Here is a 72089-nt window from a genome sequence, read left to right as displayed (position 1 = left end):
TTAAGAGAACCAACTTCGAACAATTCAATGGTCGATTCAAACAATCAACAAGGGGTACTGTGAACACAAATGAACGCCGCTTATGTACATACACATTGGTATTATCAACAGGTTGTTCCTAATGTTTCTATTTTAGGGAGGTCAAAAAGAGATCCCATTAGTGGCCTACTGATTTTGCTCGATTCCTTTTGTTTTTTTACACGATTTTTCGCTATCTGCAAAGACTAAACAGAGTATTGCGACTCTGTGCTTGTTTGTAAATAGAGAATGAACCAAAGAGAACAATCAATCAAATGGAGAGAGAAGCAGGCACGACGGATTACAACGGGGGCAAAGGCCTGCGTTAACTACCCTTCACTATCTGCAAAGAGAGAGTACTCCTAATAGAAATGAGGGGTGGGGGCAGCATTCAAAGCAGATCAGTGTGCATAAACACGAAAATGTTTTTACTTACCACGTACTTGACATTCGACAGCTTATGATATTTGCTATAAAAAAACCATTGAAATTCACTGAAAAAACCATAGGTTATAGACCATATATAGTTAGGAATTAGCATTTACAAAACCTTGAAAATTCACTGAAAAAACCATAGGTTATAGACCATATATAGTTAGGAATTAGCATTTAAAAAACCTTATTTTACTCACACAAAACCATTGAAATTCCATATATAGTTAGTTGCACTAACTATATATCGCGCACCCGCAATCCACTGCTGATGATGTCACATATTACATCATTCATGACATGGTCAGTGACATCACTGATGACATCACTGATGACATCTCAAATGACATCACTGATGACATCCCTGATGATATCATTCATGTGACAATACAATGCATCTCCTCACATTTTAATATAACCTCTGTTTCACCCAGTGTTAAATACAGAGTATAATTTTTGAAACCATTGACACACCAATACTAGTTACTACATACGCACTCACTGATTCCTACGTCTACACACACATTCACTCATTCACCCATACAATCATTCATACATACAATCACTCATCTTTACAACACTATCATATGCACTCATACACCTATACAGACACTCACACTCTGCCACTCATCCATGGAGTTACTCACACACCTAGTCAGTCCTGTAAAGAATCAATCACACTTCCATTTTCTTGTCTATACAGTTAAACATAGAGCACCTTACATTTTCAAACATATACTAACACATACTTACTTTCTTATACAATCATTGATACAAGTACACATTGATCTGCAGAGAGTCACACACCTCCCAGCCAGCCACACACACACTCAGTCTCCCATACAAATACTTGGACAATCAATCAATAACCCATATAGTTAATCATATAGCTACTGATCAACACATGCAGCAGTTTACAGAACAACAGACATAATGATGCACAAATTAAGACAGTTTAGTCACTAACCCATGCACTCAGTGAGACACATTTAATCACTCACTCATACATTCAGTCATGCACCTACTAAATCCTTCGTCCAGACACTTATACATCTACTCATTCTTCAATATGTAAAACATATTTAAACTTTACAGAAACACACAGTCACTGGATGATGTCATCAGTGATGTCATCAGTGATGTCATTTGAGATGTCATCAGTGATGTCATCAGTGATGTCACTGACCATGTCATGAATGATGTAATATGTGACATTATCAGCAGTGGATTGCGGGTGCGCGATATATAGTTAGTGCAACTAACTATATATGGAATTTCAATGGTTTTGTGTGAGTAAAATAAGGTTTTTTAAATGCTAATTCCTAACTATATATGGTCTATAACCTATGGTTTTTTCAGTGAATATATATATATATATATATATATACTTAGAGCAGAAGAATATCCTCGCCCTGCCTTGAGTTAGTGTTACTTTAACCACATCCGCCCCAGCAAGTATGATCAAGTATTGGTGTAAATTCACTTTAGTCACACCTCAATATAAAGCACACAGCCCGGGGGAAGAGGCTTAGTGTTTGATGAATAGTTGGGAAGGGGTATTTGAGGGAAACTTTTGACAAAGACAAACACAACACATGGACAACATACAATCTTGGCAGACGGCCATCCTAAATCTGTTAAGGGAGAAAAAGGAAATATATGCATGATGATGACTTGATGGTTAATCATAATTAGTACTAGACTAGTAGTACAGGGCAGCAGTACATTATTGATTATTATTATTATGCAGTTGCCTTGCCTGTCTGCCCTCAGAGAGACCCATATTACATACGTTTTATATTCTGTTATACTGGGCTTCCTTTTAAAGCTAGCTAAGAACATTTAAAAATAGCTGTAGGGGTCAAATTAAGCAAAAAGCAAACAGAGTGAACAACAACACACAGTTGTAATGATAGAAGAGAAAAAATGAATCAAATGAATTAAAAAATGATGACTGATACTAAATTACTATGTGTTATAAAGAAGGGTCTTGAAGCAGAAGAAGGTAAGAGCAGACTTTATTCTGTCACCCACTCTCCAGAACTGCCTGAGAGATGCCAATATTCTAAGGCAAGCTCTGGCGGAACATACTAACATGGAAGGGTAAAAAGGGAGGGAAAGGAACGTACCAATTGAATATGTAAGCAAAAAGGAAGAATACAACACATCTCCCTTCCCCAACGAATGTAAGGAAAACAGATGATGTCAGAGGAGGGTCGTCGTGGAACCAGCATACAACCTGGAAAAGCCTGAAAAACAGTCATAGAGAAACAAGAAACGGGAACAAATAGGGGCATCCACCACTGGCAAGGACAGTGACGGCATGAACAACAACAAGAATAAACAGGGTAGAGAAGGTTCATAGGTCACAAAAGTACATTTCCATATCAATTAGCTCCTAAACAGGTTGACCTGAAAATACGCTAGAAAGCATATTACCAATTTCTGAGACTAGGTACAATATCACCTCCGGATGCTTTGACATGCTCGCCTTTACATTCCTCAGCATTACAAACACACCCAACAATGTCTGGTTAAAGCACGTGCAAGATCTAATTACTACTACTCAGACAAACTTGATCTACATTATTTGGATCAAGCACTATTCCTAGCTCTTTTAAATGGTGCCAGCCTAATAGATTTGACCCATCTTTTACAATGTAAACCAACCCACTGGTGGACCTTCCTCTGAATTCTATTCCCATCTCTACCATGCCCATGAGGTGTATGAGTTCCCCAGCATAACTAGTAGGAGATGCATCAGGTTCTAACACATTACGACTTGAAATACTAAAGGGATCATCCATCTCATGTTGATTAATCATCGTAAATGGAGAACAGGAATCTGCGTAAACAACCAAAGGTTTTTTGTTCAAGAAAATGGTACATTCAGGATACAAATGTTGCAAAATATCACCCTTTGACGTCTTCACATCCACATTTTTCACATGAAAAACGTACAGAGGAGAGTGTTCCTCTTCGTTGCCAACTAGTTTTACCTGGTTATTCTTCCCCTCTCTGCACACTCTTGCAAAGTGCCCCTTCCTGTTACATTTCATACATGTTGCATTGGGGGCAGTGCAAAGAACATTGTTCGCAAGGTGGTTACTGCTGCCACACCTAAAACATTTTACCCCTTCAGTTACACTCATAGGTTTTTCTGTCTTAACTTCTCTTGCCTTGACTTTAAAAATCTCACTGTCATTGTTGTCATCCTGGTACCCTTTGGCATTAACTACACTACAGACCGGTTCTTTGGGTGGGTTCATTTCTAAAATGCACTTAGCAGTGTGTTCAATAGATTGTGCCATACTAATGGCTTTCTTCAAGGATGGGTTTTTAGATAGGAGCTTCTCTCTAATGCGAGGATTGTGGGTACACCTTACTTACTGATCCCTGATAAGGGAATCGTTCAGTTCCCCAAACTCACATAATTGAGTTAGACCTCTGAAAGCCACGATGTAATTGCTAACCGACTCTTGTTTTCCCTGCACTCGAGTAAAGAACTTGTGCCTTCCTAAGACAACGTTTACTTTGTCACCAAAGTGAATTTCCAACTTCAAAAGAGTGATTTTGAAAACATCCAAATCAACCTCATCATCTTCTAGCTCGGGATCAGGTAGGGTATTGTATATTGTCCTACCTTGAACACCAAGGTTGTGCAACAGGACATGTTGTTTACGAACAGCAGAACATTTTTCCCCCCCAATGGCAATAAGGTAGGAATCGAACAGATTAATCCAATCCTTCCAATGGATTTCAGGATGCCCAATCTCATTTAAAAAGGATGGTGGTTGACTCATGGACAAAGCAGCCATGGAGGAGGGGAAGGGGAAGGGTTCCCTAAAGGCTGAGGACGAACGAAGGGGTACAATGTAAGTGCTCACAACCAAGTTTACTCAGAGGTACGTGGCACACAAAGGCTAACAGTCCTACCAATGTCTAAGATAATATACAGCTAAAAGGGCAGATAGAAAATATGTATACTTTGCTAAGGAAGGGCTGCACTAAAGATCCTGTCCAAAAGGATGATGACTATAAGGAACCTTGAAAATTGGCAATTAAAAAAAACTACCTGAAAACTGAGAGGCTAAATATGTGCATTAACAACCCCAATAGATTCTAATACATTTACAACCCTAAAAACATGCAGTAAGACTTAGTTTGTAAAGCAGAACTCAGTAAGCACAATACATACATACTCTTACAATGGATGCAGAAAAACTATGCATGTAATGGAACTAGTAATCACAAATAACCTCAGAAACCCCAAACTTAAATGCAGAAGTTCCACTTAAGGAATTGTGAATGAAAGAAGGTACAATAAACCTTGCTTCTGAATTAACCAGAAAATACGCCAGAGCAATACTATGAAGAAGGTGTGCGTGTCACCGTGTAGAGGTGCAGACACCGTGCATGAGTGAGGAGGGAATTTAGGGGAGATAACAGTTGTACAGAATAACGCTCTTGGGGAAATGTACCAGGAAGGTGCAGTACTCTTCTATGTGTCCTGATAGTGGCTGTGAAACAGTGGGTGAGACTGTGGAACTTGGTAAGTACCGGGTGTGAAGTAAAAATCTTGCCTGGAGGTATGAAGGCTTCACCGGATGTCTTGGTTGAAGAAACTGTCACCTGAAAGAGATGATCGTGGTATGGCAGAACTGAAAACAGGGAGAAGGAAAACCGGAAGATAGGACCGGTTCTACAGCAGCTGGTGCGCCGGGAAACTGACGAGGAGCTCTCTGAGGGGAATTGGCGAGGGGCGCTCTGAATGACTGGAACTCCGGAAGACTGAGAAGCTGTGCCCTGTGAGGAACTGACGAGTGGCGCACAGAGGCAAAATGTGTCTAACGTTGTCCATCTGGCCACTCTGAGAGGAGACTGACGAACATAGGTCTGAAATAGGACGAGGGGATCAGAACGTCAGAAGGAACAGTAGGCAAAATCGATGGCCATAGAGAAGCAGTAGGCTTTCAGCACTAGGAAGACAGAAGGCTTATGAAGCGTTGCGGAACAATCAGACACTTATCACCTCAAGGAACGAAGCGAAGCACACCTCAGGAACCAGGCGCAGATCAGAAAGGACGTGAAGCACTGCTGGCACTGTTGCGGACACACACAGCATTACAACCAATTACCTCACCTGGAACGGAGCGATGACGAACTTAGCTGGATTACTCCACTGAACTCCATGAAGGGATGTATGTCGTTACAACGCATACTTTTACAACGCATGCCTTTACGACGCAAGTTTTACAATGCAAGTCGTTACAATGACTTGCGTTGGGGGCGCTGGATAGTGAATAGTTTAATTTACTATTCCAACTCCAGTCCCCGTGGATAGTAGGGAAGGTGTTGGATAGTAAATTAAAACTATTCCCTATCCTAGAGCGCCCCCCAGCGCAAGTCGTTGTAAAAGTTGCGTTGTAATGGTTGCCTCGTAAAGGTACTTCGTTGTAAAAGTTGCGTTGTAAACGCTGTTCCCCCCATGAAGCAGTGATGGTCATATACACCGCTGGGCACTGTAGGCAAAACAGGGACCAGTACTAAGGTCCCTCCGCAGTGGCAATTTTACTAGCACCACAGGATCTTGCTAGAGTCAACTCTCAACGGACCACCGCTGATTAGACGAAGATGACTCTTCCAGTGTGGCAAAACCATGAACCCACAACTGTACTCACACTTTCCTGGACTCCTGGGCAGCTGAGGTGGGGACACAGTGTTTTCCACGATCTTCGCCTCTGCAGCATAACCGCACAAACATCAACACAGTACCGGGCACCAAGGACTTTGCAACCGTCACCTCAACAACATCAGGGGAAAATCTTCTCCTCCGAAGTACATAAATTCACCCTCAAACCGAAGCAAATGGGGAGAGTACTGAAAGGGGAGGTAACAGCAGGCCCCCTATGCCGGTTTCGTCGCCGGTGATATAAAGAAGGGTCTTGAAGCTGAAGAAGGTAAGAGCAGACTTTATTCTGTCACCCACTCTCCAGAACTGCCTGAGAGATGCCAACATTCTAAGGCAAGCTCTGGCGGAACATACCAACATGAATGGGTAAAAAGGGGGGGAAAGGAATGTACCAATTGAATATGTAAGCAAAAAGGAAGAATACAACACTATGGGCCAGATGTAGGTAGGGTTTTACCGGTCGGTAACGGCCGAATTCGGCCGTTACCGACCGGTAAAAGGAATTTGAGATGTAGGGGGCAGAATCGGTAAATTTACCGTTCTGTAAATTTACCGATCTGTAATTTTACAGAATCTGTAAATATACCGGTCGGTAAATTTACAGAACGGTATATTTACAGATTCTGTAAAATCGATATGTAGGTGGGACTCTGATGAGTCCCACAAGGCCTAAGAAATCGGTATTTTACCATCAAATTCAATTTGATGGTGAAATACCGATTCAGGTGAGCATGCAAATGTGTGCATGCACACCTGTGCCATATGACAGGCAGACCTGCCCTTAGGGCAGGTATGCCTGCCATATGGCCCCCGAACCTTTTTTGGGGGTGCTAGAGGGTGTCAAAGTGACACCCCCTGCACCCTTGCCAAAAATCTGTATTTACCGATCGGTAAATACCGACCTGTAATGCCCCATTCATTCCTATGGGCTTCAAAGCCCATAGGAATGAATGGAGCATTACCAGTCGGTATTTACCGAATCGGTAAATACCGACTTTTAAAGTATCGGTAAATCCACATCTGGATTTACCTACATCTCGGTACATCTATTTTACCGACTCTTAAATACCGAATCGGTAAAATTCGGTATTTAAGGGTCGGTAAAATAGATTTACCTACATCTGGCCCTATGTTATTGTCAAACTGGGGAGTTGCATCTCGGCTTTTCTCTTGATCCTTCCTTTCATGGACGCGCCTTCTGTCAATCTTGGGTGCCACTGCCTTCCTGGCGGATGCGGATGGTGAAGTAAATGTGAGTTGTTTTCCCAGTATAGCACAGGGTAAAGTAGCATACTAACTACCAAAATACAAAACAGAGATGCCTAAGTCCACTAGGTGTGTTGCTGTACTAATCGCTAAGGACCAACAAAGACAATACAAATAGATAGTGAGTTACATCTGGCTGAGAAATTCCCATCAGCCCACCCATATGGCGGAATCTCATCATATGGGAATTGTTAAACAATCCAAAGGACCGCCCAAACCAGCAGTTGATAGTGCGGATATGGATGTTAAGAGAAAACTCTAGCCAGAGTTACTCAAAAAGGATGGTGCTAATGAGGTGCAGTGCTAAAGTGAAAGTGGTGTTTAAAATTGGCTACTTGGACAAAAATGTATTTTATTCGGAATCATCCAGGTGTCAAAATTTAAAAACACGCCAGGTAGTCTGAATCTATAGCTACACCATGGCGCTGTGCAGGATGGTCGACATGTTTCAGCCTCAATGGAAATACTGTCTGGCTTTCTTCAGGACCTTAGTGATCTTAAGCTACTGCAACAATCTAAGAGAGTGATGATTGTGTGTGAGAAAAACATATAGGTGATTAATAATAAATCTTATAATACTTATATCGACCAGGAACTTGGAGCCCCAATGAACTCTGGAAGAAGAAGATTGTCTTTTCCCAGCTTTCTGTGGGAGACACCTCACCTCACCCGGCAACCGCTCGGGAATGTGAGGCCCCGCTCTGTCCGTCGGTACCTCTCTCTGGCATCCGAGAGGAAGTGGACCTACACAGACTGAAACATACTATTCAGTTCAAAACTAATGCTTTTAACCCCCAAGCTCGAAGAATCTGTCCTGAAGAAGGTGCTTTATAAGAAAAAAAGCCGAAACTCCGCGTCAAAATTTTTCTGATTCTTGTGTTATGTATTATACTTTGCATTTTTAAACTGTGTATTGTATTGAATTGATAAATGTTTTTAAAGTATTTTTTAATCAAACTGAATGTGATATTAATAAAAATTGTATACATGTTCTACAAAAACTAATAGAGAACAGCCTCATTAATTTGCCTCTGTGTTAGAATTGTGTTATAACTACAAAGTAATCTGTGGGACCTATTACATTGTTGTGTCAGAATCTTTTACCTCTCGCCTTCGTCCGTCTTGTAGTAGTCATAGACAAGACCATTCGTGTCTCCATGTTAGATTTATTACCAAAATCTACAGAGTAGACCCCTAGCATAGCTTTGGGTCCCTTAGAGTGGGACATCCCATGATTTCTTATCCCCCCTGGTCCCAGACAAACCCAGAGAGGGGTCCTGCTTATTCTTTTAGTACATTTAACAGACACCACAGAAACAGTTATTTTATGCACCCATGAGTAGCTCTGGGCCTACTGGCTGAAAGGCCTATAGTATTGGCAGACTGCTGGGCTAGTTAACTAAATAAATATTACAAATTAATTAATGTCAAAAGTTGGAGAAAATGCAGTGAATTTTGCAACAGGTTTCCTTTATAAAGGATGGAAAATTAATTACAAAGAAACAACTAGACTCCTACTGAGCTACAGACCACCCACCACAATACATTTTAAAAAATCGATGAAAAGTACTAACAAAATGTAGGTGCAATAACCCAATTAAACAAACAACACCAATTTTCCAACTTACTTGTGAAATCTTAGATTCAACAGTCCTCAAATCCAATGATATGTGATGCAGCAGCCACAAACAGTGATCCTTCCAGCTCCTAATCCAAATGAAAAGTGAACAGGAGATGGAAAAAAGCATTGGAGGAGCCAGCTGGACAGGAACAGGAAGTTGGAGAATCTTGGACACTTCCTTCCTCTTAAACAAAAAGTAAAAAAAGAAAAAGGACTCCTTGCACAAAAAAGTACACCCAAATGTCAATATGAGTTTTTTTTTTATCCAAATCATCGTTTTGGGAGGGTTTTGATGCTGCTCTAGAGAGATTCTTCTCCAGATTGCAAATTCTGTATGTTCAGGATCACGATCTTCGCAAAACGTCCGCCGGAAGTCTGATGGCACGCTGGAATGACGTGTTTCGCGATCGCACTCTCGCAGGAATGTGCGGCCAGCTACGAATTCTCGTAGCGCTCGTGAACAGATAGGAAATCTCATCAGCGATCACAAGCATCCAGGTAAGTCGCTTCCATGTGCATGAAAATACATTTTGAGATCGCAAACACAAAAAACCTCAGCTCTGCTGGGGAGCGCAGAGTATTCGGTAACTCTGTGTTCTCTGCGGAACGCGGAATTGCCAAAAATCCACAAACTCCGCAAGTGGAGCGGATTTTACACACAGGGTTACTTCAAAGCTGCACTCTCCTTGCTTTTGTCTTAGTACAGTGTCATGCACATGTGGTGGGCCGGAGCTGGTGGCTGGGTTATCTGCTGGGTTATCTGCAGTTAACTTCACCCATTTCCTTTGTTTTAACACCTGCAGGTTTGAAAATGAATGTTTTGTGTCTGCTGTGATATTAACAGATAGCTGGATTCTATTTTGATCCTTTGCTAGGGGTTGTGCTTGTGCTAGAGCGATTTAGTTAGAAGAAGTGTTGTTTAGACTTAGCAGGATCTGAGGATTCTCTTGGAGTTGAGTAGAGCCCACTTTTCTTATGGGATTGATGAGATCTTCTGCATTTGTTGTTGTTTTTTCCAAAGCTCCCTTTAGGGCATTGTTAGGTTCACCACCTTCCTGACCATTTTTCTGACCCGCAAGAGTGGGCTTTTCTACTGTTTGGATAGTTGAACTATGTTGGGCTGCATCTGCTTCTCCCAGTTTCTGGCAAAACAGGAGAAAGACTCCAGCCAAGCTGGCTGCTGATTTTTTATACTGACCCTTCCTCTTCAGTTGATGCCTTTGTTTGGTGTTCTGGGGTTGGGCACACTCATTCACAGCCCCTGTTTGAAGGGGGTAGAGTGGTTACCATGTGTGCCGCTGTTATCTTTGTTTTTAAGAGTTGTGTTCTCGGCTTCTGCTTCAGCGTTGATTATCCTCGTATTCAGCTCTCTATTTCCATTTGCTAGAGCCTCCTCCTTAATGAGTACAGCCTCTTTTGTTAGATAGTTGAGTAGGGTAGACAGCATTGAAGGGAGGGACGACAGCCTCTCCACTAGGGGGCCAAATCTGCACATAAGTTTTGCCTGTGTTTGGGCTCGAATTATTAGGGAGTTATGGTTCCCCAGATTCTTGTCAATCCCAATGACATACAAGGCCAGGGTGTTAAGAAGATCCAGCTGCAAATCCATCTTGTTGGACTGGTATTTAAAGCGTGTCGACTGTCTGTTACATGGTGCTTAACGGGGAGTCCCACATATTTGTGCATCCTGACGTAACGTGTGCGTGTTTAACTTTCCAGTGAGCCCTACTATATGAATCCTCTATCTCCATCGAGCATCCTTTTTCTCGCCGAAGGCTCAATGGGGTGAGCACATGGTTGGCATCCGCAGTGTAGGAAGCTACAAACTCGGCCCCTTCTTGTGAGTCTAGATATGAACATTTCCCCTGGTTGTCTTTATCTTTGCTCATTTGATTTTCCTACAGTGGTTTCAGTGATTCTGCCCACCTGTGTGTGTTGTTGTGCCCTTGGTCCAGAATGTCTGTCTGCATTTTAGATGAAGTCTGAAAGATTTGAGGTATGTGGTTGAGCACTGAGTTGGTAATGCAGGTCTTCTCCCCTCATGAGAGCGATGCGTGTTGTCAGGTCCCAGACCTCTTGGTGCCAATGGGTAGATAAGAATGTTTTCCAGTTCCAGAGCTGCACAGAGTTCTAGGTTGTGTGGGCTAGGCTCTGGTTGGAGATACCCACTGCCCTGAAGTAGTTTTTGTTCTTGGTTGCTTTCCAGGGGCGAACGTGGTTGCTGCTCACTGTTTCTCCTCGATCAGGAATGTGAAGCATTAGTTGCAAACCTTGGTGAGGCGGTCGATGTGCCAAACGGAATTCTATTTTTTTCATAACCTTCTTTTATCCCACTGTTTGCAGAGTGCCAGCCGACCTCTTTGAGGTGTGCTTCCATTGCCTGCATTGGCTCCTTGAGTAATGTTTTTTTAGACTGGGTAGGCTGAGTAGATAAAGGCGTGGGATTAATGGGGTCCTGAACCTCACATGTTCTACTGGTTGAGGAGAAAATAGTGGCGCCTGGATCTTTAAGAAAGAAAAATTTGGAATAGATTTTTAGGTTGTGAGAGATGTGCAACAGGGCTCTTAGCTAGGGACATTTCGCCACCAGACTCCACGTGAGCAGAGCCCTGTTCTGATTGTTTGCTAGTAGACTGGTAGATTCTCCTCCTTTGAGTTTTGTCTGGTTGGTTGTGCTTTCCTCTTAAGGTGCTTAGCCGCCCTTAGGGTTTTGAGTGGTTGTACGCTAGTTTTTTCCAATCTAATGTTGTTTTCAAGTTTGCGGCTTAGTGGATCCGGTATGGCCGATTAAACCAGCTCCGAGCCTTCCCTATCGACTGCTGCATCGTTTGTGGTAATATAGGGTAGTATGTTTAGTAGCTCTGTTATTATTCCTGTGTTCCTGCTGGTCCCTCACTGTTTGTTATTTTATCTCCGCTGACCTCTGACTTCTCTCTTCCCCCTTACTTGACATACTTTACTGACATGAAGTGATATGTGTGCATCGACGCACATATCCATCATTAAATCCGAGGAACTATAAAGGGTGCTATCAGTTGACGTTAGTTGCACCATATATATTGATTATAATCGGATTAAGAATTCAAGATGTTTTCTAAATGATTCGCTTCTTCTTTTGCCTCTTATATATATAATTTACCATGATATGTGTATTTTTGTATATATTTTGTTTTTATACTGTGATTTTATGCATTTTTAATATGTTATGTAATAATTGTATGATCCATTTGTAATAGATTTAATGTCAGTTGGTTTTTGTTACATTCAAATGTATTCTTTCTTCTATGTACGGTTTGGGGGTATTCTGATCTCTGACACTAGAATGAATGAAGGGTGTTTGTATCAGTACTCAATAACTAAAAGAACCTTTATACATCCCAAGGGGCCTTTTCTTTTGTTGATCATATGAAGTGAGTGTTACCATCGTGAAATATCCAAAGGTAACCTGTTTTCAGGTTATGCTAATATTGGTACAACATTACAGTATATGTTGAGAGACCTTAATTCATATTTTACTTATTGAGAATGATACGTATGCAGATTTTAGGGCCTAGTGAACACAAAGTACAGAGGTATTGTTGGCATATATCCTTTTTGGTAACACCAGTTTAATATTCTGTACAATAAAAGCCAACCATTCTGAGGTGTGAATCAGTTCCTGAAGATACATATTAATGTATAAGAGAAAACATCATACATGATATAGGAGCTAATGTGGGGAATGACATAGCTGTGACCAAGAACCTTCTGAAAATGTCGCTCACATGCATGTGCCTATGCTAATGTAGAACCAAAGTTTGAGAGACTTGAAGCTGGTGAAGTCAGAAAACTTGGTAACTGTTCTGGGGTCAAAATTCATATTCTGTTCTGTTTACAGAGATCCAATAAAACTATTGTATGTGTCATTTAAGCATCATCCGTGGCAGGCAAAGGAGAAGTTGCCAAAGTAGGTGGAGAAGCATCTGGCCATAATGGTTTGGGTTCTGACACCATGGAATACAGTGGCCCACAGCGTGAGTGCAATGGAGGTCACCATTCATGCAACAGCTTCATCTGAGGCCTCCTTCAGAGAACACTGTGTATTGATGGCAGACCCTACTGCTCCAGTTCCATCTGCATCCTTGCCTGCCACCCAGAATACCATCTCCACCCTCCCTCATGCTCCCCCTCAGTTGACCTACTCATGCACGCTAAAAGACTTGGAATCTCATTTGCTTAAGGCACATCACCCCCTGCATCTGTCCCAAGGCTGCGTTGAGTGAGGAGTTTATTTACCTCCTCTGTAATATCTATGCAGGACAGCCTGCACTCAGAAGGCCATCCAGGGACATCACAGCCAAATGGAACAAATAGCCTAACTGGAAGGCATTCACAGTGCTATGTGAGGCCTAAAGAAGTCTTATCATGATCTAGCCTCCCCACTGACTGTAGCCTCCCAACTATCTCAATCTTGTGGCCCACCTCCAACCCCGTTCAAATCCAAAGTCCCTGTTCACAGACCTGTCCCAAGCGCACTCATGCCTTTGCAGGCACCTACTCAGATGGAAAAAAGCAGCACACACAAACAACACAAAAAGAAAATGAGGCATGCATCCAAACACACAGACACCACCCCAACCCCTAGCACAAACCACAGACACTACCCTTACTGCCACAGATACATTCACCACCCCAGCACACTGAAATACCAATCCAAAAGTTCTTTATTTCGGCCATTGAGACCATAAAAGATGCAATAAAAAAACATTTAAAATCACAAGTTAACATACAATATAAAAACAATGCAAGCAAGCAGAGACTACTTGATTCAATATATGTAAGGTACCATTCACTGCATTTCATTTCATGGTTGTGGATTACCCTTTCAGTATTTGTTTCCTTTTCAACCACATAGCCATTAAATACTTGGATAGTGCAAAAACAATATAATGCAGGATACTTGTCTTTAAAATACTACTATATGCAGGGCAAAAAAACAGCACATGTAGTTTGTCCTCCCCATTCTTGGTGCACCCAGGACAGGTTTTATCGTCCGATGTAGACCATTTACTTGTGAAATCTTTGAGGGGCAGTGTACCAAACCTCCATTGGATAAAAAGTTTCCTTGCAGTAGTGGGAAGAATCATGTCCATAAATTCTTCAAACTTGAAAGAACTTTTGGTAACCAGAAATTGTTCAGTGCGGGTGCCAATATTCGTGGCGCACAGGAGCATAGTTAGACTTTTATCCTTATAGATCTTATTGAGCATTTTGCGGGACACCCCAAGACAGCCTTTTTCGGGATCATTCCACAGATCAGTCAGGCCTAATCGGAAAAATTCTCGTTTTACATAGGCCAGCCATGGGATTCTGTCGGAAGAATTATAGCTCAGGACGTGCCTCAGATCTTGCCTGTAGTAGGACATTTCGGTATTGGACCATAGCCTGTTCCAGAACCTCAATGGCTTTAGGGCTAGCTCGTCCCCTATTGAAGGGAGCCCCAAATCTAATCTCAGTGGTAAAAGAGGCGTGCCTTGTGGTAGAGACAGCAACCGTCTAAGGAAGTTGGTCTCCACCTTGACAAGTTCTGTCCCCACGTTATGACCCCACAGTTCACCACCATATGATGAGGCTGCTCTGGCTTGAATTTTGTACATCTCCAGGGCTGGACTAACTGGCTTGTAGGTTGAAGAATTCGAAACCTTCAAAATGGCCCCCACCATTTGCGACAACTTTAGGCGAGATCTTGCTATCTGTGGACCCCAAGATAAGTTTTCATGTAAAGTTACCCCCAAGTAATGGAATGTTCTAACCCTTTCCAGCCTGTCAGATCCCAAGGTTGGATTTGGCCTAGTTGTTGCCGAGGGATTGAATACCATGAACTTGTTTTTTTCCGCGTTAATCTCAAGGCCATGAGCCCTGCAGAAGTCCCCAAACCCATCCAGTATCCGTTGGATCCCCATCGGGGATTTGGAGAGCAGGAGGGTATCATCGGCAAACATAATTGCTGGAACCCTCCTGCCTGCCAACCTAGGGGCGTCGTTGTTGATGACATTGTCAAGGTGTGATATTACGCCGTTGACGTAGAGGCAGAACAGAGTCGATGCTAAGACACAACCCTGTCTTACCCCTCTGCCACCTGGAAACCTAGACGACAGTGCCCCATCCCTCCCACACCTAACCTGGGCAAAATTTCCATTATGGAGCCTGATTATTACTTGTAGAATCTGTGGGGGAACACCTAACTCCCTGAGAACCACCCATAGTTTCTCACGTGGTACCAGGTCGAATGCGGACCTCAGGTCCACAAACACCATGTACAGACTTCCCCCCTCAGTCCCTACCGTTTTCCAGAAAAGGAGGACGAGGCGAAAAATCTGATCCACGGTGGATGTGTTCTTCCTGAAGCCCGCCCGGAGAGGACTAAGGATCGCATTGTCCTCCATCCAATCCAGGAGCTGGTCCAGCACAAGACGGGCAAAGAGTTTTTGGGGTACATCTATAAGGCTGATCGGCCTGTAATTGGCTGGGAGCAGAGGAGAGCCCTTTTTAAAAATCGGTACTATCTCTGCGCCCAGCCAAGTACAGTGGATCTCCATTCCTCTCAAAACTGAGTTGAAAATAACAAGCAAGTAGGGACCCCAGATCTCTGGTTGATGTCTGAATAAATCTCCAGGGAGTTCATCAAGACCTGGAGCCTTCCCCCGTCCCAGTCTCCCTATTGCATTTAATACCTCACCCAAAGTAAACTCTAGTTTCTCATTAGGCTCACAGGGGGTGTCAGAAACTACCTCTATAGGGATTGTAGAACTCTGTTGATACAGTTTACTAAAATGGGATTCCCATACCAAAGCAGCAATATTTGGCTCTACTGCAGGTTTCGGTTACTCTGAACCTGTTTGGACTAGTGACCAAAACTTTCTTGAGTCCTTGGTTTCCAATGCCATTGTTAGGGTATGCCATCTATCCCAATCCCATTCAGACTTTGCATGGGCGATGGCTTCCCTATATCTTCGTCTCAGCTCATGTACTTTACTTTTATCCGTGCCAGACTTGACCATAGAGATTAGCTCAGTCTTGATCTTTTTGCACATGGAATTATACCAAGCTGAGGTTGGTGTCCTCTTCTTCCTTCTCGTGGTCACAGGGTAGAAGACCTCTCCTAGCCTGTCAACTAGGTCTGCATGGATTTGCCCTAATTTCTTATGGAAATCGGTAGCTTTGGGTTTATTAATCAGGTCATCCATTTCAAGTAATTTTGGGAACACCAGTTCATACATTTTCGTGATGCACTCTGTGGAGTTAACTAGTTTCCCCCATCTTACCTTACGTCTCTTGTTGGATAATACTAGGGTACCTACATCTTGTTCTGCATCATTTGGTGGTGTGGTTTCTTTAGGCCCTGGGTGAACTATATCCAAGCAGAGAGCATTATGGTCGCTATCTGCTCTCGCCGTCACCCTAAAGTCCAAGACCTTAGACCACATACTGGTGTCTACAAAAATATACTCTAGGCGTGATTCGTGGTCCTTCCTATTGAAAGTGCACACTGAGGGACTGTCAGATGGAGTGCGCCCATTAGGAGCCCTCAGGGCATAATTCAAAGTAAGTGACATAATCTGCAGCGCCAGGGGAGACCATGATTTCAGGCTGGGCGATTGACAGGGGGGAATCCCCCAGTAATCGTCCTCAGCCATTAGGGCACCCTCCTTTAATCCATGTAATGGTTCAAAATGGCAGTTGAGGTCCCCTCCCATCAGAATCTTACAGTCGGCGGGTAGTAGTCCCAGGAATATAGATAGTTCGTCTAGAGTGGGTGATTCCATGGACACACTCACTGGACGAGAATAAACATTAACAATCGCCAGGTTGTAAGCATGCGGCCATTTAAGGAGAACGCATTGTACGTCTTCCGAGTGTGTAGGTATAATTTCCGCTATACAACCCAAGTGGGTAGCCACCCAGATTGCGGGTCCGCCAGAAGGCCTCCCTTTGCCACCCCACCTGGCAGGGACATAAAAAGTTGCATAACCCACCCTGGGGTAGACTTCCCTAGCCCAAGTCTCCTGAAAGAGACAGATGTCATTGCTATCTACTAGGGAGCCCCAGTCGCTGCAATCTATTTTGTTAGCGATACCTGCAAGGTTCCATGAGAGAACCTTCATCCTTTTTGGGCCTAGGTTGGATACTCTTCCCAGCACACTCTCGCCATCTAATTTTAGGTTGGTGACTATAACCCCATCCAGGGGTGCCTGCCCTTCCAGAACCCCCGAATCTATTGCATCTTGGGATACTGTATTCACAGGAAAGATTTTCATTGCATGGTGACCAGCTGATATGGTGGGAATTTGTGTGGGGGATTCTGAAATACTACTGGCGCTTGGCCGATCGGGAGATAGGAGGACAGGGCCAAAATTACCAACCTCGGAGATACCTGCCCTTGTCCCCAGCTGAGCTCTGTGGGGGACCACCCCTTCACTACCCCCAGTGCATTCTGCCCGTGGAAGTCAGTCAACCTGATCAAGGCAGCTATACCTATTCACATGAGCATAGTTGCTCTGTGTTATTGTATCATGACGTAGGGGCCTATACCTTGTACCATCGATGGCAAATCCCACCTTAGTCCAACCATCATTCACCCCGAGTGCAAATTATTATTTCTTGGATAGGAAAAGGACAGTGGTACCAGTTGGATAGATGTGTTTCCCGCACTCCCCAGCCAATTACAAATGTGAGTGACAATCTGGGAATCCCTAAAGTTTACCAAAATGCAATCCCCCCCTATTTTCTTTACGGTGTGTCCTACCCAAGGAACCCGCCTGACCATCAATATTTCCCCTCTCATGTTTGTTGGCAGGGGCCTATGAATATTCAGCCAACTAATGACTTTGTTTCTTAGGGAATCAAAGGATTCTGATGCAGAGTTGGAAATCTCAGGGACCCCGGTCAAAATGACAGAGTAGGCTGCCGCCTCTGGGGGCAGATTAACTATATTTGGCCAGTTTAGGCTATCAACAATCCGATGGGAACGATCAACCATCCTAGTGGGCGTCTTTTCTTGCCTCGTTGTGGTCGTTGGAATAGGCAACTTTGACTTTCGCACTAAAGGCACGGGATGAAGTTGCCTTGGAAGAGGTAATGGGTTAGGTTTAGGTATGGTGGCTATGGGTACACTCACAGTGGAGGAGGGATTGGTCTTCCTTGAGATTAGGATGCTAGAGACACTAAGGGAAGAGGGAGTCCCGTACTCATCCTAGTTTCACCTTGAGTGCCGGTCCAGGTTCTTAGCTGATCCTCCATACCCCCGGTCACTTTTTCGATTGCTTGTAGTCTGATGTCGATACAGTCAAGCCTGGCCAACAGGGGATCTAGGAGTTTTTTCAGAACGTTGGTAATGAGATGAATGGACTGATCCCTACCACCACAAGACCCCTCGCCAAAAATAAACGGGCCAGACTGCAATGGCATCTGCGTATGTGCAGAGTGCATTGGGCTCGCCGTTACGTTAACAGTCGTGGTGGAGGAAGTTTCCATCACGTCAGGTATATTGACAGTGATGTTGGGGGCGTGATCCAATTTGGCCCTTTTTGCACCCTTTGACTGTCTAGCTCTTTTTCTTTTTGGGACAGCACCTTCCCGAAGACCCCGTGAGTGTGTTGAATTAGAGTCATTCCCATCGTCCAAAGTCAAAACTGGGGGAGACGTTGGAGAAGAAATCACCTCCGGATGGTATGAAGGGAGTCTCGGTGTGAGTTTGAGGGGGTCCTCAGCTGTTGTAAAACTGCAATACACTGCATCTACAACAACAGACAAAGACATCACCACAGCACAACCACATACACTGCACATACCACCACAGACACATCCACCACCACCATCACACCTACATATACTGCAGCCACCACCACAGCCACATTCACCATGATCACACTCAGCACCTCCACAGCACACGCACCCAAAAAACAGAATCGTGCACACTAACCCATACAACACACACCAACAAAGCAAAACACCCCAAACGTTCACGACATGCACCAGACCCAAAGACACCTGCACCCTCCACAGACACAAGCATTGCAGGCATTTCCACTCCCTCTACCTCCTAACCCAAACTCCCCCCATAACATCCAACCCATTTTCCTTGTGAAAGTCTTCTGTTTGTCCTTTCCATTCCACCCCCACAGCTACCCCTCCTAAACCCACACCTACCGCCTTCGTTCTCCAAACAATCCCTTCCACATCCCAAATCACCCCTCAAAAGATTGTACCCTTTCCTATGACCCCCAAGGTGCTCCTAAAAAGGGGAAAGGCCCCCATCCCAAGAGCAAAACTACCCATGCCAAACCCTTTATCCCAAACCCAAGACCACCCCTCTAAAAGTAGCCCCCCTCTCAAACCCAAGGACAAACCCAAACCAAACAATCCAATCCAAGTAACATGTTTGAGGTGCCTGCTCTGCCAACTGGAGGCCCCTTCCCAGGGTGGTTCCCCTGGCAGTACAGTTGGAGGCAAGTTGAGGCACACCTGTGCACAGCACACCATTTGGACAGGCATTTGCATTGTTACAAACTGTTTGAGAGACTTATCTCATAGTGATTAAATCACTATTTCCTGTTCTTCCTGTTTTTACTGGCATTATTTTGCCTTTGTAAATGTTAGATTCCTAGCAATGTTTCAGGGTAAATTGTTTAGTACCTATTTTTCTTTAGCATGATAGCATGAACTACTACATACTTTTTAATTGCCTACTTTGTAAAATGCATACACTGGTTCACATGGTATGTGATCGTGATTTGAATTAGGAGCACCCATTCAACATAGTAGTGGATACCTGCACCTACAAATAAGTGTTGAGACATAATAAAACGACATTTCACTACAGGTGTGTTAGTTTCCTAATTACTGATACATATTCCATATTTGCATTTCACCTTGTAAAATGATGTGCAAAATGAAATTGTATACAATACAGGACTTGCACTAGACAAGGGGGAATGTTACATGGATGAATATGTAGAGTGCTTCAGATTTGGAACTGCCATTGATTTTCCAGGTAATCCACGAGGTGAGGGTTACAGTTTGTCTAGTACAATTCTTACATGAGCTTACAGAGAGAATATACCAATGATGTGTGATGGATGTGTTTTTATGTGACAACTGCATCACTTTATTTCCACACAGCTGTATGGTGAGTTTCTGATTTGATATCCTTTTTTGTGTAAGTGTCCTTTTTGTAAGGCAGCGGCCACCTGATTTATGAGCACAATGTGGTTATAGTGGTGTGTTCCTTTAAATTTCCTTTACATTTCTTCAACGTTAACATTATAGACATATGTATTGCACATTGCTATGCTATAGCTTGTGTGAGTAATTTCATAATGCATGATTCCTGAGCATATGTGAACTGCTATGTAAAAACAAGCAACAGGTAAAGGTTACCTTCGGTTCCGGCAATGACGGTGTTGATTTGCATCATGATCAACGAGCAGCAGCCGAAGCAGGACATTTAAAAAGTGGGAAGATGCGTAAAGGTGAGTTTTTGCTTCATATGTGTTCCATATGCGTTCCATTCTGCCAACTCAGGTGTGGAGGCTTCCCTGCCACAGTTGCGTCAGTGGGAAGGCACATGGCGATTGGCACGGCGGAGAAACATTCAGTTCTCCTCCCCACCAGCTGCTTTTGCATATCCCACGTGAATGTGGCAGTGATTACCTACATCTGAATAGGGCGGGCGGACCACAAAGTTGGTGGGCAGTAAGACCACTGATAAAGCGACAGCGGGACCAATTTCACCAACATCTAAATATGGCCCTCAAACTCCGGTTTACTCCCCCAGCAGTATTTCAACTGTGGATACACCATGACTGTGGCATTTGAAATATTTAAGAACCTGTTAGCATAATTACTAAATCAATATCCGTCCACATAGTTTGAGTTGAGATGAGTATCTGCATCCTTCAAGCAATTACAGGATTGTTGATCAGCAAGTAATTTATTTATGGTATCTTTATTCTAGTCACGAGAAGCTGGCAATAAGATGGCATACAGGCTGAGACGAAAGGGGTGTATCATTATCACTGTCTCTGAGTGTCCCAGAATCTGGTAGCCATCTCCTCCCTCTACATATAATCTTGCAACACGGTTGCTTTGCTATAGACAATCTACAGGTAGAGCTGTGTAACTCATATTTGTTCCCTAATTTAATTGTAGATGATCTGTGTCCTTCAATTTCTGGAAAACACTTGCCATGCACCATGTGAATTATAAATGCCACCATAGTCAGATAATTTTCAAATGTTATTATTGTTCACACTAAGTAAGCATTAGTCCAATAATTAGGGTGTATTTCTCCATTCTACTCTACAATTGGCCAGTCTATTCTGCCAGTTGAGATTCCTATCTTGACTTAAATTGTTTTCAATCTACAGTTTTGCTAATTTTTAATCAATTGATCTGCAATGAACTTTGCAACTTCCCACAGTTTTAATTCAGAATTTGGTAGGTTTCTGATGCTTTCAGCATTTTCTACGAGAGGGTCAAAATGGTGGGGTGGATGGTATTAGAACATAATTCATTCTCAGTCTACAGCTACCAATATGTACATATAGTGCTTGTTAGACCTGACATCATTGGCATGAGTCTCTCCTCCATTTTTTTTCTGTTTGCCTCCGCTGTTTACGATGTTTTTGCTGGTATAATGCTTTGGGCACTGTGCCATTGCTGATCAGTGCCACAGTGCAAGTGCTCCCTGTGTGAAATTGCTGTATTGATTGGATTCCATGTTTGGCTTATTTGGTTTACTGTCAGTCCCTAGTAGAGTGCACCAGGAGTGCCAGGGCTTGTAAATACAAATTCTGCTAGTGGGCCTGCAGCACGTGTTGTGCCACCCACAGAAGCGGCCTAGTAAAAGTATGTCTACAGGTCTGCCATTGCTAGACCTACGTGCAGTCTGGTACTGTCACCCAGGCTGCGCAAGTACACCTACTTGCCAGTCCCTAAACCTTCCCTTAACTTCATGTTAGTCACCCCTATGGTAGGCCCAAGGGCAGGGTGCATTGTAAGCATAAGGTAGGACAAGCCTGACAAGGTTGGCATGTCCTAATAGTGAATTACAGCCATATTAGTTTTTCACTATTGTAAGGTTACCTGCTTTCCCTCAGTTAGAATGGGCTGCCAGGATTATTAATGCTATAATCCTAGCGGGCTCGGGGAGCATGGTGCAATGTCGAGTTTGGTATCCCTGAACTCAGGGTTTAATAACGCACCCGTTTGGGTGGATGGTTTTTGGACTCTGTGTTTGAAAATAGCACTTTTAGAAAGTAGCTATTTTCTTGTCTAACTGTCTACCGGTCTCTGCTGGTTCTGGTGTGCGTGTGACAGGAGCTGGGTGGCTCCAGAGGTCTGAATGAGTCAGTGTGGGGTGAGTGGGGCATTTGCATTGAGAGTTGGGGAAGAGTAGCTCCTGATAGCCTGCCCTGCCTGATACAATGCTGGCTCCGCCCCCCTGCCAGGCGACTGATGACTCTGAGACTGCCAGGGACTTTCCTGGCCCCACCTCCTACCGGGCGACTGATGGCCCTGCCCCTGCCAGTGACAATGCTGGCTCCGCTCCTGCTGGGCGGCTGAAGACTCTGCCCTGCACAGTGAATAGGCCAGGTGCCTAGGCCTGGCAACACCCACAACAAACCCAAGATGGGGGGAAATTCCCCTGCAGGGACAAAGGGATCAAAGCCTAAAAGGGGTATAGGAGAAGGACCCCTGAACCAAGAACTTAGATCACTTCTAACAAGGAAACATGAACCAAGGACAAGAAGCCTGCTGATCCAAGGACTGCCTACCCCTTCTGCCAGAGTGCTGTTTGTTGGGGGAATCCTGCAGTTGCTTCTTTATTTTTGCCAAGGAACCAGGAGAGAGGAACTGAGTGTGTACTCTCAAACTTGCTAAAGAAAATCTCCAAGGGTTGGAAGAGACCAGCCTCCTGTTGAAGTCACAGGGCCAAAGGACTTCATTTATTTGCTGAAAGTGCTTGTTGCTGGAACCTGAAAATCCAGCACCTCTGAAGAATCCAGCAATCTCGACGCCGACGGACGCCGCCGAATCCAGCTCGACATCGTGAGTAACGGCTCCAGTGTCCCGCACCTTCGACGCCGGCCGCCGGGCCCGATCGAGGCCAGTAGCGACGCCAGTGAGTAGCGAGTTCGGCTCCAGCTCCAAGTGACCCTGTGTCGACGCCGCCGCTGATCGCATCGACCTCGAGCCCTCTCGACGCCGTGAGCGCTGCTCACTCTTGCAACATCGACATCGAAGATGCCGTATCCTGCTTCACCTCGTGAGCGCTGCTCCTGCCTGACTTCGGTCGACGCCGCTGCAGATCGCCCGACTCCGAGGGCCGATCGACGCCGAAGACGCGACGCCGGACATCTCGACGCCGCTGATCATCGAGTGCTTCACTTTTCCAAGGTACTGTGTTGTGGGGGTCTGTACGACTCCGGGCTCGACATAGCGCTCCTCGCGGTCGACGCTGAACCTTTGGATTAACTTTGCCTCGACGTCGTGTGACTCCTGTGTGGGTTACATTGTTGCCAAGAACTGTGTTTTAAAGAAGAAGAGTTGCTTTTGTTACTAAAGACTTTGTGCTAAGAAGAAACCGTGCTTGAACTATTATTTTTCCTTCCAAGAGTATTTATTAAGATTGTGGTATATTTTTGTCGTTATTTGGTCCTGTGCTAAGCCTTATATAAACATCCTTATTTTTATAATACTACTGTGTCGTGTCCATTTGTAGTGTATTCACTTTATTACTGTATGTGGTCATAAATGCTTAACGCACTGCCTCTGAGATAAGCCTGTCTGCTTTGCCAAGCTACCAAGGGGGTGAGCAGGGGTTATCTAAGTGTGTGATCCCCTTGCCCTGACTAGAAAAGGTGTGTCCCTATTTGTCAGAAGTGTATACCTCTGCCAACTAGAGACATCCGCTTCTAACATTGGCGGGTCAGCGGTGAGGATTTGAACTTTGCATTTATGACCCATTTGCAGTGATTAGTGTGCGCTACATAGTGAAAGCAGACCATAGCGCAGCCACAATCTGTTTTTGGTAGGATTCTATTTTTGTTCTCCAATTTCCTGAAGCTTGATTTTTGAAGCTGCCAGTTTTTACCATGATTGATGCCGGAGTCACTACCCCTGTTGTTGTGGAGGAGTTTGATAGGAGTAAGATAAAGGATTACAAGTTACAGGATCTGAAATCCTTTTGCAAGCAATTTAAAGTTCCTACCACAGGCTGCAAAAACAAACCAGAATATCTCAAAGCATTGCAGGCCTGATTAGAGGCCAGACATTCCTCTGATCCGGTGGCGGTACCGCCAGGGGAAGGGGAGGAGGAAGTGCCAGTGAATGGGCCCACATCCCCTCCCGGCAGCAGTGTTTCCTCCAAGGGTCTTTCTCCTGAAGAAAGAGAAGAAAGGGCGAAGGAGCGAGCATACAACATGGAAATGGCAAAACTTAAGATAGATGGGCAGTTGGAGATAGAGAATGCAAGAGGCAGGAGAGAAGCTGATATGGAGATCAAAAGATTGGAGTTTGAAAGAGAAAAGTTAGCTTTTGAGCGTGAGAAAATGGTGAGGGACATGGAGCTCAAAGCTAAGAATTTAGAATTGAATCCCTCTGGTGGCAGCATACCATCTGTGCCTGCAGAAAGTAGGTTTTATTTTCCTAAAGATGTGATCAAAGATTTTCAGAAGAATGAGGATATTGGTCAATGGTTTAAAGCATATGAGTTAGCATTGTTGGCCCACCGGGTCCCTGAGAAGGATTGGGGAGCGGGGTTGTGGGGTCGCTTTGTGAATGAGGGAAGAGATACCCTGTTAGACATGCCTGTTGAGGATAGGATGTCTTATGCTCATATGAAAGATGCTTTAATGTTGAGGTATGGCCTAACCCCAGAAAAGTACAGACAAGCCTTTAGAGAATGTAAGAAATTGCCTGGTACTACGTGGGTTGAATATGTGTCATTTTTTTGCAGAGCCATGGATGGTTGGGTAAAGGGCAGCAAAGTGGAAAGTTATGATGCTCTTTATGATTTGTTTGCTTGGGAGCACTTGTCTAATAACTGTTTTCCAGAGCTGCGCCAGCACCTTATTGATAGCAAGATATCTAACCCTAGAAAACTTGCTGAGGAGGCGGACCGCTGGGTCAGTACCAGGGTCCACAAGGGTCCAGTGGGAGACTCAGCCAAAGGTGGGCAGGGTCCCCAGCAGAAGAGTGGGGGGGACAAGGGTAAACAGAGGGAAATCCAGAAAGGGCCCCAAAGTAATCCCCAAGGGAAGGATTCCCAGCCTCCCCCTGTGAAGAAATCAGAGGCCCCGACCGGTAAACCTGGTCATAGGGGCCCAATGACCTGCTTCGCTTGTAAACAGGTGGGACACAGTTTTTATGATCCCCAGTGTCCCTTGAAGAACTCTAGTGCACCACCCCGTGCACCCCCCCGTCAGTTGGCGAGTGTAGCCCTGGGAGGGGAGGAGATGGTTGCCCATGGTGGGGAGGGTCCCGCAGAGATGTCCCTGGTCTCTTTAGGAGACATGGAAATGGTCCCTCCACCCCCTCTGCCTAGTAACACTAAGAAATATAGGCAGTGGGTGACCATTAATGGCCATAGAGTGGAAGCTCTCTGAGACACAGGAGCAAGTGTGACCGCTGTCAAGTGGCACTTGGTGTCCAGAGAGCAGGTTGTTCCCCACGCATTCTACCCTGTGATAGCTGCTGACAACTCCCAGAGAGAGTGTGAGGTAGCTCAGGTTTCCTTTGAATGGGGGGGAGTTTCAGGTACTCTTCAGGTTGCTGTAAGGCCCGCCATGCCTGTTGATTGTCTCCTGGGCAATGATTTGGAAGACTCCCCTTGGGCTAAGGTGGAGAGGGAGACACATTTGAAAATGTTGGGTGTGCCAGAGTGGGTGTGTGCAACCACTCGATCCATGACAGCAAGTAAGGGTGTTGTTGATGGGGTTCTGGAGCCTGAAAGTATGGCCCAGGACCCAGCTGTGAAGAGAAGAGGCAGGGGGCGCGGGAAACCGTCCCCCGTAGTTCCCGTGGTCCAGGAGGAGGCAGACCTCGAGGGGAATGCCCTGGAACCCACAGGTGAACAAGTTGCTGAACTGGGAGACCTGCCCGAGCTGACCCACTGGCAGCAGGATGGTGGTCCCTCCAGGGAAGAATTTTGTGCAGAACAGAAAGTGTGCCCTTCTCTTGTGGGTATGAGGCAGCAGGCCTCAGCCCAGACAACAGGTGATCAGTCAGGGTCACATTTGGTCTACTGGGAGAACGATCTCCTGTATAGCGAGCCTAAGGCTGCTGAGCCTGGGTCAGCCCATGTGCTGGTGGTACCCCAGCGCTTCAGAGCCTTCCTACTGGGTTTGGCTCATGACGTTCCTTTAGCTGGACATCTGGGGCAGGACAAGACCTATGACAGGCTTGTCACCCATTTTTATTGGCCTCAGATGAGAAGGGATACCGATATCCATTGCAAGACCTGTCAAACTTGCCAGGCAAGTGGGAAAAGCGGGCGGAAGCAGAAGGCTCCCCTCCAACCTTTTCCCGTGGTCAGTACCCCCTTTGACCGGGTAGGGATTGACATTGTTGGGCCCCTGGACCGCAAGACAGCCATGGGCAACAGGTTCATCCTGGTATTGGTGGACCATGCCACACAGTACCCGGAAGCCATCCCTCTCAGAACAGTGATGGCCCCCGTGGTGGGATGGGCACTGATAGGTGTTTTCTCCCGCATGGGGTTCCCCAGAGAGGTGGTGTCAGACCGGGGCACCAACTTCATTTCCAACTATATGAAGTCTCTGTGGAAGGAGTGTGGGGTAACCTACAAGTTCACCACTCCTTATTACCCTCAAGGTAATGGGTTGGTTGAGAGATTCAACCGTACCCTTAAAGGCATGATTATGGGTCTTGAAGAACCAATGAGGCGTAAATGGGACGTCCTCTTGCCATGCCTGCTGTTTGCTTACCGTGAGGTGCCACAGAAGTCTCTAGGGTTCAGCCCCTTCGAGCTTTTGTATGGACACCCGGTAAGAGGACCTTTGAGTCTGGTCAAAGAAGGCTGGGAGCAATCTCCCAGGAAACCTCCCCAGGATGTATACAGTTACATGCTGGCCTTTAGGAACCAGACTAGGCGCTTCAGAGATCTTGCTCAGGCAAATCTGGAGGCCAGCCAGGAGGAGATGAAGCGGTGGTACGACCAGAAGGCCACTCTGGTAGAGCTTCAGCCTGGACAGAAAGTTTGGGTCATGTCCCCTGTGGAACCTTGTGCGCTCAAGGACAGGTGGACTGGACCGTTTGAGGTTGTGGAGAAAAAGAGCGATGTCACCTACATGGTGGACTTGAAGTCTCCCAGGAACCCCTTGCGTGTCCTGCATGTCAACCGTTTGAAGCCCCACTTAGAAAGGTCCAAAGTGGGCATGCTCCTAGCTACAGATGCTGGAATGGAGGAGGAGAGTGAGCCTCTTCCTGACCTCCTGTATGCAAAAGAGCAAGATGGGTCAGTGGATGGTGTTGTCCTCTCTGACACACTGACCCCTGAACAGCAGCAGGATTGTCGCCAATTGTTGGGACAATTCCCTGATCTGTTTTCCTTGATTCCTGGTGTCACTCAGTGGTGTGTCCATGATGTGGACACCGGGCACAGCATTCCTGTGAAGCACAAGGCTTACAGAGTGACTGACAAGGTCAGAGCATACATCAAGGAGGAGGTCTCCAAAATGTTTGCCTTAGGGGTGGTTGAGTCCTCTAGCAGTCCTTGGGCCAGCCCAGTGGTCTTGGTCCCAAAGGCTGCAGCGCCTGGTGCTTCACCGGAACTTCGGTTCTGTGTGGATTACCGAGGACTCAATTCAGTCACCAAGACTGACGCGCACCCCATCCCCAGAGCTGATGAGCTCATTGATCGGTTAGGGGCTGCCCGGTACCTTAGTACGTTTGATCTAACGCCTGGGTACTGGCAGATCGCCTTGACTGATGGGGCAAAAGAGAGGTCAGCATTCTCCACACCAGATGGGCACTACCAGTTCCGGGTTATGCCCTTTGGGATGAAGAATGCCCCTGCCACCTTTCAGAGGTTGGTCAACCAGGTCTTGGCTGGACTGGAGGACTGGACGACATCGCAGTGTTCAGCGCCAGCTGGGAGGAACACTTGCGCCACCTCCAGGAAGTGTTGTTGGCCCTGCGCAGAGCAGGCCTCACTATCAAAGCCAGTAAGTGCCAGCTTGGGCAGGGCTCAGTGGTGTACTTGGGGCACCAAGTAGGGAGCGGCAAGGTGGCCCCCCTGCAACCCAAGATTGACACCATCCTGGCATGGGCACCGCCCAAAACCCAGACTCAGGTGAGAGCCTTCTTGGGTCTCACAGGTTATTACAGGAGGTTCGTCAAGGATTATGGTAACATTGTGCACCCCTTGACTTGGCTGACTTCCCGGAAGCAGCCAAGACTTGTGATCTGGACTGACGCCTGTCAGGCGGCCTTCGACACCCTGAAAACTGCAATGTGCACGGCACCCGTACTCCAGGCACCCGACTTTTCCAAAGAATTTGTTGTCCAGACGGACGCTTCAGAGCATGGCGTGGGGGCTGTTCTAGCTCAGGTGAATGAAGAGGGCCGAGACTTACCTGTAGCCTTCATCAGTAGGAGGTTACTTCCCAGGGAACAGAGGTGGAGTGCGATAGAGAGAGAAGCATTTGCTGTGGTCTGGGCGCTGAAGAAGCTAAGACCCTACCTGTTTGGGACTCACTTCCGGGTTCAGACAGACCACAGGCCCCCCAGATGGTTGATGCAGATGAGGGGTGAGAATCCAAAGCTGTTGAGGTGGTCCATTTCCCTACAGGGGATGGACTTCACGGTGGAACACTGCCCTGGTACAGATCACGCCAATGCTGATGGTCTGTCCAGATTTTTCCGCCTTAGTGATGAGGACTCCCTAGGGTAAGGGTAGTTCTCCCCACATTTCAGCTGGAGGGGACACGTGTTAGACCTGACATCATTGGCATGAGTCTCTCCTCCATTTTTTTTCTGTTTGCCTCCTCTGTTTACGATGTTTTTGCTGGTATAATGCTTTGGGCACTGTGCCACTGCTGATCAGTGCCACAGTGCAAGTGCTCCCTGTGTGAAATTGCTGTATTGATTGGATTCCATGTTTGGCTTATTTGGTTTACTGTCAGTCCCTAGTAGAGTGCACCAGGAGTGCCAGGGCTTGTAAATACAAATGCTGCTAGCGGGCCTGCAGCACGTGTTGTGCCACCCACAGAAGCGGCCTAGTAAAAGTATGTCTACAGGTCTGCCATTGCTAGACCTACGTGCAGTCTGGTACTGTCACGCAGACTGCGCAAGTACACCTAATTGCCAGTCCCTAAACCTTCCCTTAACTTCATGTTAGTCACCCCTATGGTAGGCCCAAGGGCAGGGTGCATTGTAAGCATAAGGTAGGACAATCCTGACAAGGTTGGCATGTCCTAATAGTGAATTACAGCCATATTCGTTTTTCACTATTGTAAGGTTACCTGCTCTCCCTCAGTTAGAATGGGCTGCCAGGATTATTAATGCTATAATCCTAGCGGGCTCGGGGAGCATGGTGCAATGGCGAGTTTGGTATCCCTGAACTCAGGGTTTAATAATGCACCCGTTTGGGTGGATGGTTTTTGGACTCTGTGTTTGAAAATAGCACTTTTAGAAAATAGCTATTTTCTTGTCTAACTGTCTACCGGTCTCTGCTGGTTCTGGTGTGCGTGTGACAGGAGCTGGGTGGCTCCAGAGGTCTGAATGAGTCAGTGTGGGGTGAGTGGGGCATTTGCATTGAGAGTAGGGGAAGAGTAGCTCCTGATAGCCTGCCCTGCCTGATACAATGCTGGCTCCGCCCCCCTGCCAGGCGACTGATGACTCTGAGCCTGCCAGGGACTTTCCTGGCCCCACCTCCTACCGGGCGACTGATGGCCCTGCCCCTGCCAGTGACAATGCTGGCTCCGCTCCTGCTGGGCGGCTGAAGACTCTGCCCTGCACAGTGAATAGGCCAGGTGCCTAGGCCTGGCAACACCCACAACAAACCCAAGATGAGGGGAAATTCCCCTGCAGGGACAAAGGGATCAAAGCCAAAAAGGGGTATAAGAGAAGGACCCCTGAACCAAGAACTTAGATCACTTCTGACAAGGAAACCTGAACCAAGGACAAGAAGCCTGTTGATCCAAGGACTGCCTACCCCTTCTGCCAGAGTGCTGTTTGTTGGAGGAATCCTGCAGTTGCTTCTTTATTTTTGCCAAGGAACCAGGAGAGAGGAACTGAGTGTGTACTCTCAAACTTGCTAAAGAAAATCTCCAAGGGTTGGAAGAGTGCCAGCCTCCTGTTGAAGTCACAGGGCCAAAGGACTTCATTTATTTGCTGAAAGTGCTTGTTGCTGGAACCTGAAAATCCAGCACCTCTGAAGAATCCAGCAATCTCGACTGCCACCGGCGAGACGAGTCTAGCCGGTGGCAGTGGCTGACTCTATCTACTTGGCGCTGGGTGCAACAATTACAACATTGCGAGCGCTGAGGCAATAGCGTTTTTAAAAATCTAGCGACTGATGCTAATTTTAGTAATTGTTTGTATATTCCTCTGATTATTTTTAAATAACTGTATTGTGACCCACCTGGGGCTGAGTAACGCTTCCTGGTGTAGCACGCATTGACTCCCGCCCCGGTCCGCCGCGTCCATTGTGGGCATTTGTAGCGGAGGGTGGAGGAGGAGCCCAGCACTTCCGGGCTCAGGGCGGCAGGTCAGCGCTCCAGCTGGCCCTCCCCCTATAAATGTGTGTGGGACCGCGACCGCGCAGCGGACGCGTACAGCGGGCGCGCCGGAAGCGCGCCGAAGTCGAGCCAAAGTCTAGCCCGTCTGCGCCCGTCCGCGGCCGGACGGGGCGCGGGGCCATTACCCCTGGCTCTCCTACACCCACTAATATAAGGTATGGTATACAGGAACTGTTAGATCTTCAGCTCCATACCCCCTTACGCTGTAAACATTCCATGAATGCCCTATCAATAAAGAACTGTAATGTATGTACATTTGCTCCAGATAATAATGTGGTGCCTACCAGTGCGATAACTACAGTAAAAGCAGCTCTGCTAAATTGCAGATCTATGCGAAAACACCGTATAGAAATATTTCATCTACTTGAAGATGATAATATCAATATCCTGTTTCTTACGGAAACATGGCTGGATGACGATTCGGATCCTGACATCATTCAGGCCCTACCGCCTGGCTATTCCCTTTCTAGATTGGATAGAAAGGATGGCAGAGGCGGTGGCATTGCCATTGCTACTAAAGCCCCTATAGAATGTACCCTCTCCCCTATTTTGGTTGACCACAGTGAGGCTGGCTCTTTCACTATTACCACGGGACCTAACCATTCCTTCTCTGGTATTCTCATGTACCGTCCCCCTGGAAGGCTCTTTGATTTTACTCCCACTCTTATGGAAGCCTTAACCCATCTAGCACTTAGGAAAACTCATTTATTAGTATTAGGTGATCTCAATGTCCATTTTGAGGACTCCCTCGATAAGGAGGCGGTAGACATTGTATCTGAGCTACTCTCCCTACAACTAGAGTTAAAAAACATCGAACCGTCACACCAACAAGGACACTTATTAGACCCGGTATTTGGGAACTGGAAGGGAGTTCAGACTCTACCTCCCCAGCCAGTCCCCTGGTCTGATCACTTTGTTATCCCTATACTACTACAACTAGATGGAATGGAGCATCACAAACAAAGGTCACAGCAATACAAACGTAGGAAATGGAAAAAAAATTCCATAGACTCTTTCATAAACATCCTCCAAGAGGCTGGGCCTCCGAAAGGAATGGAATGTGAGACAGCATATGAACACTTACAAATATGCATCACGAAAGCTCTGGACGTCACTGCCCCCAATCGCACTGTAACCAATGCTACGAGGAAAAACAAAACGGCCCCTTGGTTCAGTCAGGAGCTTCAGGTTGCCAAAACTGCTTGTAAAAAGCTTGAAAGAGAATGGCGCCAGAACTTTTGCCCTGAAATTAAAGCCCGGTACAAAGCAGCACAAAAAGAATATAATAAAATGATACGCGCGTCCAAAGCCTCCCACTATAATAACCGGATTCTGGAAGCTGAAAACTCCTCGAAGGAGCTCTTCCAGATATTTAAGGAAATATCACTAATAAATTCCAGTCCTACCTCCCACACTGATTCAGTGTAAACTTGCAATAAAATTGCTAAATATTTCTCTGGCAAAATCACTAATATATATGCTAGCTTTTCTAACAACACTATACCTGGTACTGATTTTGTTGAGAGTAAAGACTACATACGTACACAATTCCATCTGTGTACCTTCTCTGTTCCCTCTGTTGATATATTAGTGTCTACCTGCAAGAGTATCAAATCTGGTTCGCCACGAGATCCCGCGCCTCCTAAAATCCTAGCAGCCAGTCTCTCGGTCTTAGAGCCCCACTTCAGACACATACTTCAACTACCCTTTGCAAATGCTTGTCTACCCGCAGACTGTAAGAAAGCCATAGTGCTCCCCATCAAAAAAATAACTAATATGAGTCAGGATATATTGGAGGATCTGCGCCCCATTTCCCTGCTACCTTATGTAGCTAAATTAGCAGAGAAAATAGTCAATGTCCAACTCATGACCCATCTTGAAGCCCAAAGTGCCTTCCACCCATCACAGTCAGGCTTCAGGTCTAGCTTCTCCACAGAAACAGCTCTCCTGAGAGCTACTGAAACCCTGCGGGAAGGAGCCGATGAGGGCAAGACCATGGCCCTTATCATGCTTGACCTCAGCGCCGCGTTTGACACTGTAGCACATTCCATCTTGCTACAGTGTCTAAACCGGGCGGGGGTCACCAAAGAGGCTCTGGGATGGCTGAAAGCCTTCCTTACCAACAGAAGCTTCCAGGTCCAAAGAGGGACCTTCCTCTCAGACAGCATGATACTGGGACAGGGGGTACCTCAGGGCTCTGCCCTGAGTCCTACCCTGTTCAATTTGTACATGGCTCCACTGGCAGAGGTTGTTCAATCGTTCGGCGTAGAGCTTGTCTCTTACGCCGACGATACTCAACTTCTGATTTCTCTATCTCAAGCTCCCTCCTCTGAGGCCGATAACTTTAAATCCTGCATGAGCAAGCTTGCAGCCTGGATGAAAGAAAATTGCCTCAAGTTAAATGGCACAAAAACTGAGGTACTCATAATAGGAGGAAAAGACACAATGTGGACAAAAGACTGGTGGCCTACCTGTCTGGGACCCCTACCAACACCTAGTCAGGAGGCCAAGAACTTGGGTGTCTGGATAGACAACAAGCTTTCTTATGACAGCCATGTCAAAAAAACAGTAGGTAAGTGCTTTGGAGTCATGAAAACTCTTAATCGCACCCTTGACCTGCTCCCCCTGAATTCCAGGCGCACCATGACTCAGGCACTGATTACCTCCCGAATAGATTATGGCAATGTGTTGTTGCTAGGCACATCTGACAAAAACGTCAGAAAACTACAAGTTCTGCAAAATTCAGCCGCACGCCTAGTACTAAGACTTCCTCGTAGAGCTTCCTCCAAACCCTCATTGGCTTCCCTCCACTGGTTGCCTATCGGTAAGAGGATATTATTCAAAGCACTCCTATGGTGCCATAGGATAATCCATCAAAAAGCCCCCTCATATATGTCCGACCTAGCTCTACCCTATGAGCCTAATAGATCTCTCCGCTCCAAGGGAATGGGGCTGCTTAAAACATCGCTCTCTAAGAAAGCTAGGATGGGAGGTAAGTCCTTTCGCACCCTTGCTGCCAGAAAATGGAACACCCTCCCCACTTCCATCAGACTTGAAAAAAATGAGGCCTCCTTTAGGAAACTATTGAAAACTTATCTTTTCACCCTCTAACTACCTGCATTTCTGGGTCTCGGCCTTCTAGACTCTCTCTCCACAGCGCGGGGACACGCCGGGAGGCGTCACCAGGCGCTTTAAAAGCTCCTTTAATAATAATAATAATAATAACTCGACGCCGACGGACGCCGCCGAATCCAGCTCGACATCGTGAGTAACGGCTCCAGTGTCCCGCACCTTCGACGCCGGCCGCCGGGCCCGATCGAGGCCAGTAGCGACGCCAGTGAGTAGCGAGTTCGGCTCCAGCTCCAAGTGACCCTGTGTCGACGCCGCCACTGATCGCATCGACCTCGAGCCCTCTCGACGCCGTGAGTGCTGCTCACTCTTGCAACATCGACATCGACGACGCCGTATCCTGCTTCACCTCGTGAGCGCTGCTCCTGCCTGACTTCGGTCGACGCCGCTGCAGATCGCCCCGACTCCGAGGCCCGATCGACGCCGAAGACGCGACGCCGGACATCTCGACGCCGCTGATCATCGAGTGCTTCACTTTTCCAAGGTACTGTGTTGTGGGGGTCTGTACGACTCCGGGCTCGATGTAGCGCTCCCCGCGGTCGACGCCGAACCTTTGGATTAACTTTGCCTCGACGTCGTGTGACTCCCGTGTGGGTTACATTGTTGCCAAGAACTGTGTTTTAAAGAAGAAGAGTTGCTTTTGTTACTAAACACTTTGTGCTAAGAAGAAACCGTGCTTGAACTATTATTTTTCCTTCCAAGAGTATTTATTAAGATTGTGGTATATTTTTGTCGTTATTTGGTCTTGTGCTAAGCCTTATATAAACATCCTTATTTTTATAATACTACTGTGTCGTGTCCATTTGTAGTGTATTCACTTTATTACTGTATGTGGTCATAAATGCTTAACGCACTGCCTCTGAGATAAGCCTGTCTGCTTTGCCAAGCTACCAAGGGGGTGAGCAGGGGTTATCTAAGTGTGTGATCCCCTTGCCCTGACTAGAAAAGGTGTGTCCCTATTTGTCAGAAGTGTATACCTCTGCCAACTAGAGACAGCCGCTTCTAACAGTGCTGATATGATTGAAATAATCTATTTGGTGAGATTGAAATGCTTTACTGTGAGGCATTTGAAGTGGTTTCAATGTCTTTGAAGATCTTATCAAAGGACCGATTCGGCAATATAGCACATTCTGTCTGGTAACCATCTTTCAATATACCTTTGGTTGTGAAAAATCCTGTATGTGCTGAGCCAATTCCCTCTTGCACTTCTTGCAGTGCCCTTTTTTTTAGTTTAGATGCAGATCTGGCTAAGTCTTTCACTATTTGCAAAGATTTTCCTACGTATATTTGCAAACAGGGAATACCTCCAAAAAGAACCAATTCCCAAACAGTCAATGTTTGGGGAAACAATCAATCAATGAGGAACGAAATAGGCACGACGTGTTAAAGGTTTGCGTTACCTACCCTTCACTATCTGCAAAGGGAGAGAGAATATTCCTATTCTTCCTCGTTTGCAGGCAGAGAAGATTCTTAAGAGAACCAACTTCGAACAATTCAATGGTCGATTCAAACAATCAACAAGGGGTACTGTGAACACAAATGAACGCCGCTTATGTACATACACATTGGTATTATCAACAGGTTGTTCCTAATGTTTCTATTTTAGGGAGGTCAAAAAGAGATCCCATTAGTGGCCTACTGATTTTGCTCGATTCCTTTTGTTTTTTTACACGATTTGTCGCTATCTGCAAAGACTAAACAGAGTATTGCGACTCTGTGCTTGTTTGTAAATAGAGAATGAACCAAAGAGAACAATCAATCAAATGGAGAGAGAAGCAGGCATGACGGATTACAACGGGGGCAAAGGCCTGCGTTAACTACCCTTCACTATCTGCAAAGAGAGAGTACTCCTAATAGAAATGAGGGGTGGGGGCAGCATTCAAAGCAGATCAGTGTGCATAAACACGAAAATGTTTTTACTTACCACGTACTTGACATTCGACAGCTTATGATATTTGCTATAAAAAAAACATTGAAATTCACTGAAAAAACCATAGGTTATAGACCCTATATAGTTAGGAATTAGCATTTACAAAACCTTGAAAATTCACTGAAAAAACCATAGGTTATAGACCATATATAGTTAGGAATTAGCATTTAAAAAACCTTATTTTACTCACACAAAACCATTGAAATTCCATATATAGTTAGTTGCACTAACTATATATCGCGCACCCGCAATCCACTGCTGATGATGTCACATATTACATCATTCATGACATGGTCAGTGACATCACTGATGACATCACTGATGACATCTCAAATGACATCACTGATGACATCACTGATGACATCTCATTTGACATCAATGACCACATCACTGATGATATCATTCATGTGACAATACAATGCATCTCCTCACATTTTAATATAACCTCTGTTTCACCCAGTGTTAAATACAGAGTATAATTTTTGAAACCATTGACACACCAATACTAGTTACTACATACGCACTCACTGATTCCTACGTCTACACACACATTCACTCATTCACCCATACAATCATTCATACATACAATCACTCATCTTTACAACACTATCATATGCACTCATACACCTATACAGACACTCACACTCTGCCACTCATCCATGGAGTTACTCACACACCTAGTCAGTCCTGTAAAGAATCAATCACACTTCCATTTTCTTGTCTATACAGTTAAACATAGAGCACCTTACATTTTCAAACATATACTAACACATACTTACTTTCTTATACAATCATTGATACAAGTACACATTGATCTGCAGAGAGTCACACACCTCCCAGCCAGCCACACACACACTCAGTCTCCCATACAAATACTTGGACAATCAATCAATAACCCATATAGTTAATCATATAGCTACTGATCAACACATGCAGCAGTTTACAGAACAACAGACATAATGATGCACAAATTAAGACAGTTTAGTCACTAACCCATGCACTCAGTGAGACACATTTAATCACTCACTCATACATTCAGTCATGCACCTACTAAATCCTTCGTCCAGACACTTATACATCTACTCATTCTTCAATATGTAAAACATATTTAAACTTTACAGAAACACACAGTCACTGGATGATGTCATCAGTGATGTCATCAGTGATGTCATTTGAGATGTCATCAGTGATGTCATCAGTGATGTCACTGACCATGTCATGAATGATGTAATATGTGACATCATCAGCAGTGGATTGCGGGTGCGCGATATATAGTTAGTGCAACTAACTATATATGGAATTTCAATGGTTTTGTGTGAGTAAAATAAGGTTTTTTAAATGCTAATTCCTAACTATATATGGTCTATAACCTATGGTTTTTTCAGTGAATATATATATATATATATATATACTTAGAGCAGAAGAATATCCTCGCCCTGCCTTGAGTTAGTGTTACTTTAACCACATCCGCCCCAGCAAGTATGATCAAGTATTGGTGTAAATTCACTTTAGTCACACCTCAATATAAAGCACACAGCCCGGGGGAAGAGGCTTAGTGTTTGATGAATAGTTGGGAAGGGGTATTTGAGGGAAACTTTTGACAAAGACAAACACAACACATGGACAACATACAATCTTGGCAGACGGCCATCCTAAATCTGTTAAGGGAGAAAAAGGAAATATATGCATGATGATGACTTGATGGTTAATCATAATTAGTACTAGACTAGTAGTACAGGGCAGCAGTACATTATTGATTATTATTATTATGCAGTTGCCTTGCCTGTCTGCCCTCAGAGAGACCCATATTACATACGTTTTATATTCTGTTATACTGGGCTTCCTTTTAAAGCTAGCTAAGAACATTTAAAAATAGCTGTAGGGGTCAAATTAAGCAAAAAGCAAACAGAGTGAACAACAACACACAGTTGTAATGATAGAAGAGAAAAAATGAATCAAATGAATTAAAAAATGATGACTGATACTAAATTACTATGTGTTATAAAGAAGGGTCTTGAAGCAGAAGAAGGTAAGAGCAGACTTTATTCTGTCACCCACTCTCCAGAACTGCCTGAGAGATGCCAATATTCTAAGGCAAGCTCTGGCGGAACATACTAACATGGAAGGGTAAAAAGGGAGGGAAAGGAACGTACCAATTGAATATGTAAGCAAAAAGGAAGAATACAACACATCTCCCTTCCCCAACGAATGTAAGGAAAACAGATGATGTCAGAGGAGGGTCGTCGTGGAACCAGCATACAACCTGGAAAAGCCTGAAAAACAGTCATAGAGAAACAAGAAACGGGAACAAATAGGGGCATCCACCACTGGCAAGGACAGTGACGGCATGAACAACAACAAGAATAAACAGGGTAGAGAAGGTTCATAGGTCACAAAAGTACATTTCCATATCAATTAGTTCCTAAACAGGTTGACCTGAAAATACGCTAGAAAGCATATTACCAATTTCTGAGACTAGGTACAATATCACCTCCGGATGCTTTGACATGCTCGCCTTTACATTCCTCAGCATTACAAACACACCCAACAATGTCTGGTTAAAGCACGTGCAAGATCTAATTACTACTACTCAGACAAACTTGATCTACATTATTTGGATCAAGCACTATTCCTAGCTCTTTTAAATGGTGCCAGCCTAATAGATTTGACCCATCTTTTACAATGTAAACCAACCCACTGGTGGACCTTCCTCTGAATTCTATTCCCATCTCTACCATGCCCATGAGGTGTATGAGTTCCCCAGCATAACTAGTAGGAGATGCATCAGGTTCTAACACATTACGACTTGAAATACTAAAGGGATCATCCATCTCATGTTGATTAATCATCGTAAATGGAGAACAGGAATCTGCGTAAACAACCAAAGGTTTTTTGTTCAAGAAAATGGTACATTCAGGATACAAATGTTGCAAAATATCACCCTTTGAAGTCTTCACATCCACATTTTTCACATGAAAAACGTACAGAGGAGAGTGTTCCTCTTCGTTGCCAACTAGTTTTACCTGGTTATTCTTCCCCTCTCTGCACACTCTTGCAAAGTGCCCCTTCCTGTTACATTTCATACATGTTGCATTGGGGGCAGTGCAAAGAACATTGTTCGCAAGGTGGTTACTGCTGCCACACCTAAAACATTTTACCCCTTCAGTTACACTCATAGGTTTTTCTGTCTTAACTTCTCTTGCCTTGACTTTAAAAATCTCACTGTCATTGTTGTCATCCTGGTACCCTTTGGCATTAACTACACTACAGACCGGTTCTTTGGGTGGGTTCATTTCTAAAATGCACTTAGCAGTGTGTTCAATAGATTGTGCCATACTAATGGCTTTCTTCAAGGATGGGTTTTTAGATAGGAGCTTCTCTCTAATGCGAGGATTGTGGGTACACCTTACTTACTGATCCCTGATAAGGGAATCGTTCAGTTCCCCAAACTCACATAATTGAGTTAGACCTCTGAAAGCCACGATGTAATTGCTAACCGACTCTTGTTTGCCCTGCACTCGAGTAAAGAACTTGTGCCTTCCTAAGACAACGTTTACTTTGTCACCAAAGTGAATTTCCAACTTCAAAAGAGTGATTTTGAAAACATCCAAATCAACCTCATCATCTTCTAGCTCGGGATCAGGTAGGGTATTGTATATTTTCCTACCTTGAACACCAAGGTTGTGCAACAGGACATGTTGTTTACGATCAGCAGAACATTTTTCCCCCCCAATGGCAATAAGGTAGGAATCGAACAGATTAATCCAATCCTTCCAATGGATTTCAGGATGCCCAATTTCATTTAAAAAGGATGGTGGTTGACTCATGGACAAAGCAGCCATGGAGGAGGGGAAGGGTTCCCTAAAGGCTGAGGACGAACGAAGGGGTACAATGTAAGTGCTCACAACCAAGTTTACTCAGAGGTACGTGGCACACAAAGGCTAACAGTCCTACCAATGTCTAAGATAATATACAGCTAAAAGGGCAGATAGAAAATATGTATACTTTGCTAAGGAAGGGCTGCACTAAAGATCCTGTCCAAAAGGATGATGACTATAAGGAACCTTGAAAATTGGCAATTAAAAAAAACTACCTGAAAACTGAGAGGCTAAATATGTGCATTAACAACCCCAATAGATTCTAATACATTTACAACCCTAAAAACATGCAGTAAGACTTAGTTTATAAAGCAGAACTCAGTAAGCACAATACATACATACTCTTACAATGGATGCAGAAAAACTATGCATGTAATGGAACTAGTAATCACAAATAACCTCAGAAACCCCAAACTTAAATGCAGAAGTTCCACTTAAGGAATTGTGAATGAAAGAAGGTACAATAAACCTTGCTTCTGAATTAACCAGAAAATACGCCAGAGCAATACTATGAAGAAGGTGTGCGTGTCACCGTGTAGAGGTGCAGACACCGTGCATGAGTGAGGAGGGAAGTTAGGGGAGATAACAGCTGTACAGAATAACGTTCTTGGGGAAATGTACCAGGAAGGTGCAGTACTCTTCTATGTGTCCTGATAGTGGCTGTGAAACAGTGGGTGAGACTGTGGAACTTAGTAAGTTCCGGGTGTGAAGTAAAAATCTTGCCTGGAGGTATGAAGGCTTCACCGGATGTCTTGGTTGAAGAAACTGTCACCTGAAAGAGATGATCGTGGTATGGCAGAACTGAAAACAGGGAGAAGGAAAACCGGAAGATAGGACCGGTTCTACAGCAGCTGGTGCGCCGGGAAACTGACGAGGAGCGCTCTGAGGGGAATTGGCGAGGGGCGCTCTGAATGACTGGAACTCCGGAAGACTGAGAAGCTGCGCCCTGTGAGGAACTGACGAGTGGCGCACAGAGGCAAAATGTGTCTAACGTTGTCCATCTGGCCACTCTGAGAGGAGACTGACGAACATAGGTCTGAAATAGGACGAGGGGATCAGAACGTCAGAAGGAACAGTAGGCAAAATCGATGGCCATAGAGAAGCAGTAGGCTTTCAGCACTAGGAAGACAGAAGGCTTATGAAGCGTTGCGGAACAATCAGACACTTATCACCTCAAGGAACGAAGCGAAGCACACCTCAGGAACCAGGCGCAGATCAGAAAGGACGTGAAGCACTGCTGGCACTGTTGCGGACACACACAGCATTACAACCAATTACCTCACCTGGAACGGAGCGATGACGAACTTAGCTGGATTACTCCACTGAACTCCATGAAGGGATGTACGTCGTTACAACGCATACTTTTACAACGCATGCCTTTACGACGCAAGTTTTACAATGCAAGTCGTTACAATGACTTGCGTTGGGGGCGCTGGATAGTGAATAGTTTAATTTACTATTCCAACTCCAGTCCCCGTGGATAGTAGGGAAGGTGTTGGATAGTAAATTAAAACTATTCCCTATCCTAGAGACCCCCCAGCACAAGTCGTTGTAAAAGTTGCGTTGTAATGGTTGCCTCGTAAAGGTACTTCGTTGTAAAAGTTGCGTTGTAAACGCTGTTCCCCCCATGAAGCAGTGATGGTCATATACACCGCTGGGCACTGTAGGCAAAACAGGGACCAGTACTAAGGTCCCTCCGCAGTGGCAATTTTACTAGCACCACAGGATCTTGCTAGAGTCAACTCTCAACGGACCACCGCTGATTAGACGAAGATGACTCTTCCAGTGTGGCAAAACCATGAACCCACAGCTGTACTCACACTTTCCTGGACTCTTGGGCAGCTGAGGTGGGGACACAGTGTTTTCCACGATCTTCGCCTCTGCAGCATAACCGCACAAACATCAACACAGTACCGGGCACCAAGGACTTTGCAACCGTCACCTCAACAACATCAGGGGAAAATCTTCTCCTCCGAAGTACATAAATTCACCCTCAAACCGAAGCAAATGGAGAGAGTACTGAAAGGGGAGGTAACAGCAGGCCCCCTATGCCGGTTTCGTCGCCGGTGATATAAAGAAGGGTCTTGAAGCTGAAGAAGGTAAGAGCAGACTTTATTCTGTCACCCACTCTCCAGAACTGCCTGAGAGATGCCAACATTCTAAGGCAAGCTCTGGCGGAACATACCAACATGAATGGGTAAAAAGGGGGGGAAAGGAATGTACCAATTGAATATGTAAGCAAAAAGGAAGAATACAACACTATGTTATTGTCAAACTGGGGAGTTGCATCTCGGCTTTTCTCTTGATCCTTCCTTCCATGGACGCGCCTTCTGTCAATCTTGGGTGCCACTGCCTTCCTGGCGGATGCGGATGGTGAAGTAAATGTGAGTTGTTTTCCCAGTATAGCACAGGGTAAAGTAGCATACTAACTACCAAAATACAAAACAGAGATGCCTAAGTCCACTAGGTGTGTTGCTGTACTAATCGCTAAGGACCAACAAAGACAATACAAATAGATAGTGATTTACATCTGGCTGAGAAATTCCCATCAGCCCACCCATATGGCGGAATCTCATCATATGGGAATTGTTAAACAATCCAAAGGACCGCCCAAACCAGCAGTTGATAGTGCGGATATGGATGTTAAGAGAAAACTCTAGCCAGAGTTACTCAAAAAGGATGGTGCTAATGAGGTGCAGTGCTAAAGTGAAAGTGGTGTTTAAAATTGGCTACTTGGACAAAAATGTATTTTATTCGGAATCATCCAGGTGTCAAAATTTAAAAACACGCCAGGTAGTCTGAATCTATAGCTACACCATGGCGCTGTGCAGGATGGTCGACATGTTTCAGCCTCAATGGAAATACTGTCTGGCTTTCTTCAGGACCTTAGTGATCTTAAGCTACTGCAACAATCTAAGAGAGTGATGATTGTGTGTGAGAAAAACATATAGGTGATTAATAATAAATCTTATAATACTTATATCGACCAGGAACTTGGAGCCCCAATGAACTCTGGAAGAAGAAGATTGTCTTTTCCCAGCTTTCTGTGGGAGACACCTCACCTCACCCGGCAACCGCTCGGGAATGTGAGGCCCCGCTCTGTCCGTCGGTACCTCTCTCTGGCATCCGAGAGGAAGTGGACCTACACAGACTGAAACACACTATTCAGTTCAAAACTAATGCTTTTAACCCCCAAGCTCGAAGAATCTGTCCTGAAGAAGGTGCTTTATAAGAAAAAAAGCCGAAACGCCGCGTCAACATTTTTCTGATTCTTGTGTTATGTATTATACTTTGCATTTTTAAACTGTGTATTGTATTGAATTGATAAATGTTTTTAAAGTATTTTTTAATCAAACTGAATGTGATATTAATAAAAATTGTATACATGTTCTACAAAAACTAATAGAGAACAGCCTCATTAATTTACCTCTGTGTTAGAATTGTGTTATAACTACAAAGTAATCTGTGGGACCTATTACATTGTTGTGTCAGAATCTTTTACCTCTCGCCTTCGTCCGTCTTGTAGTAGTCATAGACAAGACCATTCGTGTCTCCATGTTAGATTTATTACCAACATCTACAGAGTAGACCCCTAGCATAGCTTTGGGTCCCTTAGAGTGGGACATCCCATGATTTCTTATCCCCCCTGGTCCCAGACAAACCCAGAGAGGGGTCCTGCTTATTCTTTTAGTACATTTAACAGACACCACAGAAACAGTTATTTTATGCACCCATGAGTAGCTCTGGGCCTACTGGCTGAAAGGCCTATAGTATTGGCAGACTGCTGGGCTAGTTAACTAAATAAATATTACAAATTAATTCATGTCAAAAGTTGGAGAAAATGCAGTGAATTTTGCAACAGGTTTCCTTTATAAAGGATGGAAAATTAATTACAAAGAAACAACTAGACTCCTACTGAGCTACAGACCACCCACCACAATACATTTTAAAAAATCGATGAAAAGTACTAACAAAATGTGGGTGCAATAACCCAATTAAACAAACAACACCAATTTTCCAACTTACTTGTGAAATCTTAGATTCAACAGTCCTCAAATCCAATGATATGTGATGCAGCAGCCACAAACAGTGATCCTTCCAGCTCCTAATCCAAATGAAAAGTGAACAGGAGATGGAAAAAAGCATTGGAGGAGCCAGCTGGACAGGAACAGGAAGTTGGAGAATCTTGGATACTTCCTTCCTCTTAAACAAAAAGTAAAAAAAGAAAAAGGACTCCTTGCACAAAAAAGTACACCCAAATGTCAATATGAGTTTTTTTTTAATCCAAATCATCGTTTTGGGAGGGTTTTGATGCTGCTCTAGAGAGATTCTTCTCCAGATTGCAAATTCTGTATGTTCAGGATCACGATCTTCGCAAAACGTCCGCCGGAAGTCTGATGGCACGCTGGAATGACGTGTTTCGCGATCGCACTCTCGCAGGAATGTGCGGCCAGCTACGAATTCTCGTAGCGCTCGTGAACAGATAGGAAATCTCATCAGCGATCACAAGCATCCAGGTAAGTTGCTTCCATGTGCATGAAAATACATTTTGAGATCGCAAACACAAAAAACCTCAGCTCTGCTGGGGAGCGCAGAGTATTCTGTAACTCTGTGTTCTCTGCGGAACGCGGAATTGCCAAAAATCCACAAACTCCGCAAGTGGAGCGGATTTTACACACAGGGTTACTTCAAAGCTGCACTCTCCTTGCTTTTGTCTTAGTACAGTGTCATGCACATGTGGTGGGCCGGAGCTGGTGGCTGGGTTATCTGCTAGGTTATCTGCAGTTAACTTCACCCAGTTCCTTTGTTTTAACACCTGCAGGTTTGAAAATGAATGTTTTGTGTCTGCTGTGATATTAACAGATAGCTGGATTCTATTTTGATCCTTTGCTAGGGGTTGTGCTTGTGCTAGAGCGATTTAGTTAGAAGAAGTGTTGTTTAGACTTAGCAGGATCTGAGGATTCTCTTGGAGTTGAGTAGAGCCCACTTTTCTTATGGGATTGATGAGATCTTCTGCATTGGTTGTTGTTTTTTCCAAAGCTCCCTTTAGGGCATTGTTAGGTTCACCACCTTCCTGACCATTTTTCTGACCCGCAAGAGTGGGCTTTTCTACTGTTTGGATAGTTGAACTATGTTGGGCTGCATCTGCTTCTCCCAGTTTCTGGCAAAACAGGAGAAAGACTCCAGCCAAGCTGGCTGCTGATTTTTTATACTGACCCTTCCTCTTCAGTTGATGCCTTTGTTTGGTGTTCTGGGGTTGGGCACACTCATTCACAGCCCCTGTTTGAAGGGGGTAGAGTGGTTACCATGTGTGCCGCTGTTATCTTTGTTTTTAAGAGTTGTGTTCTCGGCTTCTGCTTCAGCGTTGATTATCCTCGTATTCAGCTCTCTATTTCCATTTGCTAGAGCCTCCTCCTTAATGAGTACAGCCTCTTTTGTTAGATAGTTGAGTAGGGTAGACAGCATTGAAGGGAGGGACGACAGCCTCTCCACTAGGGGGCCAAATCTGCACATAAGTTTTGCCTGTGTTTGGGCTCGAATTATTAGGGAGTTATGGTTCCCCAGATTCTTGTCAATCCCAATGACATACAAGGCCAGGGTGTTAAGAAGATCCAGCTGCAAATCCATCTTGTTGGACTGGTATTTAAAGCGTGTCGACTGTCTGTTACATGGTGCTTAACGGGGAGTCCCACATATTTGTGCATCCTGACGTAACGTGTGCGTGTTTAACTTTCCAGTGAGCCCTACTATATGAATCCTCTATCTCCATCGAGCATCCTTTTTCTCGCCGAAGGCTCAATGGGGTGAGCACATGGTTGGCATCCGCAGTGTAGGAAGCTACAAACTCGGCCCCTTCTTGTGAGTCTAGATATGAACATTTCCCCTGGTTGTCTTTATCTTTGCTCATTTGATTTTCCTACAGTGGTTTCAGTGATTCTGCCCACCTGTGTGTGTTGTTGTGCCCTTGGTCCAGAATGTCTGTCTGCATTTTAGATGAAGTCTGAAAGATTTGAGGTATGTGGTTGAGCACTGAGTTGGTAATGCAGGTCTTCTCCCCTCATGAGAGCGATGCGTGTTGTCAGGTCCCAGACCTCTTGGTGCCAATGGGTAGATAAGAATGTTTTCCAGTTCCAGAGCTGCACAGAGTTCTAGGTTGTGTGGGCTAGGCTCTGGTTGGAGATACCCACTGCCCTGAAGTAGTTTTTGTTCTTGGTTGCTTTCCAGGGGCGAACGTGGTTGCTGCTCACTGTTTCTCCTCGATCAGGAATGTGAAGCATTAGTTGCAAACCTTGGTGAGGCGGTCGATGTGCCAAACGGAATTCTATTTTTTTCATAACCTTCTTTTATCCCACTGTTTGCAGAGTGCCAGCCGACCTCTTTGAGGTGTGCTTCCATTGCCTGCATTGGCTCCTTGAGTAATGTTTTTTTAGACTGGGTAGGCTGAGTAAATAAAGGCGTGGGATTAATGGGGTCCTGAACCTCACATGTTCTACTGGTTGAGGAGAAAATAGTGGCGCCTGGATCTTTAAGAAAGAAAAATTTGGAATAGATTTTTAGGTTGTGAGAGATGTGTAACAGGGCTCTTAGCTAGGGACATTTCGCCACCACACTCCACGTGAGCAGAGCCCTGTTCTGATTGTTTGCTAGTAGACTGGTAGATTCTCCTCCTTTGAGTTTTGTCTGGTTGGTTGTGCTTTCCTCTTAAGGTGCTTAGCCGCCCTTAGGGTTTTGAGTGGTTGTACGCTAGTTTTTTCCAATCTAATGTTGTTTTCAAGTTTGCGGCTTAGTGGATCCGGTATGGCCGATTAAACCAGCTCCGAGCCTTCCCTATCGACTGCTGCATCGTTTGTGGTAATATAGGGTAGTATGTTTAGTAGCTCTGTTATTATTCCTGTGTTCCTGCTGGTCCCTCACTGTTTGTTATTTTATCTCCGCTGACCTCTGACTTCTCTCTTCCCCCTTACTTGACATACTTTACTGACATGAAGTGATATGTGTGCATCGACGCACATATCCATCATTAAATCCGAGGAACTATAAAGGGTGCTATCAGTTGACGTTAGTTGCACCATATATATTGATTATAATCGGATTAAGAATTCAAGATGTTTTCTAAATGATTCGCTTCTTCTTTTGCCTCTTATATATATAATTTACCATGATATGTGTATTTTTACTGTGATTTTATGCATTTTTAATATGTTATGTAATAATTGTATGATCCATTTGTAATAGATTTAATGTCAGTTGGTTTTTGTTACATTCAAATGTATTCTTTCTTCTATGTACGGTTTGGGGGTATTCTGATCTCTGACACTAGAATGAATGAAGGGTGTTTGTATCAGTACTCAATAACTAAAAGAACCTTTATACATCCCAAGGGGCCTTTTCTTTTGTTGATCATATGAAGTGAGTGTTACCATCGTGAAATATCCAAAGGTAACCTGTTTTCAGGTTATGCTAATATTGGTACAACATTACAGTATATGTTGAGAGACCTTAATTCATATTTTACTTATTGAGAATGATACGTATGCAGATTTTAGGGCCTAGTGAACACAAAGTACAGAGGTATTGTTGGCATATATCCTTTTTGGTAACACCAGTTTAATATTCTGTACAATAAAAGCCAACCATTCTGAGGTGTGAATCAGTTCCTGAAGATACATATTAATGTATAAGAGAAAACATCATACATGATATAGGAGCTAATGTGGGGAATGACATAGCTGTGACCAAGAACCTTCTGAAAATGTCGCTCACATGCATGTGCCTATGCTAATGTAGAACCAAAGTTTGAGAGACTTGAAGCTGGTGAAGTCAGAAAACTTGGTAACTGTTCTGGGGTCAAAATTCATATTCTGTTCTGTTTACAGAGATCCAATAAAACTATTGTATGTGTCATTTAAGCATCATCCGTGGCAGGCAAAGGAGAAGTTGCCAAAGTAGGTGGAGAAGCATCTGGCCATAATGGTTTGGGTTCTGACACCATGGAATACAGTGGCCCACAGCGTGAGTGCAATGGAGGTCACCATTCATGCAACAGCTTCATCTGAGGCCTCCTTCAGAGAACACTGTGTATTGATGGCAGACCCTACTGCTCCAGTTCCATCTGCATCCTTGCCTGCCACCCAGAATACCATCTCCACCCTCCCTCATGCTCCCCCTCAGTTGACCTACTCAGGCACGCTAAAAGACTTGGAATCTCATTTGCTTAAGGCACATCACCCCCTGCATCTGTCCCAAGGCTGCGTTGAGTGAGGAGTTTATTTACCTCCTCTGTAATATCTATGCAGGACAGCCTGCACTCAGAAGGCCATCCAGGGACATCACAGCCAAATGGAACAAATAGCCTAACTGGAAGGCATTCACAGTGCTATGTGAGGCCTAAAGAAGTCTTATCATGATCTAGCCTCCCCACTGACTGTAGCCTCCCAACTATCTCAATCTTGTGGCCCACCTCCAACCCCGTTCAAATCCAAAGTCCCTGTTCACAGACCTGTCCCAAGCGCACTCATGCCTTTGCAGGCACCTACTCAGATGGAAAAAAGCAGCACACACAAACAACACAAAAAGAAAATGAGGCATGCATCCAAACACACAGACACCACCCCAACCCCTAGCACAAACCACAGACACTACCCTTACTGCCACAGATACATTCACCACCCCAGCACACTGAAATACCAATCCAAAAGTTCTTTATTTCGGCCATTGAGACCATAAAAGATGCAATAAAAAAAACATTTAAAATCACATACAATATAAAAACAATGCAAGCAAGCAGAGACTACTTGATTCAATATATGTAAGGTACCATTCACTGCATTTCATTTCATGGTTGTGGATTACCCTTTCAGTATTTGTTTCCTTTTCAACCACATAGCCATTAAATACTTGGATAGTGCAAAAACAATATAATGCAGGATACTTGTCTTTAAAATACTACTATATGCAGGGCAAAAAAACAGCACATGTAGTTTGTCCTCCCCATTCTTGGTGCAACCAGGACAGGTTTTATCGTCCGATGTAGACCATTTACTTGTGAAATCTTTGAGGGGCAGTGTACCAAACCTCCATTGGATAAAAAGTTTCCTTGCAGTAGTGGGAAGAATCATGTCCATAAATTCTTCAAACTTGAAAGAACTTTTGGTAACCAGAAATTGTTCAGTGCGGGTGCCAATATTCGTGGCGCACAGGAGCATAGTTAGACTTTTATCCTTATAGATCTTAGTGAGCATTTTGCGGGACACCCCAAGACAGCCTTTTTCGGGATCATTCCACAGATCAGTCAGGCCTAATCGGAAAAATTCTCGTTTTACATAGGCCAGCCATGGGATTCTGTCGGAAGAATTATAGCTCAGGACGTGCCTCAGATCTTGCCTGTAGTGGGACATTTCGGTATTGGACCATAGCCCCCTCAGTCCCTACCGTTTTCCAGAAAAGGAGGACGAGGGGAAAAATCTGATCCACGGTGGATGTGTTCTTCCTGAAGCCCGCCCGGAGAGGACTAAGGATCGCATTGTCCTCCATCCAATCCAGGAGCTGGTCCAGCACAAGACGGGCAAAGAGTTTTTGGGGTACATCTATAAGGCTGATCGTCCTGTAATTGGCTGGGAGCAGAGGAGAGCCCTTTTTAAAAATCGGTACTATCTCTGCGCCCAGCCAAGTACAGTGGATCTCCATTCCTCTCAAAACTGAGTTGAAAATAACAAGCAAGTAGGGACCCCAGATCTCTGGTTGATGTCTGAATAAATCTCCAGGGAGTTCATCAAGACCTGGAGCCTTCCCCCGTCCCAGTCTCCCTATTGCATTTAATACCTCACCCAAAGTAAACTCTAGTTTCTCATTAGGCTCACAGGGGGTGTCAGAAACTACCTCTATAGGGATTGTAGAACTCTGTTGATACAGTTTACTAAAATGGGATTCCCATACCAAAGCAGCAATATTTGGCTCTACTGCAGGTTTCGGTTACTCTGAACCTGTTTGGACTAGTGACCAAAACTTTCTTGAGTCCTTGGTTTCCAATGCCATTGTTAGGGTATGCCATCTATCCCAATCCCATTCAGACTTTGCATGGGCGATGGCTTCCCTATATCTTCGTCTCAGCTCATGTACTTTACTTTTATCCGTGCCAGACTTGACCATAGAGATTAGCTCAGTCTTGATCTTTTTGCACATGGAATTATACCAAGCTGAGGTTGGTGTCCTCTTCTTCCTTCTCGTGGTCACAGGGTAGAAGACCTCTCCTAGCCTGTCAACTAGGTCTGCATGGATTTGCCCTAATTTCTTATGGAAATCGGTAGCTTTGGGTTTATTAATCAGGTCATCCATTTCAAGTAATTTTGGGAACACCAGTTCATACATTTTCGTGATGCACTCTGTGGAGTTAACTAGTTTCCCCCATCTTACCTTACGTCTCTTGTTGGATAATACTAGGGTACCTACATCTTGTTCTGCATCATTTGGTGGTGTGGTTTCTTTAGGCCTTGGGTGAACTATATCCAAGCAGAGAGCATTATGGTCGCTATCTGCTCTCGCCGTCACCCTAAAGTTCAAGACCTTAGACCACATACTGGTGTCTACAAAAATATACTCTAGGCGTGATTTGTGGTCCTTCCTATTGAAAGTGCACACTGAGGGACTGTCAGATGGAGTGCGCCCATTAGGAGCCCTCAGGGCATAATTCAAAGTAAGTGACATAATCTGCAGCGCCAGGGGAGACCATGATTTCAGGCTGGGCGATTGACAGGGGGGAATCCCCCAGTAATCGTCCTCAGCCATTAGGGCACCCTCCTTTAATCCATGTAATGGTTCAAAATGGCAGTTGAGGTCCCCTCCCATCAGAATCTTACAGTCGGCGGGTAGTAGTCCCAGGAATATAGATAGTTCGTCTAGAGTGGGTGATTCCATGGACACACTCACTGGACGAGAATAAACATTAACAATCGCCAGGTTGTAAGCATGCGGCCATTTAAGGAGAACGCATTGTACGTCTTCCGAGTGTGTAGGTATAATTTCCGCTATACAACCCAAGTGGGTAGCCACCCAGATTGCGGGTCCACCAGAAGGCCTCCTTTTGCCACCCCACCTGGCAGGGACATAAAAAGTTGCATAACCCACCCTGGGGTAGACTTCCCTAGCCCAAGTCTCCTGAAAGAGACAGATGTCATTGCTATCTACTAGGGAGCCCCAGTCGCTGCAATCTATTTTGTTAGCGATACCTGCAAGGTTCCATGAGAGAACCTTCATCCTTTTTGGGCCTAGGTTGGATACTCTTCCCAGCACACTCTCGCCATCTAATTCTAGGTTGGTGACTATAACCCCATCCAGGGGTGCCTGCCCTTCCAGAACCCCCGAATCTATTGCATCTTGGGATACTGTATTCACAGGAAAGATTTTCATTGCATGGTGACCAGCTGATATGGTGGGAAATTGTGTGGGGGATTCTGAAATACTACTGGCGCTTGGCCGATCGGGAGATAGGAGGACAGGGCCAAAATTACCAACCTCGGAGATACCTGCCCTTGTCCCCAGCTGAGCTCTGTGGGGGACCACCCCTTCACTACCCCCAGTGCATTCTGCCCGTGGAAGTCAGTCAACCTGATCAAGGCAGCTATACCTATTCACATGAGCATAGTTGCTCTGTGTTATTGTATCATGACGTAGGGGCCTATACCTTGTACCATCGATGGCAAATCCCACCTTAGTCCAACCATCATTCACCCCGAGTGCAAATTATTATTTCTTGGATAGGAAAAGGACAGTGGTACCAGTTGGATAGATGTGTTTCCCGCACTCCCCAGCCAATTACAAATGTGAGTGACAATCTGGGAATCCCTAAAGTTTACCAAAATGCAATCCCCCCCTATTTTCTTTACGGTGTGTCCTACCCAAGGAACCCGCCTGACCATCAATATTTCCCCTCTCATGTTTGTTGGCAGGGGCCTATGAATATTCAGCCAACTAATGACTTTGTTTCTTAGGGAATCAAAGGATTCTGATGCAGAGTTGGAAATCTCAGGGACCCCGGTCAAAATGACAGAGTAGCCTGCCGCCTCTGGGGGCAGATTAACTATATTTGGCCAGTTTAGGCTATCAACAATCCGATGGGAACGATCAACCATCCTAGTGGGCGTCTTTTCTTGCCTCGTTGTGGTCGTTGGAATAGGCAACTTTGACTTTCGCACTAAAGGCACGGGAGGAAGTTGCCTTGGAAGAGGTAATGGGTTAGGTTTAGGTATGGTGGCTATGGGTACACTCACAGTGGAGGAGGGATTGGTCTTCCTTGAGATTAGGATGCTAGAGACACTAAGGGAAGAGGGAGTCCCGTACTCATCCTAGTTTCACCTTGAGTGCCGGTCCAGGTTCTTAGCTGATCCTCCATACCCCCGGTCACTTTTTCGATTGCTTGTAGTCTGATGTCGATACAGTCAAGCCTGGCCAACAGGGGATCTAGGAGTTTTTTCAGAACGTTGGTAATGAGATGAATGGACTGATCCCTACCACCACAAGACCCCTCGCCAAAATAAACGGGCCAGACTGCAATGGCATCTGCGTATGTGCAGAGTGCATTGGGCTCGCCGTTACGTTAACAGTCGTGGTGGAGGAAGTTTCCATCACGTCAGGTATATTGACAGTGATGTTGGGGGCGTGATCCAATTTGGCCCTTTTTGCACCCTTTGACTGTCTAGCTCTTTTTCTTTTTGGGACAGCACCTTCCCGAAGACCCCGTGAGTGTGTTGAATTAGAGTCATTCCCATCGTCCAAAGTCAAAACTGGGGGAGACGTTGGAGAAGAAATCACCTCCGGATGGTATGAAGGGAGTCTCGGTGTGAGCTGTTGTAAAACTGCAATACACTGCATCTACAACAACAGACAAAGACATCACCACAGCACAATCACATACACTGCACATACCACCACAGACACATCCACCACCACCATCACACCTACATATACTGCAGCCACCACCACAGCCACATTCACCATGATCACACTCAGCACCTCCACAGCACACGCACCCAAAAAACAGAATCGTGCACACTAACCCATACAACACACACCAACAAAGCAAAACACCCCAAACGTTCACGACATGCACCAGACCCAAAGACACCTGCACCGTCCACAGACACAAGCATTGCAGGCATTTCCACTCCCTCTACCTCCTAACCCAAACTCCCCCCATAACATCCAACCCATTTTCCTTGTGAAAGTCTTCTGTTTGTCCTTTCCATTCCACCCCCACAGCTACCCCTCCTAAACCCACACCTACCGCCTTCGTTCTCCAAACAATCCCTTCCACATCCCAAATCACCCCTCAAAAGATTGTACCCTTTCCTATGACCCCCAAGGTGCTCCTAAAAAGGGGAAAGGCCCCCATCCCAAGAGCAAAACTACCCATGCCAAACCCTTTATCCCAAACCCAAGACCACCCCTCTAAAAGTAGCCCCCCTCTCAAACCCAAGGACACCCCACCCAAACCAAACAATCCAATCCAAGTAACATGTTTGAGGTGCCTGCTCTGCCAACTGGAGGCCCCTTCCCAGGGTGGTTCCCCTGGCAGTACAGTTGGAGGCAAGTTGAGGCACACCTGTGCACAGCACACCATTTGGACAGGCATTTGCATTGTTACAAACTGTTTGAGAGACTTATCTCATAGTGATTAAATCACTATTTCCTGTTCTTCCTGTTTTTACTGGCATTATTTTGCCTTTGTAAATGTTAGATTCCTAGCAATGTTTCAGGGTAAATTGTTTAGTACCTATTTTTCTTTAGCATGATAGCATGAACTACTACATACTTTTTAATTGCCTACTTTGTAAAATGCATACACTGGTTCACATGGTATGTGATCGTGATTTGAATTAGGAGCACCCATTCAACATAGTAGTGGATACCTGCACCTACAAATAAGTGTTGAGACATAATAAAACGACATTTCACTACAGGTGTGTTAGTTTCCTAATTACTGATACATATTCCATATTTGCATTTCACCTTGTCAAATGATGTGCAAAATGAAATTGTATACAATACAGGACTTGCACTAGACAAGGGGGAATGTTACATGGATGAATATGTAGAGTGCTTCAGATTTGGAACTGCCATTGATTTTCCAGGTAATCCACGAGGTGAGGGTTACAGTTTGTCTAGTACAATTCTTACATGAGCTTACAGAGAGAATATACCAATGATGTGTGATGGATGTGTTTTTATGTGACAACTGCATCACTTTATTTCCACACAGCTGTATGGTGAGTTTCTGATTTGATATCCTTTTTTGTGTAAGTGTCCTTTTTGTAAGGCAGCGGCCACCTGATTTATGAGCACAATGTGGTTATAGTGGTGTGTTCCTTTAAATTTCCTTTACATTTCTTCAACGTTAACATTATAGACATATGTATTGCACATTGCTATGCTATAGCTTGTGTGAGTAATTTCATAATGCATGATTCCTGAGCATATGTGAACTGCTATGTAAAAACAAGCAACAGGTAAATGTTACCTTCGGTTCCGGCAATGACGGTGTTGATTTGCATCATGATCAACGAGCAGCAGCCGAAGCAGGACATTTAAAAAGTGGGAAGATGCGTAAAGGTGAGTTTTTGCTTCATATGTGTTCCATATGCGTTCCATTCTGCCAACTCAGGTGTGGAGGCTTCCCTGCCACAGTTGCGTCAGTGGGAAGGCACATGGCGATTGGCACGGCGGAGAAACATTCAGTTCTCCTCCCCACCAGCTGCTTTTGCATATCCCACGTGAATGTGGCAGTGATTACCTACATCTGAATAGGGCGGGCGGACCACAAAGTTGGTGGGCAGTAAGACCACTGATAAAGCGACAGCGGGACCAATTTCACCAACATCTAAATATGGCCCTCAAACTCCGGTTTACTCCCCCCAGCAGTATTTCAACTGTGGATACACCATGACTGTGGCATTTGAAATATTTAAGAACCTGTTAGCATAATTACTAAATCAATATCCGTCCACATAGTTTGAGTTGAGATGAGTATCTGCATCCTTCAAGCAATTACAGGATTGTTGATCAGCAAGTAATTTATTTATGGTATCTTTATTCTAGTCACGAGAAGCTGGCAATAAGATGGCATACAGGCTGAGACGAAAGGGGTGTATCATTATCACTGTCTCTGAGTGTCCCAGAATCTGGTAGCCATCTCCTCCCTCTACATATAATCTTGCAACACGGTTGCTTTGCTATAGACAATCTACAGGTAGAGCTGTGTAACTCATATTTGTTCCCTAATTTAATTGTAGATGATCTGTGTCCTTCAATTTCTGGAAAACACTTGCCATGCACCATGTGAATTATAAATGCCACCATAGTCAGATAATTTTCAAATGTTATTATTGTTCACACTAAGTAAGCATTAGTCCAATAATTAGGGTGTATTTCTCCATTCTACTCTACAATTGGCCAGTCTATTCTGCCAGTTGAGATTCCTATCTTGACTTAAATTGTTTTCAATCTACAGTTTTGCTAATTTTTAATCAATTGATCTGCAATGAACTTTGCAACTTCCCACAGTTTTAATTCAGAATTTGGTAGGTTTCTGATGCTTTCAGCATTTTCTACGAGAGGGTCAAAATGGTGGGGTGGATGGTATTAGAACATAATTCATTCTCAGTCTACAGCTACCAATATGTACATATAGTGCTTGTTAGACCTGACATCATTGGCATGAGTCTCTCCTCCATTTTTTTTCTGTTTGCCTCCGCTGTTTATGATGTTTTTGCTGGTATAATGCTTTGGGCACTGTGCCATTGCTGATCAGTGCCACAGTGCAAGTGCTCCCTGTGTGAAATTGCTGTATTGATTGGATTCCATGTTTGGCTTATTTGGTTTACTGTCAGTCCCTAGTAGAGTGCACCAGGAGTGCCAGGGCTTGTAAATACAAATTCTGCTAGTGGGCCTGCAGCACGTGTTGTGCCACCCACAGAAGCGGCCTAGTAAAAGTATGTCTACAGGTCTGCCATTGCTAGACCTACGTGCAGTCTGGTACTGTCACCCAGGCTGCGCAAGTACACCTAATTGCCAGTCCCTAAACCTTCCCCTAACTTCATGTTAGTCACTCCTATGGTAGGCCCAAGGGCAGGGTGCATTGTAAGCATAAGGTAGGACAAGCCTGACAAGGTTGGCATGTCCTAATAGTGAATTACAGCCATATTAGTTTTTCACTATTGTAAGGTTACCTGCTTTCCCTCAGTTAGAATGGGCTGCCAGGATTATTAATGCTATAATCCTAGCGGGCTCGGGGAGCATGGTGCAATGTCGAGTTTGGTATCCCTGAACTCAGGGTTTAATAACGCACCCGTTTGGGTGGATGGTTTTTGGACTCTGTGTTTGAAAATAGCACTTTTAGAAAGTAGCTATTTTCTTGTCTAACTGTCTACCGGTCTCTGCTGGTTCTGGTGTGCGTGTGACAGGAGCTGGGTGGCTCCAGAGGTCTGAATGAGTCAGTGTGGGGTGAGTGGGGCATTTGCATTGAGAGTAGGGGAAGAGTAGCTCCTGATAGCCTGCCCTGCCTGATACAATGCTGGCTCCGCCCCCCTGCCAGGCGACTGATGACTCTGAGACTGCCAGGGACTTTCCTGGCCCCACCTCCTACCGGGCGACTGATGGCCCTGCCCCTGCCAGTGACAATGCTGGCTCCGCTCCTGCTGGGCGGCTGAAGACTCTGCCCTGCACAGTGAATAGGCCAGGTGCCTAGGCCTGGCAACACCCACAACAAACCCAAGATGGGGGGAAATTCCCCTGCAGGGACAAAGGGATCAAAGCCTAAAAGGGGTATAGGAGAAGGACCCCTGAACCAAGAACTTAGATCACTTCTGACAAGGAAACATGAACCAAGGACAAGAAGCCTGCTGATCCAAGGACTGCCTACCCCTTCTGCCAGAGTGCTGTTTGTTGGGGGAATCCTGCAGTTGCTTCTTTATTTTTGCCAAGGAACCAGGAGAGAGGAACTGAGTGTGTACTCTCAAACTTGCTAAAGAAAATCTCCAAGGGTTGGAAGAGACCAGCCTCCTGTTGAAGTCACATGGCCAAAGGACTTCATTTATTTGCTGAAAGTGCTTGTTGCTGGAACCTGAAAATCCAGCACCTCTGAAGAATCCAGCAATCTCGACGCCGACGGACGCCGCCGAATCCAGCTCGACATCGTGAGTAACGGCTCCAGTGTCCCGCACCTTCGACGCCGGCCGCCGGGCCCGATCGAGGCCAGTAGCGACGCCAGTGAGTAGCGAGTTCGGCTCCAGCTCCAAGTGACCCTGTGTCGACGCCGCCGCTGATCGCATCGACCTCGAGCCCTCTCGACGCCGTGAGCGCTGCTCACTCTTGCAACATCGACATCGAAGATGCCGTATCCTGCTTCACCTCGTGAGCGCTGCTCCTGCCTGACTTCGGTCGACGCCGCTGCAGATCGCCCGACTCCGAGGCCCGATCGACGCCGAAGACGTGACGCCGGACATCTCGACGCCGCTGATCATCGAGTGCTTCACTTTTCCAAGGTACTGTGTTGTGGGGGTCTGTACGACTCCGGGCTCGACATAGCGCTCCTCGCGGTCGACGCTGAACCTTTGGATTAACTTTGCCTCGACGTCGTGTGACTCCCGTGTGGGTTACATTGTTGCCAAGAACTGTGTTTTAAAGAAGAAGAGTTGCTTTTGTTACTAAAGACTTTGTGCTAAGAAGAAACCGTGCTTGAACTATTATTTTTCCTTCCAAGAGTATTTATTAAGATTGTGGTATATTTTTGTCGTTATTTGGTCTTGTGCTAAGCCTTATATAAACATCCTTATTTTTATAATACTACTGTGTCGTGTCCATTTGTAGTGTATTCACTTTATTACTGTATGTGGTCATAAATGCTTAACGCACTGCCTCTGAGATAAGCCTGTCTGCTTTGCCAAGCTACCAAGGGGGTGAGCAGGGGTTATCTAAGTGTGTGATCCCCTTGCCCTGACTAGAAAAGGTGTGTCCCTATTTGTCAGAAGTGTATACCTCTGCCAACTAGAGACATCCGCTTCTAACATTGGTGGGTCAGCGGTGAGGATTTGAACTTTGCATTTATGACCCATGTGCAGTGATTAGTGTGCGCTACATAGTGAAAGCAGACCATAGCGCAGCCACAATCTGTTTTTGGTAGGATTCTATTTTTGTTCTCCAATTTCCTGAAGCTTGATTTTTGAAACTGCCAGTTTTTACCATGATTGATGCCGGAGTCACTACCCCTGTTGTTGTGGAGGAGTTTGATAGGAGTAAGATAAAGGATTACAAGTTACAGGATCTGAAATCCTTTTGCAAGCAATTTAAAGTTCCTACCACAGGCTGCAAAAACAAACCAGAATATCTCAAAGCATTGCAGGCCTGATTAGAGGCCAGAGATTCCTCTGATCCGGTGGCGGTACCGCCAGGGGAAGGGGAGGAGGAAGTGCCAGTGAATGGGCCCACATCCCCTCCCGGCAGCAGTGTTTCCTCCAAGGGTCTTTCTCCTGAAGAAAGAGAAGAAAGGGCGAAGGAGCGAGCATACAACATGGAAATGGCAAAACTTAAGATAGATGGGCAGTTGGAGATAGAGAATGCAAGAGGCAGGAGAGAAGCTGATATGGAGATCAAAAGATTGGAGTTTGAAAGAGAAAAGTTAGCTTTTGAGCGTGAGAAAATGGTGAGGGACATGGAGCTCAAAGCTAAGAATTTAGAATTGAATCCCTCTGGTGGCAGCATACCATCTGTGCCTGCAGAAAGTAGGTTTTATTTTCCTAAAGATGTGATCAAAGATTTTCAGAAGAATGAGGATATTGGTCAATGGTTTAAAGCATATGAGTTAGCATTGTTGGCCCACCGGGTCCCTGAGAAGGATTGGGGAGCGGGGTTGTGGGGTCGCTTTGTGAATGAGGGAAGAGATACCCTGTTAGACATGCCTGTTGAGGATAGGATGTCTTATGCTCATATGAAAGATGCTTTAATGTTGAGGTATGGCCTAACCCCAGAAAAGTACAGACAAGCCTTTAGAGAATGTAAGAAATTGCCTGGTACTACGTGGGTTGAATATGTGTCATTTTTTTGCAGAGCCATGGATGGTTGGGTAAAGGGCAGCAAAGTGGAAAGTTATGATGCTCTTTATGATTTGTTTGCTTGGGAGCACTTGTCTAATAACTGTTTTCCAGAGCTGCGCCAGCACCTTATTGATAGCAAGATATCTAACCCTAGAAAACTTGCTGAGGAGGCGGACCGCTGGGTCAGTACCAGGGTCCACAAGGGTCCAGTGGGAGACTCAGCCAAAGGTGGGCAGGGTCCCCAGCAGAAGAGTGGGGGGGACAAGGGTAAACAGAGGGAAATCCAGAAAGGGCCCCAAAGTAATCCCCAAGGGAAGGATTCCCAGCCTCCCCCTGTGAAGAAATCAGAGGCCCCGACCGGTAAACCTGGTCATAGGGGCCCAATGACCTGCTTCGCTTGTAAACAGGTGGGACACAGTTTTTATGATCCCCAGTGTCCCTTGAAGAACTCTAGTGCACCACCCCGTGCACCCCCCCGTCAGTTGGCGAGTGTAGCCCTGGGAGGGGAGGAGATGGTTGCCCATGGTGGGGAGGGTCCCGCAGAGATGTCCCTGGTCTCTTTAGGAGACATGGAAATGGTCCCTCCACCCCCTCTGCCTAGTAACACTAAGAAATATAGGCAGTGGGTGACCATTAATGGCCATAGAGTGGAAGCTCTCTGAGACACAGGAGCAAGTGTGACCGCTGTCAAGTGGCACTTGGTGTCCAGAGAGCAGGTTGTTCCCCTCGCATTCTACCCTGTGATAGCTGCTGACAACTCCCAGAGAGAGTGTGAGGTAGCTCAGGTTTCCTTTGAATGGGGGGGAGTTTCAGGTACTCTTCAGGTTGCTGTAAGGCCCGCCATGCCTGTTGATTGTCTCCTGGGCAATGATTTGGAAGACTCCCCTTGGGCTAAGGTGGAGAGGGAGACACATTTGAAAATGTTGGGTGTGCCAGAGTGGGTGTGTGCAACCACTCGATCCATGACAGCAAGTAAGGGTGTTGTTGATGGGGTTCTGGAGCCTGAAAGTATGGCCCAGGACCCAGCTGTGAAGAGAAGAGGCAGGGGGCGCGGGAAACCGTCCCCCGTAGTTCCCGTGGTCCAGGAGGAGGCAGACCTCGAGGGGAATGCCCTGGAACCCACAGGTGAACAAGTTGCTGAACTGGGAGACCTGCCCGAGCTGACCCACTGGCAGCAGGATGGTGGTCCCTCCAGGGAAGAATTTTGTGCAGAACAGAAAGTGTGCCCTTCTCTTGTGGGTATGAGGCAGCAGGCCTCAGCCCAGACAACAGGTGATCAGTCAGGGTCACATTTGGTCTACTGGGAGAACGATCTCCTGTATAGCGAGCCTAAGGCTGCTGAGCCTGGGTCAGCCCATGTGCTGGTGGTACCCCAGCGCTTCAGAGCCTTCCTACTGGGTTTGGCTCATGACGTTCCTTTAGCTGGACATCTGGGGCAGGACAAGACCTATGACAGGCTTGTCACCCATTTTTATTGGCCTCAGATGAGAAGGGATACCGATATCCATTGCAAGACCTGTCAAACTTGCCAGGCAAGTGGGAAAAGCGGGCGGAAGCAGAAGGCTCCCCTCCAACCTTTTCCCGTGGTCAGTACCCCCTTTGACCGGGTAGGGATTGACATTGTTGGGCCCCTGGACCCCAAGACAGCCATGGGCAACAGGTTCATCCTGGTATTGGTGGACCATGCCACACAGTACCCGGAAGCCATCCCTCTCAGAACAGTGACGGCCCCCGTGGTGAGACGGGCACTGATGGGTGTTTTCTCCCGCATGGGGTTCCCCAGAGAGGTGGTGTCAGACCGGGGCACCAACTTCATTTCCAACTATATGAAGTCTCTGTGGAAGGAGTGTGGGGTAACCTACAAGTTCACCACTCCTTATTACCCTCAAGGTAATGGGTTGGTTGAGAGATTCAACCGTACCCTTAAAGGCATGATTATGGGTCTTGAAGAACCAATGAGGCGTAAATGGGACGTCCTCTTGCCATGCCTGCTGTTTGCTTACCGTGAGGTGCCACAGAAGTCTCTAGGGTTCAGCCCCTTCGAGCTTTTGTATGGACACCCGGTAAGAGGACCTTTGAGTCTGGTCAAAGAAGGCTGGGAGCAATCTCCCAGGAAACCTCCCCAGGATGTATACAGTTACATGCTGGCCTTTAGGAACCAGACTAGGCGCTTCAGAGATCTTGCTCAGGCAAATCTGGAGGCCAGCCAGGAGGAGATGAAGCGGTGGTACGACCAGAAGGCCACTCTGGTAGAGCTTCAGCCTGGACAGAAAGTTTGGGTCATGTCCCCTGTGGAACCTTGTGCGCTCAAGGACAGGTGGACTGGACCGTTTGAGGTTGTGGAGAAAAAGAGCGATGTCACCTACATGGTGGACTTGAAGTCTCCCAGGAACCCCTTGCGTGTCCTGCATGTCAACCGTTTGAAGCCCCACTTAGAAAGGTCCAAAGTGGGCATGCTCCTAGCTACAGATGCTGGAATGGAGGAGGAGAGTGAGCCTCTTCCTGACCTCCTGTATGCAAAAGAGCAAGATGGGTCAGTGGATGGTGTTGTCCTCTCTGACACACTGACCCCTGAACAGCAGCAGGATTGTCGCCAATTGTTGGGACAATTCCCTGATCTGTTTTCCTTGATTCCTGGTGTCACTCAGTGGTGTGTCCATGATGTGGACACCGGGGACAGCATTCCTGTGAAGCACAAGGCTTACAGAGTGACTGACAAGGTCAGAGCATACATCAAGGAGGAGGTCTCCAAAATGTTTGCCTTAGGGGTGGTTGAGTCCTCTAGCAGTCCTTGGGCCAGCCCAGTGGTCTTGGTCCCAAAGGCTGCAGCGCCTGGTGCTTCACCGGAACTTCGGTTCTGTGTGGATTACCGAGGACTCAATTCAGTCACCAAGACTGACGCGCACCCCATCCCCAGAGCTGATGAGCTCATTGATCGGTTAGGGGCTGCCCGGTACCTTAGTACGTTTGATCTAACGCCTGGGTACTGGCAGATCGCCTTGACTGATGGGGCAAAAGAGAGGTCAGCATTCTCCACACCAGATGGGCACTACCAGTTCCGGGTTATGCCCTTTGGGATGAAGAATGCCCCTGCCACCCTTCAGAGGTTGGTCAACCAGGTCTTGGCTGGACTGGAAGACTGGACGACATCGCAGTGTTCAGCGCCAGCTGGGAGGAACACTTGCGCCACCTCCAGGAAGTGTTGTTGGCCCTGCGCAGAGCAGGCCTCACTATCAAAGCCAGTAAGTGCCAGCTTGGGCAGGGCTCAGTGGTGTACTTGGGGCACCAAGTAGGGAGCGGCATGGTGGCCCCCCTGCAACCCAAGATTGACACCATCCTGGCATGGGCACCGCCCAAAACCCAGACTCAGGTGAGAGCCTTCTTGGGTCTCACAGGTTATTACAGGAGGTTCGTCAAGGATTATGGTAACATTGTGCACCCCTTGACTTCGCTGACTTCCCGGAAGCAGCCAAGACTTGTGATCTGGACTGACGCCTGTCAGGCGGCCTTTGACACCCTGAAAACTGCAATGTGCACGGCACCCGTACTCCAGGCACCCGACTTTTCCAAAGAATTTGTTGTCCAGACGGACGCTTCAGAGCATGGCGTGGGGGCTGTTCTAGCTCAGGTGAATGAAGAGGGCCGAGACTTACCTGTAGCCTTCATCAGTAGGAGGTTACTTCCCAGGGAACAGAGGTGGAGTGCGATAGAGAGAGAAGCATTTGCTGTGGTCTGGGCGCTGAAGAAGCTAAGACCCTACCTGTTTGGGACTCACTTCCGGGTTCAGACAGACCACAGGCCCCCCAGATGGTTGAAGCAGATGAGGGGTGAGAATCCAAAGCTGTTGAGGTGGTCCATTTCCCTACAGGGGATGGACTTCACGGTGGAACACTGCCCTGGTACAGATCACGCCAATGCTGATGGTCTGTCCAGATTTTTCCGCCTTAGTGATGAGGACTCCCTAGGGTAAGGGTAGTTCTCCCCACATTTCAGCTGGAGGGGACACGTGTTAGACCTGACATCATTGGCATGAGTCTCTCCTCCATTTTTTTTCTGTTTGCCTCCTCTGTTTACGATGTTTTTGCTGGTATAATGCTTTGGGCACTGTGCCACTGCTGATCAGTGCCACAGTGCAAGTGCTCCCTGTGTGAAATTGCTGTATTGATTGGATTCCATGTTTGGCTTATTTGGTTTACTGTCAGTCCCTAGTAGAGTGCACCAGGAGTGCCAGGGCTTGTAAATACAAATGCTGCTAGCGGGCCTGCAGCACGTGTTGTGCCACCCACAGAAGCGGCCTAGTAAAAGTATGTCTACAGGTCTGCCATTGCTAGACCTACGTGCAGTCTGGTACTGTCACGCAGACTGCGCAAGTACACCTAATTGCCAGTCCCTAAACCTTCCCTTAACTTCATGTTAGTCACCCCTATGGTAGGCCCAAGGGCAGGGTGCATTGTAAGCATAAGGTAGGACAATCCTGACAAGGTTGGCATGTCCTAATAGTGAATTACAGCCATATTCGTTTTTCACTATTGTAAGGTTACCTGCTCTCCCTCAGTTAGAATGGGCTGCCAGGATTATTAATGCTATAATCCTAGCGGGCTCGGGGAGCATGGTGCAATGGCGAGTTTGGTATCCCTGAACTCAGGGTTTAATAATGCACCCGTTTGGGTGGATGGTTTTTGGACTCTGTGTTTGAAAATAGCACTTTTAGAAAATAGCTATTTTCTTGTCTAACTGTCTACCGGTCTCTGCTGGTTCTGGTGTGCGTGTGACAGGAGCTGGGTGGCTCCAGAGGTCTGAATGAGTCAGTGTGGGGTGAGTGGGGCATTTGCATTGAGAGTAGGGGAAGAGTAGCTCCTGATAGCCTGCCCTGCCTGATACAATGCTGGCTCCGCCCCCCTGCCAGGCGACTGATGACTCTGAGCCTGCCAGGGACTTTCCTGGCCCCACCTCCTACCGGGCGACTGATGGCCCTGCCCCTGCCAGTGACAATGCTGGCTCCGCTCCTGCTGGGCGGCTGAAGACTCTGCCCTGCACAGTGAATAGGCCAGGTGCCTAGGCCTGGCAACACCCACAACAAACCCAAGATGGGGGGAAATTCCCCTGCAGGGACAAAGGGATCAAAGCCAAAAAGGGGTATAAGAGAAGGACCCCTGAACCAAGAACTTAGATCACTTCTGACAAGGAAACCTGAACCAAGGACAAGAAGCCTGTTGGTCCAAGGACTGCCTACCCCTTCTGCCAGAGTGCTGTTTGTTGGAGGAATCCTGCAGTTGCTTCTTTATTTTTGCCAAGGAACCAGGAGAGAGGAACTGAGTGTGTACTCTCAAACTTGCTAAAGAAAATCTCCAAGGGTTGGAAGAGTGCCAGCCTCCTGTTGAAGTCACAGGGCCAAAGGACTTCATTTATTTGCTGAAAGTGCTTGTTGCTGGAACCTGAAAATCCAGCACCTCTGAAGAATCCAGCAATCTCGACTGCCACCGGCGAGACGAGTCTAGCCGGTGGCAGTGGCTGACTCTATCTACTTGGCGCTGGGTGCAACAATTACAACATTGCGAGCGCTGAGGCAATAGCGTTTTTAAAAATCTAGCGACTGATGCTAATTTTAGTAATTGTTTGTATATTCCTCTGATTATTTTTAAATAACTGTATTGTGACCCACCTGGGGCTGAGTAACGCTTCCTGGTGTAGCACGCATTGACTCCCGCCCCGGTCCGCCGCGTCCATTGTGGGCGTTTGTAGCGGAGGGTGGAGGAGGAGCCCAGCACTTCCGGGCTCAGGGCGGCAGGTCAGCGCTCCAGCTGGCCCTCCCCCTATAAATGTGTGTGGGACCGCAACCGCGCAGCGGACGCGTACAGCGGGCGTGCCGGAAGCGCGCCGAAGTTGAGCCAAAGTCTAGCCCGTCTGCGCCCGTCCGCGGCCGGACGGGGCGCGGGGCCATTACCCCTGGCTCTCCTACACCCACTATTATAAGGTATGGTAGACAGGAACTGTTAGATCTTCAGCTCCATACCCCCTTACGCTGTAAACATTCCATGAATGCCCTATCAATAAAGAACTGTAATGTATGTACATTTGCTCCAGATAATAATGTGGTGCCTACCAGTGCGATAACTACAGTAAAAGCAGCTCTGCTAAATTGCAGATCTATGCGAAAACACCGTATAGAAATATTTCATCTACTTGAAGATGATAATATCAATATCCTGTTTCTTACGGAAACATGGCTGGATGAATATTCGGATCCTGACATCATTCAGGCCCTACCGCCTGGCTATTCCCTTTCTAGATTGGATAGAAAGGATGGCAGAGGCGGTGGCATTGCCATTGCTACTAAAGCCCCTATAGAATGTACCCTCTCCCCTATTTTGGTTGACCACAGTGAGGCTGGCTCTTTCACTATTACCACGGGACCTAACCATTCCTTCTCTGGTATTCTCATGTACCGTCCCCCTGGAAGGCTCTTTGATTTTACTCCCACTCTTATGGAAGCCTTAACCCATCTAGCACTTAGGAAAACTCATTTATTAGTATTAGGTGATCTCAATGTCCATTTTGAGGACTCCCTCGATAAGGAGGCAGTAGACATTGTATCTGAGCTACTCTCCCTACAACTAGAGTTAAAAAACATCGAACCGTCACACCAACAAGGACACTTATTAGACCCGGTATTTGGGAACTGGAAGGGAGTTCAGACTCTACCTCCCCAGCCAGTCCCCTGGTCTGATCACTTTGTTATCCCTATACTACTACAACTAGATGGAATGGAGCATCACAAACAAAGGTCACAGCAATACAAACGTAGGAAATGGAAAAAAAATTCCATAGACTCTTTCATAAACATCCTCCAAGAGGCTGGGCCTCTGAAAGGAATGGAATGTGAGACAGCATATGAACACTTACAAATATGCATCACGAAAGCTCTGGACGTCACTGCCCCCAATCGCACTGTAACCAATGCTACGAGGAAAAACAAAACGGCCCCTTGGTTCAGTCAGGAGCTTCAGGTTGCCAAAACTGCTTGTAAAAAGCTTGAAAGAGAATGGCGCCAGAACTTTTGCCCTGAAATTAAAGCCCGGTACAAAGCAGCACAAAAAGAATATAATAAAATGATACGCGCGTCCAAAGCCTCCCACTATAATAACCGGATTCTGGAAGCTGAAAACTCCTCGAAGGAGCTCTTCCAGATATTTAAGGAAATATCACTAATCAATTCCAGTCCTACCTCCCACACTGATTCAGTGGAAACTTGCAATAAAATTGCTAAATATTTCTCTGGCAAAATCACTAATATATATGCTAGCTTTTCTAACAACACTATACCTGGTACTGATTTTGTTGAGAGTAAAGACTACATACGTACACAATTCCATCTGTGTACCTTCTCTGTTCCCTCTGTTGATATATTAGTGTCTACCTGCAAGAGTATCAAATCTGGTTCGCCACGAGATCCCGCGCCTCCTAAAATCCTAGCAGCCAGTCTCTCGGTCTTAGAGCCCCACTTCAGACACATACTTCAACTACCCTTTGCAAATGCTTGTCTACCCGCAGACTGTAAGAAAGCCATAGTGCTCCCCATCAAAAAAATAACTAATATGAGTCAGGATATATTGGAGAATCTGCGCCCCATTTCCCTGCTACCTTATGTAGCTAAATTAGCAGAGAAAATAGTCAATGTCCAACTCATGGCCCATCTTGAAGCCCAAAGTGCCTTCCACCCATCACAGTCAGGCTTCAGGTCTAGCTTCTCCACAGAAACAGCTCTCCTGAGAGCTACTGAAACCCTGCGGGAAGGAGCCGATGAGGGCAAGACCATGGCCCTTATCATGCTTGACCTCAGCGCCGCGTTTGACACTGTAGCACATTCCATCTTGCTACAGTGTCTAAACCGGGCGGGGGTCACCAAAGAGGCTCTGGGATGGCTGAAAGCCTTCCTTACCAACAGAAGCTTCCAGGTCCAAAGAGGGACCTTCCTCTCAGACAGCATGATACAGGGACAGGGGGTACCTCAGGGCTCTGCCCTGAGTCCTACCCTGTTCAATTTGTACATGGCTCCACTGGCAGAGGTTGTTCAATCGTTCGGCGTAGAGCTTGTCTCTTACGCCGACGATACTCAACTTCTGATTTCTCTATCTCAAGCTCCCTCCTCTGAGGCCGATAACTTTAAATCCTGCATGAGCAAGCTTGCAGCCTGGATGAAAGAAAATTGCCTCAAGTTAAATGGCACAAAAACTGAGGTACTCATAATAGGAGGAAAAGACACAATGTGGACAAAAGACTGGTGGCCTACCTGTCTGGGACCCCTACCAACACCTAGTCAGGAGGCCAAGAACTTGGGTGTCTGGATAGACAACAAGCTTTCTTATGACAGCCATGTCAAAAAAACAGTAGGTAAGTGCTTTGGAGTCATGAAAACTCTTAATCGCACCATTGACCTGCTCCCCCTGAATTCCAGGCGCACCATGACTCAGGCACTGATTACCTCCCGAATAGATTATGGCAATGTGTTGTTGCTAGGCACATCTGACAAAAACGTCAGAAAACTACAAGTTCTGCAAAATTCAGCCGCACGCCTAGTACTAAGACTTCCTCGTAGAGCTTCCTCCAAACCCTCCTTGGCTTCCCTCCACTGGTTGCCTATCGGTAAGAGGATATTATTCAAAGCACTCCTATGGTGCCATAGGATAATCCATCAAAAAGCCCCCTCATATATGTCCGACCTAGCTCTACCCTATGAGCCTAATAGATCTCTCCGCTCCAAGGGAATGGGGCTGCTTAAAACATCGCTCTCTAAGAAAGCTAGGATGGGAGGTAAGTCCTTTCGCACCCTTGCTGCCAGAAAATGGAACACCCTCCCCACTTCCATCAGACTTGAAAAAAATGAGGCCTCCTTTAGGAAACTATTGAAAACTTATCTTTTCACCCTCTAACTACCTGCATTTCTGGGTCTCGGCCTTCTAGACTCTCTCTCCACAGCGCGGGGACACGCCGGGAGGCGTCACCAGGCGCTTTAAAAGCTCCTTTAATAATAATAATAATAATAACTCGACGCCGACGGACGCCGCCGAATCCAGCTCGACATCATGAGTAACGGCTCCAGTGTCCCGCACCTTCGACGCCGGCCGCCGGGCCCGATCGAGGCCAGTAGCGACGCCAGTGAGTAGCGAGTTCGGCTCCAGCTCCAAGTGACCCTGTGTCGACGCCGCCGCTGATCGCATCGACCTCGAGCCCTCTCGACGCCGTGAGTGCTGCTCACTCTTGCAACATCGACATCGACGACGCCGTATCCTGCTTCACCTCGTGAGCGCTGCTCCTGCCTGACTTCGGTCGACGCCGCTGCAGATCGCCCCGACTCCGAGGCCCGATCGACGCCGAAGACGCGACGCCGGACATCTCGACGCCGCTGATCATCGAGTGCTTCACTTTTCCAAGGTACTGTGTTGTGGGGGTCTGTACGACTCCGGGCTCGATGTAGCGCTCCCCGCGGTCGACGCCGAACCTTTGGATTAACTTTGCCTCGACGTCGTGTGACTCCCGTGTGGGTTACATTGTTGCCAAGAACTGTGTTTTAAAGAAGAAGAGTTGCTTTTGTTACTAAACACTTTGTGCTAAGAAGAAACCGTGCTTGAACTATTATTTTTGTGGTAAATAAATAAATAATACCTCTCTTTTTGACTAGACATATATCATAACAGATAGCTCAATAAATAAGAGTCAAGATTCGAGGTAGTAGGAGTTTTGCAGGTTTAATACAGCATAAGGACAGGAACAGGACAACCTGCATAGGAATAGGATGACAGGGCCCAGCAGCTGCTGGGGCTGGGTCTGGGATGAGCGCGCTGACTTTTAATAACAATACATGAGCATATATACATAACGCAAACACATAGCATTACATTGCAGTAGGCGTAGCAGTGGGTGGAGCAGAAGGTGTGACGCGTAGCAGTCGCGAAAGATAAGGGCGAAAAGAGGTGTAACGGGGCGTATACATAGACATGTGATGCAAACGTAACAGAATATGTCATGAATGGGGCGGAAACCATGGAGGGGGCTACCTAAGGAGCCGGGACCTCTAACCTGATGGTGCGCGCAAACTAGCAATGACGTATCACTAGGAGAAGCTGGGGGCTATGAACTCTGTGCTAGGAGCAGAGACTGAAGTCTGGAGAGTCAGGGCGACATGTACCTAAACAGTATCTAGTATCTGATGTTTAGAGAACATGTTGATATAAACTAGAAGTTAGGAGGGGAAAGGCTAACTTGATTCTAAGACTGGACCATGCATTATTCTACATGTAGTGCGTGATGAAGAATATTAAATGACCATTAAATGCAGTATTTCTCTAACGTGGAGACGTGAAGGCTAGACAATGACGGAAACTATTGATGCAGTTCAGTAGCTTAGGAATGCAGAGAAGGAGGACTGAACTGATAACTGGAATCATAACATATTCTTGGCAGACTCAGAGACTGAGCCAGGCTGGGCCGGGCAGGAAGTAGGTGAAGGGTCGAGGATACAGGTGGGGGCTGTATCGCTCCTCAGCGAGGCTTCAGGAGACAGGAGCTGAATCTGGTGTCCAGGCCCTTTTGAGGCCTAGAAACGGAGACTTTATAATAGAATAACGTGCACACTGAGAAACGTGGCAACGTAGCTTTACATAGGCCTGATATTCGTAGTATTCACGAGGACTGGAAACTGGCATACTAGAGGTGGACACAACTGTAATTGCGTCATTAATCGAACATGGGGAATGCATATGCATATTTAATCATGCACACATAACATATGATGGATGACACGTAGGGACACAGAACATGGCAAAATTTACTTTTCCACATTCCCTCCTTGTCACTACGTTTCCATCAGGAAACATCAATTTTCATGATACCATCTATCATTTCATACAGTATCATTTGCTCGTCTCGAATTATCCTGGAACGGGATTTAGAACGGGGCTTGGGACTAGGAATACAAGAGGTAGCACAAATGCCGCAAATCGCAGGGCCACATTGTATACAGAGGCAGCAGCTGAATATGATCGCTACTGCAATACCTAGGAAGGACAATATTTTCCATCCCCATGCGGAAATTATATTCCAGAACCAACCGGACCACGTCCAGGTGCCTGGATCTTGGTGTAACAGATGGGCAATTTTATGGAGTCTGGTTATAGCTGAATAAACAGACGGCGCGTTATTTGGAATGAAAATGCAGCAACTAGATCCGATGACTCTACAGGCCCCGCCCCTATCGGCCAGTATGACGTCAAGGACGAGACGATTCTGTAAAACGACAAATCTCATAGCAGATTGCTCTTCGGTTAAGTTACCTAGAGCAGAGGCAGTCTCATTTATTACAGCTTCAAGGGTTCTGGTTAACCTACGGATTAGTTTACTATTCTGGATAGGTCCTATAAAGAAAAAGAAACCTCTGTTGAAATCTGTATACTGTTCTAGAGCAGTTTCAGTATAATCGACAATTGGGGACTCCCTTCTATGTCTAATGTGTACTAGATGTGTATTTCTATGATAATCAGGTGGGGCTAGGAAAACAGGTGGCAGTAGGAAGGCAATGTAACAGGTTCCCTCCCAATCGAGGGGTAGACGAACATATGCGGTTTGACCACAAATAAAATAAGAATGACGTGAAGGTTTGAAGATAGATTTCCCACTGTCACTATACTTGACAATAGTAGTACAATCACTATGTCCTACGTGTACGGAACCATAATTACGGACACATAATTCGCCTTTGACTGGTAGTACTGAAATAGCAGGTAAGTCTGGAGTAGTATCAGACTGAACATTCAGGACCATGAAATTCGACGAATAATTACCTAAATTATACACTTCATTTTCTAGATCTAAACCTGTTCTGTGGGGGAGACCTTGCTTGTCTGGAAAACATGTACTGTTAAGAAAAGACATATCTGTTGAGGATGACGTTAACGTGGACCATGCTCCACACGAACCATTATGTGAAAATGGATAAGGAAAAAGTGGCAGAACTCCCTTCGGTGTCTGGAAAGGGGGGAGTCGACCACACACCCAACAATTAGTGGCATTGCTGGTCTGGTGTGAGTAATGTAACATGCGGATAAATGAGTTATTTCGCATGGCGAGGCGGTAAGAGAGTTCATGAGGAGGCAGATCACTAAACGTGTGCTCTACTGTAGCATTAGCAGACTTATTTACATGAAGAACTGGGAAGTACAAGAAAAATGCATAACTGGTGCAGGAAATCATAATGCTGAGAAACAATATGAAACATAGAAAAACGATACATCGGATTGAGTTTTGACTAACTCTCTCACTATGGGGGTCTATTTTATACATGTCAGAAACAGTCTAACCGTTTCACCTAGGGGAGGACTTAGACAATCAAACTGACTGACTTATTTTACTAGACCGGAGTTTTAGCTTGTACTCCTGTTGTGGAGTTTTCTCTAACAGGGGAGGGGTTGTAGCAATGTCTTTTGCGGGACAGTCCTTGAGAACAATGCTTTGGCAATCCTTCAAATCCTGGGAAATGTTCTTTAAGACGGGTTTCAGTCCATTAAAAAGTTTAACATGAGAAAGGTGCACCCAGCCTTTGCGTCCTTCCAACTTCACGGCTGTACGGGTGGTGAGGAGGACCTGTCGGGGCTCTTTCCAACGAGGCTCCAGCGGACTTGATCTGTCAAAGTTGCGGACCATCACCATGGATCCTGGAACGATTTCATGCGGTGCCACCTCGGTATTGTCTGGAAATGCGGCGGCAACCTGTGAACGACATGAGTTGAGGGCAGACATCAAGGAAGCTAGGTAATCTGTCAGCATATTACTTGAAACATCGGTAATACTTCGGGGTCTAGGAGTACCCCACATATTTGGGGGGCGGCCGAATACGACCTCATACGGGGACAGACCTGATCTGGAATGTGCGACCATGCGCATATAAAATAAAGCGACTGGCAGAGCTACTAGCCAGTCCACACCTTTTTCTTTACACACTTTTGCAATACGGATTTTCAGGGTCTGGTTATGTCTCTCTACGAGACCGGCTGCTTCAGGATGGCGTACACAATGAAACTTCCACTGGTACCCTAATAACAGGGAGACATGCTTCATGAGTTCAGATGAGAATGGCTGGCCGTTGTCAGAATATACGACTCTAGGGAGTCCATAACGAGGAAAAAACTCACGAACCAACTGCTTGGCAGTGGTCGTGGCTGTGTAATCTGGGACTGGATATG

This window comes from Lissotriton helveticus, chromosome 4_1, assembly GCF_964261635.1.
Source record: "Lissotriton helveticus chromosome 4_1, aLisHel1.1, whole genome shotgun sequence".
Taxonomy (NCBI): domain Eukaryota; kingdom Metazoa; phylum Chordata; class Amphibia; order Caudata; family Salamandridae; genus Lissotriton; species Lissotriton helveticus.
This window is presented reverse-complemented; position numbering follows the sequence as displayed.